We start from the raw sequence: 60948 nt of genomic DNA, 5'->3' as shown, positions 1-60948 counted from the left end.
TATTCCAAACCTTTTTTGGGGGCAAATATGGAGCTTTAAATCTAGCTTAATTTCATTATTTAGAGCATCTTATCCATATATTGACTGAAACATATCACGTGTTCATGAAGCGCACAGAAAAAAATAACAAAAGTTCTCCAAGTGGGGAACCTTAGCGACAAATCTAATTTTGGTGGTCTCAGCATATGATTGGGTCTGCAACGTCAGATCCATGTCTGGAAATCACCTATTGCCAGGTCCTGAGTTGCAAAAATAAAGAATCAAAGAAAAATTTTCTCTTTCTCCCTCTTTCTCCCTCTTTCTCCCTCTTTCTCCCTCTTTCTCCCTCTTTCTCCCTCTTTCTCCCTCTTTCTCCCTCTTTCTCCCTCTTTCTCCCTCTTTCTCCCTCTTTCTCCCTCTTTCTCCCTCTTTCTCCCTCTTTCTCATACACCCACATGAGCACACCCACCCACACGTGTGTGCCTGCACGTACGCACAAAAAGCTTCTGTTTTGATTCAGTTCTCCCAGCTTCTTTGTTCAATTACAAATTGCAGATGTTCCAAACTTCAGGGCAGGGTTCAATTTCATTTGCAAATGAAATATATGATTTATATATTAAAAAAAGTCATCTTCTAAATAGCAATATTCAACCTGTGGACTGCCCTGGGAATACAGACTTATTACAAATTTCCTTCTACTTATAGAGCTAGAATGATCAATTCTTTTAGTACACACTGTGTTGATTTTTCTTTTACCAAATGAGGGAGAATACTTTTTTTCTTTTTTAAGTAAATATTTAATATCAAAAATATCCTGGCTACTTCCACTGCTGAGTGCATGTTTTGATGTCTGTTTAAATTTAACATAAGAGCATATATATTTTTTCAGTATTTTTAAAGCTAATAATATTCCAGTTCTATTTTTGTAGTAGGTAATAAAAAATGATGGTTGCAATGTTAGTGGCCTTGCATTTGTGGCTGTACCAATTTCAATTTCTCACATTATTCAACTCAAACCTGTTTGCAAGAACTGACCAATTCAAGAACGTGACATCAACTCATAGGCTGTTAAGACCAGTTACTTATTTTGGTGGACAAATTATGTTGTTGCCCAACCCCAGTTGTCATTATGGCTTGTAGGGTGTATTTTAATGAGTGTTAGTCAACTCCTGATGACTGGACTTACTGCAAGGATGGTAATGAACTTTGGATGTCATGGATGGTATTTGGTGGATAGTGTGAATATGGTTTGAATATTGTTTATGCACTTTCCCTGACACAAAGTGAAGTGTTGCATTGAAAGGGAGAAGATACAAGGTGGTGTTCCCAAAGTGTAACCTAGCCGTTATAGAGCTGATGACAGGTGGGTCTGCTGTTGTAAGTTGCTTAGGTATTTGGTCTTCTTTGAAACAACATTTTCAGAATCGCTCTACAGCCCAACCCAACTGCCCCCTGCTCATACTTCTAAACCTCTGGTAACCATTGCCTTGCACAGGGCCCTGACACTGGCTTGGAATTGACTGCACGTTTCTTGACTCTGTATCTGTCCAGCAAATCTGGCTCTGCTTCTTCAGCCTTCGTCTCCCAGGGAAGAGCTAAGTTTCAGCATGAGACTGAGAAGCTGAGGAGTTAGAGGGAAGATGCAGAAAAGATGTAGGAGAAGAGATTGAGAGGAACTTGATGAACACGTTTTCTAAAAAGATGGAAAGCCACACTGCGGGCAGGGATGTAGATGGGGGACTGAGAAAACAGAAATTAAGCCTCCCCAACCTAAGACCTCAAGAGTCCTAAGTCCTCCTTCTCTCCATGCTTCACTGCCCCAGACTCCCACAGTAGCTGGGAACCGTCTGCATCCATATTAACTTTTCTGTTCTACTCTCTGTCATGCTAATTCCTCACACTGTCTTTGAATAAAACCCAACACATATCACTCAGCAGCTTTACACTCCCAGATGCTCAGTTCCACTCTCCTCAAGTACCTGCATATCTTGGAGAGATCACAGAGAGGTGTTAAAGAGGTCAGACTGTAAAAACTAAGTGTGCTAACTGGAGGAAGGGAAGATGTGGAGTGTGGAAGGATATTTCATTCCCAACTATGAATGAGTGCGTATGACAAGAAAGACTCAAAGCTTCTCCAGCATTTGACTTTCTTATGTTCTCGGTCGTCTTACCAAAAAGTTATAGTGACCTTAGTGATGGCAGGCTTGGCTCGTGCAAGGAGGCAAGGCATTTCAAAGATTGATATCAACAGCCATGCCTTCATCTCCCTGTACGCAGTTTGGCTGAGTTAGGAAATGTGACAACGTTATACAAACTGTCTCAGTGTGTTTGTCCAGTGTCACTTTTCTCAAGTGGAATTGGAAAAACACAGCATTTTAGAGTTTGCATAAAACTCAAAAATACTACTGTTTAAGTGCAAAGCAGTATTAGAAGTTCTTGCACATACTTTGCAAACTGCACAGTGTCCAGGCCTAAACTCACTTATGTTTTGTGACTATACTGTGTCTGGTTATTGTGAGAGCCTGCCATAAAAACCTTTCACTTCAGCAGAGTTCTGTGCTCTCTTTGGCTCAGCGGTTCATTCCACCTTGACCTCAAACTCCAGGCACTGAGGTGAAGAACGTTCTCAGTTTTACCTCACTCAAAGCAGCACTTGGTCGCATCCCCAGCAGCTGAGAACCTGTAGGGTGGATCAGAGCCACAGGTTAAGCTGTGTAAGCATTCAATAAATAAGTTTTTGTTGAACCAGTCGGTATTGTAAAATAATGGGGTTTAGGTCGGCTGTATTTCAGAGGTCTGTTGTTTAAATGACTATAACTGGACTGGTACACCTGCTCCCAGGAGGCACAAAAAATGTCAAGTGAGTTTAGTCAACATGCAGATTTTTGACCATTTAGCATCTGACTGGTCAGATTTTAAACACCAGCCGGACTTTATGGCAAAGCCATGGGTCTATAACACAACATCCAGTTTCTGTGTAGCATGTAGCACTAGAGGGCAGAGCTAACAGCTAATGAGAAATTAAGGGTGCCTTAAGGTCCAGGGAACATACGTTATAATACATTTAAACAAACCTTTAGGAAATAGCTGGAGAAAGAGGCTGACACACAAAAGCCGAAATATTAGGTGACTGGTAAAATAAATGGCAAATTAATTGCTATGCTGGAAGCATGACAAACACTACAACCATGGCCTTGCATATTCCCCACAGCCCTGTTTGGGCACGTTTGTAGCTCTGGGAGACGCCATTTCCAGCTTTATGCATACCTCCTTCTTATGTATTTTTAAGGGTCTGCTTACAATTGGGAGGACTAGACATGTCCCTTTGAAAACCAAAGCTGAGATGCTGTAGCACAATTCTGCCATGGGAAGACAACTCCATGCCAAGTGCCACGTGCCAAAGAGGTGGCACCTTATAAATTTGCTGGAGCTGAACTCTTCCTGCCACAGGTGCTCTGGCCCTGCAGTATTCCTGAGTCTCCATGCAATGGGGCTCACAGATGGCTAGAGGGACCCAAGGTGTGTGATATTTATCTGTGATAAGTGCTGAGGTCCAGCTGTTGCTTGTTGGTCTATGTTGACCCTGTGTGTGCAGGTGAGGTATATGTCAGAGCAATGCCCACAGCATGGCACCCTGCTGATGCAGGTACAGGTGCTGGGGTGGGCACCCTACTTCACAGGAGACTCCCAGCATCAGTGAGACCCCTAGAAAGGGACTGTCTTTTCTCTGATTGTTGCTCGGGGACCATGAGAAGATGAGTCACATCTTGCTCATGCTGCATGTCCCCAGCATGAGGCAGTCAGTCAGCAGCTCTCAACTCAGTAGATGTGGGTAGCCTTGAATTTAATTTAATTGCGCTGTTTCATCTAACTGAAGATCATGGCTGGTGAAGGTTAGATGATGTGAAAAAAGGACGGGGGAACTGTGAAATAGGAGTGGTCTGTCTGCAGGCTGCAGAGGGAAATCCAGGCAAGGTATTGGGTTCTGTCTATACCCAGACTTTTACAGATGCCCACAGAGACCAAAGAGAAACCATTTGGCTAAACTTGAATACTTTTTTACACTGCTACATAATTTTCATCCATCAAACTACTGCGAAGTTTTAGAAAAAGAAGAAAGTAAAAATTATTGCACTCCCCCTGGCCAAATAACACCAAACAAAACCAGCCAGATGTCTGGTTCACCTCTGTTCATCAGGAAAAAAAATGAAGTTACTTTTGTATATATCACTAATATTGCAGCTGCTGTTTTATGGCCAGATATCTTCATTCTTTTATTGAGATTGCACAGTCTTCAATAAATGAAGTGTGATTTTTGCAGTTTACATGGCAATGATTTATATGGGGGTCATGGCCTGTCCCATGACAATGTCTGACTCCACGTAACACGATGTAAGTGTAAGAACCACACTCTTCCTCAGGGTCAGCAGCACTATGGCACAGGTCCCTGTGTTTGACAAGCCACCCACAATGTAGGGCATATGCCTTTTCCTTTGTGTGTGTGTGTGTGTGCGTGTGTGTGTGTGTGTGAGCTCCCTGAATTACTTTCAGGTAGTTCTGCACATTTCTACTTTTTCATTTAATTAGGTGCAAACACCCTGTATAAATAAAATAAAAAGTTCTCTGCAGTTAGTAGACTGTTGCAGACTGCCAGACACTGAAAAATATTTGTCTCTGTTACTGTTGCTTAATAATTCACATTTTATAAACAAAGAAATCTTTCTCTCCCTTTTTTTTCTATCCGTTTTCCAGTTTGCTTTTTGGGGTTAGAAGCTTGGATACAGCTGCAGAATAAGTTTGGATCCCAGTATACAGTAGGTGTACTATCCATGAGTACAATAGTTGTACAGTACTACCAAGGTTTCCTGCCTGCCTTTCAGTCACACAGGCTCCGTAGCCTTTAGGAGATGTCAGTCATTGCAGTGCTTGTATGTAAATGCTGTATTGTCTATCAGATATTTCAGATTCAGATTTCAGCCGAGCCATGAATTCTTTACAGCCTTTTTCTAGCAGCAGCTCAAGTCATAGACTTCAGGAAAGCAGACATGCCCCACAATAGTGATATAATACTACAAAGATACCTACAAAGATATCTATAAAGAAATGTATGTTGATTTACTGGGATTTATATCAGAATCATGTGCAAAGTTGGTTATCTCCATTTATATGTGAAGAGAAGGTCTGAAGAGGTTGTACAGGCTTACAGGTTAATGTGTTAGTGAGCTGCAGAACCAAAATCCTCTTGGTTTCCACAGTTCTCACCGCTGTATCTAGGGAGAGTCATCACTAGCATGTCCGGCCTGTAGGAAGTCAACTATTTGATGACATTTACATATATCACCTGGTATCTGAAATTTTGGATATGGTAACTCATGCCTGGGCATGGATCATCACAAATGGTTATGGAATTATCCAATAATGCCATCACTATATGCAGGCACTGCAGCTGAGTGTAGGGCACATAGCAAGCTCTATGCCTCGGTTATTTCTGCATTTATCTCCTTTCAACTTTATCTGGAGACAGTACTTCAGATGTTCCAGACTATAAAATAAACTCTAATAATCATGCTACTTAGAGCAATTTAGTCACCACCTTGCTTGCATATAAATGTAGATCTCTTTCTTCAAAAAAAAAAAACCTAAAATTTAGGATAATAAGTAAATGTAGAGTCTATATTCCATTTAAATGCAGTTCTTCAAGCTAAATTATGCAGACTGTCAACATCTGAAGCTATTGCATTATGCAGAGAAACAAGTTAAACAGAATCCCATGCTTTAGTGACAGAGAGGTATCTTTTTTCTGAACAGAAACTTTATTTGTATTGTGCATTATTCTGATATGAAAAGTGACCTTTCCTATGACTTTCCAGTATTCTTCAAAGACCAGATTCTTTGCCAGCTGCAGCACTTTAACAAATCAGCCAACATCTGGCCAGCTTGGCTTGAGATAGTGTTTCTGAGTGTCTATTTGCTCAAGGCCTTAGGTTCCTAGGTCCTTATCTTGCAATATCTTTAGGTCATGTGTTAGAATTTGCAGAACTGGAGCCTGTACATCTATAATGTTTGTAGTATATAGATTTTTTAATGGCAGAAAGTAAATATTTCTAGTAGTAGATATGAAGAGACCAAATACAATAATCTCTATTGTAAATACGTGGTCCTATTTTCAAATATGTCTTTGTTCACTTAGGTGTTTTGTTTAGTATCAAAAATCCACTCTAACCTGAGTGACATATTCCAGATGTCAACATATAGAGATGCTTTTCAGGTACTAGATGCCCAAACCATTATTGTGTGCTTCACAGCCTGTGAGTGTTTTGCATGTGTACATTCATATGTGTATGTACATACTTTATGGCCCAGTGCCTTCACATATCTTACTCTGCATGTGAAAGTTAGCATATAGTGAAGCACTGTTTTATAAAATATCACTGTTGGCACATTCAGTACTCTCAAGGAAGGCACAATCTATGAGTTGTGTAAAGCTGCACGTACAATTAATCTTTTGTAATGTGTCATAATACACTGTGTACATCATACACTGAATAGTTTGACCAGTGTGTTACTGTAATGCTACGAATGCCTGAGGTTATATCTGTTTCTAACCACCTTAACGTCCAGATCTCATTTTGAATTTTTGGTTCCAGAAGCCCAAAATCTAAAAGCAGGATTAATGTTGATTTCAATGCAAAACAACGTGGACATCATTTCACTACAAAACCTAATCTTCTCAGCTTTATGTAAATCTTCCAAAGTGCACTAGGAGCAGGGGTTTTTGCCGCTAGAAATATTAGATTGGAAGGACAACTGTTCGGCAGATAGATACTTACCTTCCAGGGGTTAATAATAACTGGTCATTGTCCTTACCTTTCCACACTTGTTGACTCACTTTACAGTTGAAGTGGGATGACAAGAGGAAGCCAGGTAATCTACGAACTGTTCATGCCTTCAAAAAGGAACAGATCCTCTGCTCTGTTGTAATTCTATAAAATCAGTAAGATCTTCTACTCAAGAATACAAGCTGAGATTTTCCAAGACAGAAGCCAGAGTGGCAACATGCCTTTACATATATCAACACAAGGAAATGATCCAATTATAGCAAAACTAATCCAACAGACCTTTGGAATTTTAGGTGGAAATCTGGAAGATACTGCCCTTGCCTCCAACTGTTTTTGCCAAACTCATGAGGACAGCAAAGGGCCAACGAAGCCATCAGCCCTGTGACAAGTGTCAAGGAAACCCGAAGCTATTGCTGTGGTCACATCAAGTGTCTGGTAATGTCTGTGTGTCTTGCTGTAATTGCTCAGTTTCGTGGAATCTCTTTGCTATCTCACAAAAAGTGTAGAATCAACATTTTCTCTCACCATTTTGTGTCCACATTTCTAAAATACGGGTAGAACTATTGGCCCATTGGAGTGTTAAAACTGCATTTTATGCCATTAGCTATGTCACTAGTAAAAAACACTATTCAAAGAATGCTACAATTTTCTGTTTCTTTTTCTGTCATTTGTATGTTAATTTCTGTTGTATAAAGCATACAGTTTCTGTTGAAGTAAAATGCAGTTATGTAGTTACATGATGCCAACCATCCCACGTTAGGCATGGAATGAGCAATAAACTGCCCATCCTTCTAATTCTGTGTTTCTTACAAGTTAGACTGGCAAGGCAACATAAAGAAACCTGCTGCCACCCCTGTTCTCTGGATAAACAGAAAATTCAATGCTACATGTCTGAAAGCTTCCAGCATGTACATTCACATACCATGCAAGGGTATGAAGAAGGGGAAGAAGGCTATGATTCTTTCAAAGACAGCAGAACAAAGCACTATCTGCCCAAATTGATCAAATGCAGGTATTTTTAAAGCTTCCAGTGTTACGGTGTTACTTGCTTCCTTGAGTATCACATACAGAAGTTCCTGAGCTTGAGTCATTTGAGTCAGAATGAAAACAACGTTGGGCAGGTTTGTCACTATCAGAAGATGCATGCAACTGCCTACCAGCACCTTGCCATGTCAGACACTGTGGCCTCTGGCAGTGAGGAGGCCCAGCTCCTTTCTACTGTTCCTGGTGGCTCAGAGTTTCTAGCAGACTGAGCATTTTTTGCCCAGCTTTGAATTTCTAAGGGAAAAAATTTTAAGAAGCTGAAATAAAAGCAAAATAGGATGGGAACATGAAAACAACATTTCTGAGCCCTGCTCAGTTCCAACAGCAACACAAAACTATTCTGTTTATATATTTAGCGAAATAAATCCTGGCATCACCACCAGTATGCTTCCTTTTGTTGTGGGGGTTTCTTTTGAGTTGTGTTGGGACAAATATAGGACAAATGAGAATAAGGGACAGATGTCAGTGCCGTAAGTGCTAGTGGGAGCTGGAAACTCCCTTCATCAGTTGCTTTCAGAGTATTCAGACCTGACCAGCAGTATTTACCTGGACCAGGAGTGCTGACGGAGACCAGCTGGTGGACTCCTGCTTTGACCTTCAATTCCTCATCCCCGTCCTGAACTTGGGATCTGAAATAGCAGGATTAACCCATCCCAACCCTGATCTTCAGGGAAGCTCGGCCACCAGGGTCCCATGCCATTTGTCACTTTTCCTCAGCGCTTACCTGAAGACCGTCACTCTTGCTGCAGCAGCCCCTGACCTGCAGCCCTCAGCTGGCTGATTTCATGTTGCAGAGAGAAAACGCTCCCCATGTCTGAACTCATCCCTCTGGAGATGCACAGCTAAGCCCACAAACTCACCAAGTACCAGCACTAGCATCAGCTATCTAGCTGCCCTTCTCCTCTCAGCCAGGGATTTCTTCTGCTCATCGCTTGTCCTTTCCCCGCCTTTTCTCTCCCTCCTGGTTTTTACGTTTCTTCCACTGTGATCCATTAGGTATTTACCGACGGGGCAATGTGACTTTTCACACCGGCTCTCTGCATGCACTGCCTTGGAGACTGGTCTGGATAAAGCCTCTCCCCAACCCCAGCTGGCTGGACATCTCCCCCCCACCTTCCCCTCCCCTTCACACTAGCCAAGCCAAGGATTCCTCTCTCCCTCCCTCTTTCTTTTTCCACCCCTCCCGCCTTCAGTGCAAACCCAAGACGCAGGATCCTGCCGAGGGAAAGTGCTCCTTGAAATCATCACCGCAGACCCCGCTGTGAAAGTGCAGAGGAGGAGAGAGAAAAAGCCTCGGCAGCCAACCTCCTGCCGCTGAGGGCTTTGCAAGCAGGGCAATGGCTTCAGCCTCTCAGAGATCCTCTCTCACCTTTCTCCAGGGCGTGGGATCTGTCTTCTTCATCCTTCAGATCATCTCTGTTCAGGCTGATGGTGAGTCCACCGTTCAGTTTGGGCTGGGTTGCTATGGCTGGAATGAGAGCTGTATGTTGAAATGTGTTATTGCAAAAAAAAATCCCACTTTTTTTTTTTTTAACAAGAAACTTAAATACATGCCCCAGTTTGGGTTAGGAAACGTCTGATTCATAGGTTTTTGAGACTCTACAAATATCCTGGGGTTAAGCAGAGAGAGGAAATCAGTTCCCAGAAGGCTAAGATTATTTTATTACAACAAAATGACAGGATAGCGAACTTTTCCAGGGGAAATAAGACTAATAAAACAAAGCCAGAACATGAATAAGAAGACAGCTATATTTTAGGAGAGCTCTCTTTATAATTAAAAGTATCTTTTCTCCAAAGAACTTCCCCATCTCCCTACTTCAGATGCCCCCCCAAGTTGATTTATATAGGCAAGTACTTGAGGAAGAGAAGTCAAAAGCCTTTTCTGCTCAGTACCACACACGCTAAAGATGACTGCTCACCTTTCTGCATGTGAGTTTCATCTGCACTTCCCTGCCAAGGGATGTGATCAGGACACGAATTTAGCTGAAGCGCCCGCTACCCATTACTCTGAAATGGGACTTTTTACTCGCTGAGGATAATCCTGAATAGCTGCACCCCTTGAAACTTTCCAGTAGCCTATTGCCCTTTTAATGATTAAGCCTATAGTAATGATGACCAACTTGCTTTAGCAAAAACACAATTTATTTTTAAAATGCCTGTGTCTTTTCCTGGGAGAGAATGCTGAATGGCCACATTTTTTCACTTTCACAGCTGTGATAGATTTATGCCTGATCTCAGGATTTTTTTATTTCGGTACAATAATCCTTTACATTGATGTTTGCTGCATTATTCCAGAGAACAGCTCTTAAATATTATAGGGCAATAAAAAACCTCTTCTTTTTTGTTCTCAGAATCTTTTCCCTCTTTAACCTGAATTTATTTCAGCTGATGACAAAGTATGGCAAAGGAAAGGGAGAAAATTAATCTTACCTCTATGTTTCTACCGCTTTGTGTAAAACGCCATTTATACAACAGAACCCTGTCTTGTAAATTTGAAGAAAATTACTTTTCATTAAGAATAAAGGAAAATAAATGTATCAGGCAGCTGCACTGTGTTTCAGTAGACAAAACTGCTATTCTGATTTTAGGAAATACTCGTTCCCTAGCAAAATGACTGTGAAATGAGGGGAAAAAAATGCATACCCATGAAAGAGGTTTCTCCACAGAACTAAAGAAAAGGGGACAGGACAGGAATCATTAATCCTTTGCTAAGAGTGCTTCATCTGAAGAATTTTCTTATATTTTCAAGAGCATCTCCTAATTTGTATTTTTTCTGTAGAATTAATGGCATCATTTTGGTTCCTAAATATCCTCTAGAAGAGTAGAGGAAAAAAATGTTGAAGGTCATTTTAAGGCAGAGTTAATGACATATTTTAGTTGTCATTCAACAGGTTGTCAAATTCACACATGGTAAAGCAATTATAAGAATTAAAGGGTAGAATATCTGAAGTACATTACAGTTGTAGAGTGTTATTATAATGCCGTAGTTTCCATTTTAATTTAACTTCTAAGTATCATTGTGAAAAATATGCAAGTCCTCTAATATCGTGCTCCTCAGTGTGTTCTCCTAGAATTCATATTCAAGCAAACAACTGTAACACTGTCCTATAAACCATCTGGCTTATTACACAGGGTGTTTCAAAAAAGATGGACCCAATTTCAAAGCAGAGAGATTTCAAATTGGGTCAATCTTTTTAAAACACCCTGTCCATTGATACAGAAGAAAACACTTCATGTGAACTCTAAAATTTACCAGTATATGTAGGCTTACATATTTAAGACGATCTGAGAGTACGAAACAGGATTAATACTTTGTTTTATGATAGATTCAGGCCTGATCCAGACATGGAACCACCTTCTATTTTCTCTAAGTTGTAGTTGAAAATACAATTGTACTGCTCTCTAATACATGCAAATGTCACTTAAGTGCAAAGGACCCTTTCTGGGTGACACATATGTATTTGCTATTTTTAACTAAAAGTAACTGACTGTTTTGCAAACCGCCAAAGGGATTTTCAATTCACCTTGTAAAAACTCTGCAAAATTCAGACTGGCCCCCTCTTTGGAGGCAAACCTCTGAAACTGGTTGCAATATATTTCCCTAAGGAAGACTTTCGCTTTATTATCTTGCACACAAATAATTATAAAGAGTAGGCAATAACGCTGGAGACCAGCAAGGTCTGATGAAGGCGTAAAGCCTCAAAGTTTAATTGATCTCTTTTGACTAGTATTTACCACAGCACATATTGCTGTCGAGACTCCAGAAAGACCAAGGTAAATGCTGAAATCAAAGATAGCTTTGTTTCACTTTGCAGGTCTTTTTACGATGGAAATGTGCTTGCTCATCGCTGTTGAGGTCAGGGTCAGATGGACAGAAGGCTTCTCAAGGGCTTATTCCTGCTTTAACTTACCATGGTATACCACTACTGTTAATACAGTTACTGGAGAATAATATAGGTTATCATGATGGGTCTCAATTATACCAGTGCAAATGCAGGCTTTTGGGAATTTCTTTGCATTTGCAGTTCGAGTAGGAGAAAGATGGTGCAGCTTCATGCATGTTGCATAGGAGTCCCCTCCATTTTTTTTTAACTCCTGTCGAGGGTTAAGATTGCGGGGTGACAATAAAACCCTGGCAGATGTGTTGTTAACCCCCTCTTCTCCCCTACTTCCCCCTTTTGCCCCTCCCTCTCCCCCCTTCCACTCAGGACAGGCGATCGGGAGAGAAAAAGAAGGACAGAGAGAAGAGAGTTGAAAAAATTAAAGATGTTTTACTAATGCTACTAATAAGAATGGAGAAAATAATACAAAATATACAAAACCAATCTTGAAAGTCTCAGCAACTGCAGAGCCGGCACCCAAAGTCCTGGATTGGACTCCACAGCCAACCGGAGCTGGATTCAGTCTGTCAATAGGCCTCAGTTCGCAGGGACGACTAGCAAGGTCCTCTCCTAATGTCAGCCATAGGGAAAAGGGACGAGATCCTCGTGATCTCCCATTTTATATGAAGTATTCACGTGAATGGGATGTTATACACAGTTGGTCAGTTGTTCCTCATCGCCCCTCTGGCGAGATGTCCATCCATGCTTATCAATAAATTTGCATTCCATTGCTAGGTTTTACCAAAACATGTGTCTGGTTCTCCAGGAAAATGCAGTTAATATGAAGGCTTTAGCTGACAGGCAAAATTCACTGAAAGAGAAACTTGTTTTTAACAAAACCAGGACAACTCCTTTGGTCTTTTCATGGTAGCTGAAGTATCCATGTGTATGAACCATAGTTCTCTTCAGAGTACTTTCTCTGAGACAGAGCACGTCAGCAGAGGATGATGGCAATTAGCCTGCCTTATTGAGACCCTCCTGAGCTTAGAAAAAGCCCTAATTACAAAACTTGACCAATTATTCCACAGTGAAGTTGGTCTGTTGACTAAATTTGGGTAACATGGAAGACCTATAGGTCAAGCTTGTCATCTGCTGGTGACCATCTGTAGTGACTGCAGAGGTTGCAAATGGATGGATCCTGAGTCCAGAAAACTAGGCACAATTAGGTCAGGATCTGAGCTGTATTCTTCTGACCTAGAACCAGATATGTCTACTGTCAAAGGTAGGATAAAAAAACCCACTATAGTCTTTCCTTTGGCTTGTTTTGCACCTTTTTTTTATAATGAAAAGGGAAAAAATATGCTTTTTCTCTTCTGCTCTCTCTAGACACTTGTATTTGAGCAGCAGGTGTCTAAGCATTGCAGGCTTCCACTTGCAAAACAGCACACATTCTTTTATGTTGCAAAAATAAATGCATAAACAATTTCAAGTATTTTATCCTAAAGTCTGTAGTAAAATTAAAATCTAAGCTCAAATTGAATTTAGCTGAAGAGGAATTCAAAGGTGACCTCCCAGTTTTGCTATTTTTCTGCTGATGTAATATATTAAGCAATTTGAATTAAATAAGACATCTTTCACTTTAGTTTCTTGCAGAAATAAACTCCACATTCATGAACACTGAGCAGAACTGGTAATTACCCAAATCTCTGTCTGTAATTGTACAGTTTTACTGAATCCTCCACCATTACTATTACAATCAAGGCCATTGTTACACACAGCCATAGAAATGTAAATTAAATTGCTCTTGAAGTACAGAACTGACCTTCCCTTCCTCAGCTCTCTTTTACCTCAATTCGAAGTTTTTAACATTTAAGCAAAAATAAATTAGACTCCACATTTGCACATCTTTCACCACATTTATTTTGTTGAAACTGACTAGATTTTATCCTTCGAACTAGTAATCATGTCATGAGATCAGCATACTGGACATGCCTTTTAAAGTGCTTTCATTTTATATTATTTGTGAGAGACATTTTCGTTTCAAAGTATATTTTGCTATACAGTTTCATGTTTCCTTTTCAAGCATGACGCAAATCCTGCTGAAGACATTGAGAACTTTGAACTCATTTCAGTGGGCTTTGAACCATGCCTATATACCTCAGAAGAACTTTTTTTGTCTGTTAGTGTATTAAAATAAATTAGCCAAACCCTGTCTTCTTGAAAAGCAAAAAAATTCTTCCAGTTCCACTGAGATTCTTAAAAGTACAAAGAAACATGGTTTGGACTGGTTTCATCTTTGAAGAATACCTTTTTTAGGCTTCTATGTATCTGATTGTCGATGGCTCTTCAGTCTCAAAAGCATAATAAGGTCCAGTTGTTGGAAGCTGAGTGTAGCAAAATTTGAAACTGGAAATAAGGTGGAGTGAGAGTAATGAACCATTGGAACAGTTTACTGTAAAGTGTGCTGTAAATTCTCCATTACTTGGAGTCATTGAATCATGACTGGATGCCTTTTGAAAAGACATGCACTGGTTCAACCACGAATTTTTTGATTAATTGGTGGAATTACTGGGGAAAATCTACAGTCTAGTTACACAGGAACTAAACAAGGTGATAAAAACAAATCCTAGAAGGCCTGAGTACTATGGTTCTATGGTTATGTTTTCAATCAGAATATATTGAAGTACTCTTAAGTAAAACCCAAATTCAGTTATAACTTGTTTACAAAGTTTTAATGTCAAACAAAATTTAAAACTATTCTTTTATCAAGATATCAAAATATAATCAAGATTTTGTAATAAGAGTTTTCAGATGATGTTAGAAGTTAGCAATATAAGCTAGTTATTAAAGACTCTTTTGCTTCAAGTGTGACTTTTTCTTCAGGGCTATGAATCTAGGTGTTAATTAACAGTTGGAAGAATTATGTCTTATCACTTACGTCTTACCATTGAAGTTAAAACTTTTTTACTGGTTTCAAGGGGAACCTGAAGAACCTTACTGTGACAAGAACATTTTTCATTCTGAAACTTCCAAACTCAAGGTGTGCATTAAGCCTCCTGAGAAAGACTACTTTGCATGGATTTTTAGCTTTATCTTGAAACCAAAGAGACAGGCTTTGTTTAAAAGGCTTCTGGAAAGTATGTAGAGTTTTGGGAATAAATGTCCACACCACTTGTCCCATCATCACTTCATGGGAAACAAATGTTATGGGGCAGAAATGAAGGAAGAGAGTTAAGGAGGAGTTCAAATATGGTGGCTGTTCAAAGGTGCCACAACCAAAGGCATATTATGTTCTCCACACAAATAAACATGAAGATATGCTCCTTCATCTTGTACCTTACGGAAATAAAGAACAGTCTCATATTTAAAATTATGTATTTAAACCAGAATGACAATACATCTCTTGATACGATCTCAGAAAAAACTCAGAGAAAACTGATTTCAACTGTTCCACATTGTCAAAATGCGCTAGAGAGAAAAGGGATACCATTTAAACTTTTCACAAACCCCATACCAAAAATGACTGTGATATCAAGTATGTGAGACAAACCTTTTTAAAAAAACCTTTTCATTACAACTAGCAGTGATACAAATGTTACAAATATTTAACCAGGACCCTTAGATCCCCAGCTTGAAAATGATACCACTTCTGTGATAAAAAGTGAGAAAAATTCAACACATTAATATCTCAAGCATGTTAGCTGTGCCACTGTAAGATGCAGAGTTAAACGTCAGTGTTGTAGTCCTATTTATTTAAGGAAATTTCCTGTTTTGATGGCTTTTGTATTTTTCCTGTTACCTTGCAAACATGTCTCCTGCATTTTTTTCCTGTAAATGTCTCTCAGTAGTGTAACACAGCTCAGGAGACTCAGGTTCCAGCTGTTCCATTGACTTATCCATCCGATAAGTCAACCTTACTTGCTATTGTATTTTCTAAGTAATAAATGAGGCAAAAACATAGGACACATCTTAAAAACTGGGCAGATAGCCATAGAGCTTCTAAAGTTTTGGAGAAGATTCTTAGGTCAGCCTGGTAAGCAGGTCAATATTCTCTATCCACTTCTGGCTAACCAGAATTTCCTATAAAGCAGTTCACTGTAATTTTCCCAACCAGTAAGTCCTTTCTAGCTTACCCTAAAACCTACTTGTCTACATAATTTGGACATCCCAGATATGTTTTTGAAGAGCACGACTCTGTTTTGAATCAGCATCTTCATAGTTTCTAGCAAAAAGTTAATTTATCTTAAGTACTAATAAATATGTAACAGTAGTTAAGGAAAGCTGTCTAAGCCTCAGACTTGGCTAGCTAAACATCTCTAAGAATGTATTACTTGCTTGTAAAAAGACTAAGTGATGAGCTTTATTTATTCTAATTATATCTAGATGTAACTCAACCTTTAATGATTTTCTTTCTTTAAGTCTTCTTCTATACCAATAGCTGGAAAACAAGGGTTACTACCACGTCAAACTAAAAGTTATTATTTATTTCAAATGTTACACAAACTTGCCCTATGTGTCTTCAATGATGCATCTCAGTCCTTACAGTCAAATAGTGAAATGTAGAATGTGGACAAGTGTTTATTTGGGACAAAGCCTCAGTAAAGCATTACTGCTTACCTTTAAGAATGGAAGTTGTTCTGCAACTTAAGAATGCTTATTTAAAACCATCATCTTTCTGGTTATATTATCTGTCTCCCTATGCCATACGTATTTCACTATTCATGTCTTTGGAAACAGCAGTCTACATTAATCTCATATTCATTATTTGGGACTGTCCTGGTTTTGTTAAAAACAAGTTTCTCTTTTTAGTGAATTTGCCTGTCAGCTAAAGCTTTCATATTAGCTGCATTTTCCTGGAGAAACAGACACATGTTTTGGTAAACCTAGCAATGGAATGCAAACTTATTGATAAGCATGGATGGACATCTCGCCAGAGGGGCGACAAGAAACAAGTGACCAAGAAACTGACCAACTGTGTATAACATTCCATTCACGTGAACACTTCATATAAAAGTGGGAGATCATGAGGATCTCGTCCCTTTCCCTTTGCCTTTCCCTTTTTCCTTCTGCTTATGGCCGACATTAGGAGAGGACCTTGCTAGTCGTCCCCATGAACTGAGGCCTAGTGAGAGACTGAATCCAGCTCCGGTTGGCTGCAGAGTCTAATCCAGGACTTTGGGTGCCGGCTCTGCAGTTGCTGAGACTTTCAAGATTGGTTTTGTATATTTTGTATTATTTTCTCTATTCTTATTAGTAACATTAGTAAAACACTGTTAATTTTTCCAGCTCTCTTCTCTCTGTCCTTCTTTCCCTCCCGATCGCCTGTCCTGAGTGGGAAGGGGAGAGAGGGAGGGGAAAAAGAGAGAAGTGGTGGGGAGAGGAGGTTAACAATACATCTGCCAGGGTTTTATTGTCACCCCACAATCTAAACCCTCAACAGGGACATTTAGCCAAGATACCTGATGTTTTGGTGCTTAGGACTGTAGAGGTTTGCTTTTTTACCGCTCTGTGTAAACTCCTCTCTTGTAATTACAATTCATGGTATTGATTATAGTTGGGAGTCAAGAGACCATGAGGTCTAGAGTTTAGGACACTGATCTATGCTTCTGAGTTTCATTCCTTGGTCAGCTGCTGTTAACTGCCTGAGAAAAGTTTCTTCTCATCACTGCTTGTCCCGCTTACTTAGATTGCTATCTGCTCAAGTCAGGACAACCTTTATTGTGCACATGTAGAATTCCCACCAAAGCAGGAATCTTCTTCAGGATCCATCTGTGCTTGCTAGCTAATATAAGCACAAATGATATATTTCGTTGAAAGAAACTTTGCATTCTTTTGCTGTAAGGACCATGATTTTTTCCAGTGGGTTAAAGTGTGCACAGGTGAGAACAGAAAGCTGTCAGGTACAGACCTACCCCGTATTAGTTTCCTATATTTAGGGTTAGATTCAGATATATCAATTCGTTGAAATAAGAGGCAGCAGGGGTGGCACTTGGTAGAAAATCAGGCTGAAGCAGTCTGAAGGATTCCTGATATCCATCAATATATCCTGTGAGTGTGAAGCTAACTACATAGTGAACACTCTGTATGTGCTGGAAGCTTTGTGTTTGTATGATCACTTCCACTAATCTACTTTTTAATAATACATAGTAAGTGTTTCCATGCATTTACTGAATTTATTCTGTGTTCAGTTTTGGGCCCCTTACCATAAGAAGGCCATCGAAGTACTAGAGAGAGTGCAGAGGAGGGTGACGAAGCTGATGAGGGGTCTGGAGCACAAGTCTGATGAGGAGCAGCTGAGAGAACTGGAGCTGTTTAGCCTGGAGAAAAAGGAGGCTGAGGGGAGACCTTATCGCTGTCTACAACTACCTGAAAGGAGGTTGTAGCATGGGGGGTGTTGGTCTCTTCTCCCAAGTAGCAAGTGATAGGACAAGAGAAAGTGTCCTCAAGTTGCACCAAAGGAGGTTTAGATTGGATATTGGGGAAAAAATATTCACGGAAAGGGTTGTGAAGCAGTAGAACAGGCTGCCCAGGAGGTGTTTAAAAGGCATTTAGATGAGGTTCTTAGGGACATAGTTGAGTGCTAGAGTTAGGTTAGATTATGGTTGGGCTTGATGATCCTGAGGGTCTCTTCCAACTGAAATTATTCTATGATTCTATGATTCTAATAATGTTTAAAAGTTGTTGTCCTGTGCCTGCAAGCAACTCGGTCTTTACCTTTGAAATTTGGAAGGTATTCTGAGAATTGTTATCTTCAGAAAGAATACACTTATGGTGATTTAAATGTCAACACTGTAAACTGTCTCACTGTTTATTCCTTTTTCTGTAGACATCTACCTAATACATTTATTCCATAACCCAATAACTTCTGAAGCTTCATTGCCAAAACTCCAACTTCCCTATTCCCAGTTGCCAAAACCTCTAATTTTCACCCTTGCATCTTTCACAGTGTTAGGTACATTAAAGTAAAATAAACTGATCTGAAAATGAAAATAAAACAAGGAATTGTTATGCTAAATATGTTCTCATGCTCATTCAAAAAAAGGCCTTCTATTAAGGAAAAAAAATTCTGTCTGTCTCTCCAGAAAGATATGAAAACAAAGTGACTTTGCAGCAGCATTTAGGCACACGTTGCCATGGAGTTACATCATTTTGGGTTTTCAGAATAAGTATAAATCTATTTCTGACATGGAAGACTGGGTTCCAATATTGTCTATTAGATTTGTGTTTGCTTTCTAGATGTAGTTGTTATGAATGTAATCGTAAAATGCTTATTAATGAATTCCAGTGGCGTAGCCTACAGGAGATGTTCTGACTTTGATTATTTATGTGCATACGAGAGAGTGTTGTGCTTTCTCTCTCCAGATCTTAAGCGTACAGAGGCAAGACAAGCTTCTTGTATGGGCTATATTTGCTTTTCTGTTGATGAACAAAATGAAAAGCTAAGATAAAGGTACTTACAGCATTGATAAAATTACTCATTCCGAGAAGTAGGTGGCTCCTTAAAATAAAGTTAGTAAAAGCAGTGAGACTTTACTTGGTGATAATTTGCAATATTTTTTGTTGAATATGTATTCAGTACAATAACATGATGAGTGACATGTCCTTTCTTGGTGCTGCAGGGAAAGTGTTTGCACTTGAGTCCAAGAACAACTCTCAGGGTCTGGATTTAGCTGAAGCTGAGAAAGCTTGTGTTGACCTGAGTGCTCACTTAGCAACTGCAGAAGAACTGAAAAGGGCTGTTCTGGACTGTTCTTTCTCCGGCTGCACCACAGGATGGCTTGCTGGTGGCTCCTCTGGGTAAGGACAACAGTATAACCCTTCCTGAGAAGTATGGATTGACAGCTGTTAAGCAAGTTTTCCTCCTTGACTATTACTGAAAAACACTGACCACAATTCAAGCACCATGTCGTGTAGCTAAATATGCAACTCTCCCCACAAAATCAATTTTGTACAGCTAATTTTGCAGGGACACAGATATTTGTCAGTCTCAGACCATGTATTTCACAAATCTTAAGCAATTTCCTCTTTCTCTTTCCTTCTGAATTATGTCATTGTGGTTTCTTTTCACCTGGCCTATAGATGGGTGCTGAGTGCTAAAGGAGCTTGCAGGCTGAGGACACAGTGCTGGAATTAATGTTGGTGTTCCCACTGATTCTGTTATTTTCTACTTCAAAAGAAGTTCAGCAAACTGAGCTTCTCATGGAAACCAGGTATCTGGATCAGGTATTTGCACATATCTGAGTAGAAAAGAGGTCTGTTCAAATAGGTATGACTTTAAAGGTATGGTATGCACATGCACATGTTGAGAAAGCTCACCAGGGAACTGAGATTGTCACTCCATATGTGGAACTGTATTATTCAAGATAGTTCAGGTCACTTGACATGGCACTAGGCTGAGTTTGCCTCGCGTTACAGAAAGTCTTGCAAGATGTACTGGCCTGCCACAGCCTCTCCAGGAAGTATCATTGCCTCCGTAGCTGGTAGACACCAGTTTAAAGCAGGCATGTAAAAGTGTCCTGTGGTAGAAACTGCTTCCCTCTGTTGATCATAGTTTCAGGAGGCTAGAGTCAGCCTTCATGAGTACTCCAGAAGTACCAATGGCTCTCAGTGAAATTTAAGATTTTGAGAACATAAGGCCACAGAGGTGCTAGCTGTATGCCATAAGCAGCATGGCCCTGCCACCGTGCCATTCTGCTGTGGCTGATGAGGGCTTCCCGAGTTCAAGCTCATTCAGACTCCTTTCAGCCTTGCACGGGTCCAGCTCTGTGGCACTGCATCAGGCCTAGAACCTACAACCCAACCGCTCAGTCTCTTCCAAACTGAAAATCTTCACAGCATGCCTCAGGGAGTTGTAGACAAGCTTCTTATTTCACAGAGACCAAATCACAGAAAACTCAAATTAAAAAAAAAACGAAGTGGAGGAGCTGAGGGTTGACATGAATGGCTTGTGTCACTGAAGCTGGGACCATGCAGGAATTGCCCAAAGGGGGAGCATGAGAAGATCTGAAGCCTCTTCTCTCTTGAATCTTTCCTTCAGCAACCATAGCATAATACATATATTCATTCTGTTGAGGTGCTTTACAAAGTTATCATGAGTTAGAGCGTGATATATAATCTACTGTCAATATTCAATGGTGATAAAGTTTTGTTTTATCAAGATACTGTTTCCAGTTTCCCGAACTTTAGTTTATTATTGGGTTTTGTGACAGTTATCAGTTGTTTAAGTAAAAACTGATATTTGTGTATTTTTAGTGATAAAGTTTCCAAATGACAGAAAGTTGCTACCATTAATGAAAGGTCACATTTAAACAACTTCAGGCAAAAGCAACTAATTCTGTGGTAGGGTTTTTTTTGTGGTGGTTTTTGTTTTGTTTTGTTTTTTGTTTTTTTCCCCAGGCAAACAATTGTTTGAAAATTTATTTGTATGTACTTCCAGTCACTAAAAAAAAGTCCCTCAGGATATAAACCAGTGACCTAAACCCTAATTTTTTTTTTCTCTGTTATGCAAGTAAGGAATGATGGTGTATAGGAGAAGAAACTGTCCCTTTTTTATCTAAGCAAATAAGTTAGTCCTGAGAGATCCTCAATTTATTGCTGCAGGCACTGGAGCTACAACTATTAATGGACCAGTTGTGGACCTGTCCCTGAATATCTTCAGTATCAAAATTGGATACAGTGATAGTGTTGTACACATCACACCATGATGATATGAGAATGTACACACCATCATATCAATCAGATGGGAAGGGAAGGAAGATTTTTCATCCCTTCCAACTTTCTGTACTCCATTCCTCCAGTAAACCTGTCCTTAACATAGAAGTCTCTACTTATTGGAAAGGACTTTGTATGGGCACATCAGCATGTCATTGCTGTGCTGTCACCACATTGGACCTTCACTGGAGAGCTTCTCCAGAAAGCATAGTTCTTCAGAGCTGGAGCCTGGTAGTTTCTTCTCCGGGACTATTTTACACATGACTGGGCAAGCACAGAGTGTATATTACTTGGTTCACTGAACTGGATATTTTTGACTTTGGGGAAAACCAGGAAAATTATGATGCCTGAAAAGGCTATACTGGTTTCACTGCTAGCTAATGCAGCTCTGGAGAAGGAAATGAGCAGTTGAGTGCAGCGGATGCAAGTGAGACAAAGTTATTCAAGTTGGACAAGCTCAAGTAGAATATAAAGATTTTCAGAGGCATTTAGAGATGAACGAGCAAAATGATAACAAATGGATTTCAATGATAATACATGCAGGAGACATATGCAATCTACTTGAAAATATCTTGCAGGTTCTGCTCTACCTCTGTCAGCCCAGAAAAAAATGTGAGGACATCACTATGGACAGCACAAAGAAAACTGTCAAACTGCAGCTGTGGTTAAAACAAACAAACAAGCAAAGAAGTTGCTAGAGTGCTTATGGAAAGGGATGGAGAATATAAAAATATATACAAATATACACACACATATAGGTCAGTGTAACAGCCTCCTTTGGAATACTGTATATATCACTGATATGACATCTAAAGAAAAGTACTGAAAGAGGCTCAAAAAAGGGCTCAAGAATGATTAAAGGAATGGAAAATATATCTACAGTTGCCTATCCAATACTTTGGACCTTTACTTGATAAATGGAAACATGACAACAAGGATAGCTGGTAAACAGAAAAACTTCAATCCACATTTAACACAGAGAGGGGAAAGAAGGCTTCACAGCATGCCCAGAAGGTTACAGAAGTAGGGAAAATTATTTCCAAAATAAAGGAGGGTTTGCTGAGCACACCTTGTGTCTTTTATCTTGATGGACCTCCACATCTTTCAATTTGATGGCCTGGCCCAGGGAGATAAGTGACCTCCTCACATTTACCAGGTACAAAACAGTTCAGGACTTTATAGGCTGCATCTAAAACCTTGGATTTCTCCCAGCAGCTGACTGTTGTCCAGTGCAGATCACAGAGCTTTAGTCTAATATTCTCCCATATCCTCTTGGACCATGCACATCAGGATGTAGATGAATAGGAGGGAACATGATAAAATAAGTTCCTAATTTCAGGAAGAATGCAGTTTGGTTTATTTCTTTGGTGCCTGGAAAGTATCCTAGTCTTTCCCCTGAAGGAAAATGGATTAGACATTGACAGTAGAAGTAAACAGAAACAAATGATGTGAGTAAAGTCACTATAGTGTTGCAGATTTTCTGACATGGTTCAGTCCTTCTTCCACCACATAAACTTAAAACTGAACAGAAGCTCTAGAAGAGCTGTAAGGACTTTTTCACCTCTAGATTGATTTTCCAGGTTTTGTGCAAGTCAGTGATTTGTTCACTTCTGATGACTATTTTATGGCCTTAGTGAATAGTTACAATCCTACTCCGAGTAAATATATCAATCACTATTGGCTTTATTATTATTTTTACTTTATTAAAAAGTAAAATTATTACTTTATTATTATGACTTTATTAAAAATTATTATTTTTACATCCTAATAAGGGCTGGAAGCCCATGGGAGTTTCTACTGTTATGACTGAGGCACATCACTGAGCCAGCATGAGCATGTTTACACTGCCTGCTCTCTGGGCTAAACCTCTTATGTTGGCAAAGATGAGAATTCAGTCTGAAGAACTGGCCCAATTTAGGTGACTGTCAAATTTCTGGTGATTCATATGTAAATATGGATCCATATGTAAATATGTACAGATTTTGAGATTATAATGGGATGTCTGCTGTTGGGCCCAATGAGGTTGTGGCCACCCAGCTCACACCAACCTGGTTCTTCCTGGCCCACTGCAGTGACTGTTGTCTCCTCAGCTGTGCTGGTAGAGCTACTTGTCTCTTGTATCTTTTAAGTCAGAAGTGAACAGGGTGGGCAACCAGCTGCTGGTTAGGGTGCTAAAAATCATCATTTTGCAGAGAGTGGTGCTGCTGGAAGAAGACACCAGTCTGCTAGTGGAAATGCTCATGTTATGCTCTCTTATCCACTTCAGTCTCTCCAAACCGGGTTAGCCCAAGCAGCAGGTCTTCACAAATATGGTTCACTTCAACAGACGTAGGATGGAAATTGCTTAAACAAATAGATCCCTGCCAGCAAATCCAAAGAGACAATAAACTGGGTGGTTTTGTGGTTTGAGGAGCCTGGGCCAGAACCTCTTTCACAGGCATAAGGGAATGTTTTTATCTTCCGCCTTCAGTTGTTCAAACCAACCGAATTCTGAGTTCAGGGCTCTTCTCACAGGCAAGTCGCTGGCAGGTCCAAAGGCTAGGGAACTTCTTAGAGAAGAGCCACTGACAAGTGGATAAGGGTAAGAGGATGAGGAGGTAATTTCTTCCAGCATTTACAAGTCAGTCCTGACATGTGTAACTTATAAGGCATTACACATTGTTACATTTCAGGAAATGAAATGTTGTTAGGCAGGTCTCATTTGTCAGATGAGCCCTAATAGCTATTTATACTAAAAATGAAACTCTCACAACTTATTTGCATGTCAGACAAGTGAGTCAGTAAAACCAGCAAGCGATCTGCCATAATATAAATGAAAAAAAGGTGGCAGAGATCTCTGAAGGGCTCTCACTGCTATCTTTTGAATTCAGATGTCATACTGGAAAACCTTGTGTCAAGTCCTGTAGGGTCTTATGTTAATTTCTGGGGTTTTTAAAATGTTTAAAGTTAATATGATGCAATTTTTCTTCTGATCAGCCTTATGCACAGAATATTGGAAAGCAGCTATTTATTTTAGAATTTGTAAACATCCTCAACAGCTTCTATTAAGATATTCTTAGCAAATTTACTCATTTCCATCACTTTTCTAGGACTGAAAAGCTGAAGCTGTCCTATTCCCTATCCCACCCCTCTTTATCTGCAAAAGAATGAAGCCATGTCTCCCTTCTATAAGGGCTTTGAAGATCTGCATAGGCCTTCTGTTCTATGATAGACCTCCTGCAGGGCTGTCAACCTGTTTATTTGCATGAAATTGCCCCAAGCTGGTTCATACCCAGTCCCTGGAGGATTTATTTCAGAGGGGAGTGAGCAAGCAGAGTCAGCTAGCATAAGCCTTGCTGTGGGAGTCAGAAGACTGGGGTTCTTTTCTTGGCTGACCACAGACCAGATGTTTGCTGCTGGGGAAATTACTTCATTTCTATTTTTCCTTCCTTTTGTTAGCTCTTTGGGTTTTGCACTGACTCCTATTGAATGCTTCTATAGTGTCAAACACAACAGGGCCCTCACTGCAGATGACACCAGTGGGAAATGTAATAATAAGACTCAGAAATTATATTTCACAAGAGTACCTACTTCTTTTTCTGCCTACTCTGTGGGACTTGCCCAACATCTGGCAGTAGGGTAATAACAGCACGTTTCTTGGGAAAGAAAAAAACAATATGCAAGGAATAAAATAAGGGTCAGCCACTAACCCTTGCCAGTCCTCTCATCTGTGTGTGTGTAAACCCTTGAACTTGTGGGCCCTGTGAAATCTGTCCACGTGTACATGCTATAACAGGCCCGCTTGCTTATTTGCAGAGAAGCAGTCCTAACGATATGTCAGTTTGGCAAGCTGTCTGTCTTATTTTGAGGCTGTGCCCAAGCTACCTGATGATAATACATATGAATTTGCTCCCAGACATGTGGATGAAGTAGGTCAATTAATTCCCTTCAAGAGAAAAATCCAGACATAGCTGACAGGACATGGTCCAATTCAAAATGCTAAAATTGCTTATGAAACTGTCTGAGGAGGTCTTGCACTCTGACGTGCCTTCATGTCACAAACTCTAGTCTTGCAAACCACAGCTGGTGTCGTGCTCTGATAGAAGATGACTTTGTCTTCTCATTGTTTCTTGTCGATCATCTCAGAAATTCTCATATAGTGAAAAAACAAACTAATTGTGTTTCAGGAATATGGATTTCTACATGAAGTTCAGTCAAGAGATTTGAATTTAACGTATGGACATGGCCAGTTTACTCCAAGGAATGATATCACTGAGTAGTGTGGACATGAGCCACTTTGCATCGGCTTTGGGGGGAATGCAAATCTTTTCTTGGCACAACTTGAGAAGACAGCCTGGGCAAAGTATGACAGACATAGTTCTTGTAAATCAGATATCCCAATAACTGAATAATTTTTTAGAAAATGTACTTTTTCAGGAAAAGCATCATACAGAAGAAAATACATTTTGATGGATTTTCTAGGAAAAGCACCCAAAACACCATCTGCTGAACTTTAGCATCAAAGTCCTTAGAGTAGCCATTTATTTAGCTGAGACTCACATTTTTACATTGTATTTTTACTGGGAGGTTCTTTTTTAAGAAATTTGAGGGCTTTAGCAAAACTTCGGCACGAAAGGTAGGGGTATGCCAGTGAAATTCATTGATGCCAAAGGCTTAGAACTCATTGTTAAGACCAAGGAAAACCACAATACTGAACACGAAAGTAAGCCTCATTTCAGAGATGGAGTAACAGAAATGGGGTGCGATGTAACAGTATTACCTGAAGTCTAAAAGGAATTTCTACCTTAAGCTAGCACTTAGCTGTCCTGGGGAGCCCTGTACCCCTGAGACCCCGGATGAAGCCAGGTCAATGGAGGAGTTTGCTTTAGTTGATGAGGACTGGGTTAAGGAGCAATTAAGTAGTCTGGACATCCATAAATCCATGGGTCCAGATGGGATGCATCCACGGGTGCTGAGGGAGCTGGCTGAGGTCATTGCTGGACTGCTCTCCATCATCTTTGCCAAGTCTTGGGAAATGGGAGAGGTGCCCGAGGATTGGAGGAAAGCAAATGTCACTCCAATCTTCAAAAAGGGCAAGAAGGAGGACCCGGGTAATTATAGACCGGTCAGCCTCACCTCTGTCCCTGGGAAAGTAATGAAACAGCTTATCCTTGGTGCCATCTCAAGGCATATCAGGGATAAGAGGGTTATTAGGGGCAGTCAGCATGGCTTTACCAAGGGTAAGTCATGCTTGACCAACCTCATAGCCTTTTCTGAGAATGTAACAAGGTGGATGGATGATGGCAGAGCTGTGGATGTGGTCTACCTTGACTTCAGTAAAGCCTTTGACACAGTCTCCCACAGCATCATCACAGCTAAGTTGAGGAGGTGTGGCCTAGACAACAGAGTAGTGAGGTGGGTTACGAACTGGCTTAAGGAGAGAAGCCAGAGAGTGGTAGTCAATGGTGCGGAGTCTAGTTGGAGGCCAGTATCTAGTGGAGTGCCTCAGGGGTCTGTACTGGGGCCAATATTATTCAATATATTCATTAACGATTTAGACGAGGGAATAGAGTGTACTATCAGCAAGTTTGCTGATGACACTAAGCTGGGAGGAGGGGCTGACACGCCAGAAGGCTGTGCTGCCATCCAGCGAGACCTGGACAGGCTAGAGAGTTGGGCGGGGAATAACCTAATGAAATTTAACAAGGAAAAGTGTAGAGTCCTGCATCTGGGCAGGAACAACCCCAGGTTCCAGTATAGGTTGGGAAATTACATATTAGAGAGCAGTGTAGGGGAAAGGGACCTGGGGGTCCTGGTGGACAACAGGATGACCATGAGCCAGCACTGTGCCCTTGTGGCCAAGAAGGCCAATGGCATCCTGGGGTGTATTAGAAGGGGGGTGGTTAGTAGATCAAGAGAGGTCCTCCTTCCCCTCTACTCTGCCCTGGTGAGACCACATCTGGAATATTGTGTCCGGTTCTGGGCCCCTCAGTTCAAGAAGGACAGGGAACTGCTGGAGAGGGTCCAGCGTAGGGCAACAAAGATGATTAAGGGAGTGGAGCACCTCCCTTATGAGGAAAGGCTGAGGGAGCTGGGTCTCTTTAGTTTGGAGAAGAGGAGACTGAGGGGTGACCTTATTAATGTTTATAAATATATAAAGGGTGAGTGCCATGAGGATGGAGCCAGGCTCTTCTCGTTGGCAAACAATGATAGGACAAGGGGTAATGGGATCAAGCTGGAACACAAGAGGTTCCACTTAAATTTGAGAAAAAACTTCTTCTCAGTAAGGGTGACAGGCACTGGAACAGGCTGCCCAGGGAGGTTGTGGAGTCTCCTTCTCTGGAGACATTCAAGACCCACCTGGACATGTTCCTGTGCCACCTCACCTAGGCGTTCCTGCTCCAGCAGGGGGATTGGACTAGATGATCTTTTGAGGTCCCTTCCAATCCCAAACATACTGTGATACTGTGATTAGCTGGAAAAGGCAGAGCAGGAGAAAGAGCTGGGTGTAGTCATAGAACACAGGACAGCAGTGAGCCTGTCATAAATAAAATAAAATAAAATAAAATAATTATATAACTCACACAAAATTTGTGAAAAAAATTAAACACAGTCCTCCTAAAGGTCATCCAGCAGCTCTTTCAGAGAGAGGACAGTACCAAAGGGCCTCAATGAGGCACTGGGAAGGCACCACTTGCAATAGTGCAATGTAATAATTCTTGGCACCCAAACTCAGAAGGGATGACTTCAGACCAGGATCAGTCCAACAAAACACCTCACCTATCAGAAGTTATTAAAGGCCATCAGTTTGTTTAGCCTAGCAAAATGATGGCAGAAAGGGGATATGTTCACTCTTAGCAAATGCACAAGAGGGACTAATACCAAGATTTTAACTTGCCAATTAGTTCTAACGAGGTTGATTTTCTAATTTTCAAAAGAACTTTTCATATTTTGCTCCTTTTTTTAGAATCTCTGTAACGTTTTGTCCTATCTGAGAGCTCTCTGTCTGCGCATTGTGCCTCTTTGTAAATTAATAGCATTCAGCATTTTTTTTAAATTTTTTAAATGCTTTGATAACTAATCAATAACATCTCTTATGAAAGCCATGGATTAAACTGGAGTTCCTAAAAAGAAATTGGGTAAAACCAACTTTATAGTGACACTTGACATATCTTTGAGCACCCCACTAGTCCAGACCAGGAAGCAACACAATCCTCCTCTACATGCACTAAGAATGTTCAAATTTTATGTACATAGTGATATTATAGTAAAATGGCTATATAAAATCTTTCGTACTAAGCTACAGTATGAAAATCTGCACGAATGAGCCATATTTATTTAATGAACAGAGGCCTTACTATTGCAGTAGTCATACGTACAATTTTAAGTACAAAAGGCTGCATTTTGGTGTATATTTTTAAGAATCTAAAGGATATTGGTTCTGCCTGGGTAAGACCTCCTTTTGACATTTCCAGTGGCAGTATTGCTGTTGGAATGTCTTCATGTCACACTTAGGAGCTGCTTTCTTTGGGCCGCATCCAGCCAAAATTAGCCTCTATAGTTCCCAGTCAATGGACTTTCCAAAGCCCACCTGTGCTCCACTTCATGACTTTTCAGAGAAATTTTCTTCCCTTTGGTAATCGTGAACATGTCATTTATATTTTATTTCTCATCAGAGCCAGCTTTATAATTTGCAGTTTCCCAAACTACAGAAGGGAAAGACTAAGAATAAAAATCCCTTAGTTTGGCTTCAAGACTACTGTTTTTTTTCCTCTCACCTAGTTACTGAAACACAAGTGGTAAAGCTGACCCGTGAAAAAAATTAGCATAGGATGTTAAAGATTTATCTTGACTAAGAAAAGTGATGAAGTTTTTAACTTTCTAATTAGGGAATTCTTGTTATATTATGTTGTGAATCAGACTTTCACAGTGTTTCAACTAACACATTGTTGATGATGTTCTTCTGAGTCGAATATATTAATATGCAAGATCATGCTACTATGAATAAATGTCATAAGACCATTCTGACTCAGTTCAGTGAATTTATTGACTAAGACCACAAAACTCACAATCAACTGGCAGATAAAGTAGCGACTACAAAGGATCCCAGTCACACCTACTGGTTTCTGTGGATCACGCTATGCCATATAAACTCAGCTGTTAACATCATATGTTTTAACTTGGGTTTACTGAAAAATTTAAGTATTATAAAACTGCTACGTAATTATCTTAGAAAGTAGAAGTACTGGTGGATACTACTATCAAAAAAATATATAATTTATATATAAGTATTATGTGTTTATTATATGTATTTATTGTAGATGCATATATACAATACATAAAATTAGATATCATTATATGGCTTGAGTGTATCATTATGATATATTTCATAACATATTACGTAATGACATTATGGCATATTGTGAAATAAATACTATTCATGCCAGCTTTTCTGCTATTTCCTTCTTTTAATAGAGGAATTAGGTGAAGTGTGAAATATACTAATTACTCATTGGTTACATAATGGATTAGGAAAAAAATTAATGAAGGCTTCTAGGAAGTCTAGTTCATACCTTATTGTGCTATATAATAAATTTTCTCCTTGTGTGTGCACATGATAAATGCAATATTTGAGTTATGTCACAGGAAAACAATTATCAGCTTGGCCACCCTCTGATCTTTCATTGTAGATACAGAGGAAGGACTGTTAATTGTTCTTAGTTGGATGAATTTTATCATGCAGCAGGAATTAAGCTGAGGTTCAACATAGCACAGAGTCTCCATGGTCTCTTGTTTTCTCACTTGAGAGGACAAGAGGCATCATGGAGCAGTTTGTCCTTCTAGGCTGGGTAGCAGTGGACTCAGAATATTCGTGATAGTTTTTGGCTTGGCTTGTCAAGGAACCAGAGGAGACATCATCAGGCATGCTCCCACTTTCCATCAGAGAGGAGGGGTTGTTGTCAACGCCACTAAAACCCTTCCTTTCCCAACTGTATTTTTACCTTACTGATAGTGTATGGCATTTACATGGTCTATAGTGACAGTATGCGTGACTGATTTTTATAATGTGATGGTGATTTCATGGCCACATAAAAATAATTTTCAGGGACACGTGGACGTTTCAAGATGTGTATTAAATATACAGGATAATAAGGGATGATCCGCCTTCTGAAGTCAGTATGTTTCTTCTCAGCATGTGTACTTTCATAAGAGATATCCATAGAAGGAAAAATAAAATTGCAATTGTTTCTTAAATACAAGGTACAAAATCATGCATTACATTGCTCTAAACATCAGATTACAATGAATGCTGAGTAATGAGCAAGTCTGTTTAAATTCAATTATTACACGAAAGTAGCAATAAATAGCATTAACATTCTCTGCATGACTACATTCTTCTAAATGGCTGAGTAGGTGGATGTACCCCTAAAATAAGTACAAAATTTGTGGCATTCTCTCAGCCATGATGCACACTCCAGTGCAACAATTCAAAATAGTAAAGAAATGAACTACACAATACATTTCCACAACCTCTCATTGAAGTGCTGGAAAGACAGGAAAAATGTACGATTTTTTTGTTTCAGCATGGCAATGCTGTTGCTGAAGAAGTTTTAAAATACATGGAGTTCTGAATTGATAGCCGTTTTTTTGTCCTCAAATGAAAAATGTAACAAAGTTAAAAGCATCAATACCTACCTTTTAGAACTGAGACAAAAGTGTACTTATGCATTTAATCCATAATTACAGATGAAAACCTAGCATTTTAGGATTTAGGGAAACATATACCCACCCTCAAGAACTCGGAGAAAATATTGTTATTGTGTAATTTTAGTCATACCTGGAGTCCTACTGGCTACAAAGAGACTATTTCTATGCCAATGGTGTTGCAGGTCTGCTCATTAGACCTACTACTGAGAAATGCTGAGCAGTCTTGATGCTCCTTTCAGCAGCAGTAATAACAGCTTACTGAAGATGTTTGGAGCTTGCAGGATTGAGCTTGTGGTAGGAAACTACTGACAGAGAAGGAGGAATGGGAGAGATGAAATTGATTTTTTTTTCCTAAAGATTTATCTAATCTCAGAAGAATTACATTAGAATGTTTGCAGTTTTAATCAGGTCAATTTTAATATGACAAAAATTCAAATTAAAGTCCTAAGGAGAAGATTAACCAGGGTCTAGTCTGTTGTAGTTAAAAAAGGGATAGGAGGAACAATTTTTAAACTGCATGTAGAAAAAAGTTTAGTGAGAAATACATATTTTAATAGGTATACAGAATACAGAATTTTAAATAAAATCAAAATAAAATACAGAATTTTAAATAAAATATGGAATTTTAAAAAATCTTAGCATCCTTTAAAACTTTTGTATTTAACATTAAATTTATATGCAAGACACATCTTTGTAAGTCTGGTCTTATTAGATAGCTGCTAAAAAATGCTCTTAAAATTAACTAACTAATCAATATATTCTGCTAACTACAAACTTGTAATTCATTGTACATGTCAGTATTTGTCTATTCAGTGTTGCCAGGCATACCTGATCTGAGTACCTAAGTGAGTGAGCAATTATGGGAAAGATTAATGTTGGTAAGTCACTTTTTGAAGGGACACATAACTGTTGCATTCACATCAGCCTTGTAAGATCTAGTGGAACAAGATGTGAATGCATACAAGTATTTTCTAATTGATGGCCTGATCCTCCCAGTCATCTGAACTCACTTTGGCAGATCAAGTAAATTTTGTCTAGGTGCCTGTGTCAGCAATGACTTAGAGGATTCAGACTTTAAATGCGTTAAATTCTAAGAGAACTTGATTTTAAACTTTTATGGAAAATATTGTCCTTCAAGTGACCCACCTCACCCCCCAAAAAAAAAAAAAATCAAGGGTTGTCTTCCTTATAAAAGAAGCATATTTGATTCAAAATCATAAAGGGGCTTTGATAGGGGATGACCTCATGTCGTTTTCCAGAGCACATGTGTGGTAAGAACCATTCTTGTATGTATGCGTGACCACCACCATATGGCTTGTTTCATGTTGCTTTTGTTTGTTTACATTACATGAACATTAAAGTTGCATATTTAAATGCTTAAAAGCTAACACATGCCAGAATGAAGATGGTCTGTACAACTGTAATTCAGCACACTTATGTAAATCAATTGTTATTTAGCAATTAAGTGCATGATCAAATGCTGGGTTTTCACTGGATCTTTTCCATGCTCAGTGAATGGGCAGTTAGTCAACATTTATTTTATTCCCTGAATTGAGTGCGAGACTGACAACAAAATTAGTTCTGCCATTGTACGATACAAAATGATGAATTTCCTCCACTGGAAGGATTCCTCTGTGGAAAGCATTTTTGTCTCGCTTTCGCTAAAATAGCTGACTGTGCAATTCTTCTACAAACCTGCTGTCCACAAAAAATAAACCCCGCACCATTAATATCCAGCTGCAAAAATTTGGGCTGAAGTAGCTTTTATAGCCTTTATAGACTTTGATGTAACCATAAAACCAGTGTTTTCTACAACAAACTGTATTCTATTTGTTAGTTTTAAGCAGACAGTAGATGAGAGAAGAAATAATTAGTAATCTCTTCCTTCACGTTTAGCATCTACACAGTTGTAAAAGCAAATACAGATTTATTACCTTTGTTCAAGCCTATGAAGGGCAACAGGATGGATTAGGTACTGCTGAGTATCAAACCAGAAGAAATAGAGTTTACACAAAGGCATGGAATTACTGATAAAAAAAATCACAGTTTTTCTTCCAAGAAGTCAAGATTAATTTTCTGAGCTTGCATGTGTTAGCTTTTGAGCAGTTAAATATGCAACCTTAATGGTCTTTTAATGTAAAATGTTAATGATTTATAATCTTTCAGACCAAATCTTGAGTTTTCTAATAATTTTTAACCAGGTGCCATCAGTAGGAATATGTATTACTGGAATGTGAGAGCAAAATGTGGCCTTAAATACTACGAGACTTGGTCTGATGTTTAGAAGTATTATAGAATATATTTAGATAAACATTCTTTATTGCTTCATATATTGTGAACTGATCTGCAGCAAACATTTTTTTTTAATTACTTCTAATTCTGCCTTAGCTTTTTTCATGGTTCTTCCCACACTAGTGCCTTATGTGCCAACTCTTAAAGAGTTAAGATGAGGCTAAAGCCTGACTACTGTGATAAAAGATCTCCAAATTTCACCTGCATGTACAACTCCAGAAGATTTCTGATTATTTTTTTCTTCTTCTTTATTTTAGGACAATTATATGCAGAAAGACGGGCAGCAAACAGCAGAGCGTGAAAGCCATTGATGTTAAAATTGAAACCGATCGCTTTGTGAATGACCAATATGATGCTTTTTGTGTAAAGGATGAAGGTCAGCACTGATATACTATCGCAATAATGCACAGTCACCGCTGTCTTGCAACATTAAAAGTTTTGCCTTCAATTTTTCTACTGCTGAGAGGCAAAGAGGGAATGTTAAGGAGTAAATCTTTATAGTAATTGTCCGCTGAGTGAGCTAACTGCTGCAAGACATTGGTCACAGGAAATAAATTGCTTTATCTTTTGTCTTTGCTGCAGTTTAGCGAGTTCAAACAGCAGTACTGATCTGGAAGAACCCATTTTGGTGTTCACAGAACATACTTTACGGAATATGGCTGGCACCAATATAACTGAGATGCCTGAAGCATCTTCCATACTCAGCAGTGTAACTGAATGTTACTCAGAAAGCTGGCTTCCAAACATGAAACACCATGCTGTTGCATGCATAGCTATCAGTACAAAACATGTGTATGCAAATAACTTCATTGTGTCCCTTTTAAAAATGTTTGTTACCAAGTGTAGATCAACCTGCTAGGAACTCTATATACCATGGATGATTCTGAAAACTGAATTATTTCCAATTTAAGTTGATGCTTAAACATTCTGATATTCAAATGCCAGAACCCACAAGCAAAGATGGATTCTGAAGGCAAAAAGTAAGTTGTTACTGACAGTCAGGATTGTGTAAAGAAGTCTGGGAATCCCTAGAACAGACTGTTGATGTCTACAGTGAATCACAGAATGTTAGGGACTGGAAGGGACCTCGAAAGATCATCGAGTCCCATCCCCCCACCAGAGCAGAAACACATAGATGAGGTTACACAGGAATGTGTCCAGATGGGTTTTGAATGTCTCCAGAGAAGGAGACTCCACAACACCCCTGGGCAGCCTGTTCCAGTGCTCTGGCACCCTCACCATGAAGAATTTTCTTCTCAAATTCAAATGGAACCTCCTGTGTTCCAGTTTGTATCCATTGCCCCTTGTCCTATCATTGGTTGTCACTGAGAAGAGCCTGGCTCCATCCTCGTGACACTCACCCTTTACATATTTATAAACATTAATGAGGTCACCCCTCAGTCTGCTCTTCTCCAAGCTAAAGAGACCCAGCTCCCTGAGCCTTTCCTCATAAGGGAGGCACTCTGAAGTTTCACATCTTATTTCCAAGAAAAACAGGGGCAAGCAGACGGCATTTACTGAGGAGCAATAAGTTCACAACACCGAGGGGCATTTTGATAAACAATCAGTGGCAGCAGTGGGAATGAAAATATGGTTGGAGCGAAATGTGGCAGAGATGATGCATATTGGATGTGCACTCAGCTATTCAAAAATCACAGTTTGACTGACCATCCTCTCAAGTAACCCTCGTGATATCAACTCCAGGCTCCGTGCTGCCATGGGCGACGCTAGCTCTGTCACTCAGTTGCTAATGTTGTCACACAAGCACCTTTGTGCTTTCTTCCATGCTGCTGCTCACATACAGGAGCAGCTCCCTGTAAACATCAGCAAAACTGTCTCATTGTCTTCCTTCAAATCTCTCTTTTGTCATCATCCCCCCCTTTGAGAAAAACCTTGCAGTGGGTGGGACAGCTGTGGGATGCTGAAATCATGGCACTGGCCACTATTGTTCCATTGTGCCCTTGTGCTCCCCTGTGTGTCTCCACCTGCTGCATCCAAGCTTACACATAGATGCTGGATCTTGGGGAAGAAACTGTTTGCCTTTTGCATTTGGTTACTGCTCGTGGTAAGGAGGCAGTAAAAGTGAAGATAAGAACATAGTTTGGCAATGCTTGTTGGAAAGGAATACCACAGAGGACTAAGAAACTGCGTAGTTAAACCTAGGGGGAAATTTGCATTGTTTTCAAAGAGACAATTTATGAACAACTTGTTTTGTACAAGGCAGGGAGTTTCCTGGTGACAGAATGGGACCATCATGCCAATGCACTCACCAAATAGTCCTTCCACGCAGAAACGTTTCTGGATGACAATAAGGTCCCCTCTTCTTTGAATATATATAAAAAAATTGCGGATGCAGAGTCGATATTTTAATAGAAAGGCTTAAGTGAAGTTGCATGGCAGAGCCTAGTCTGTGGCTACCATGAAAAGAACAAAGTCCAGAGAAGAAATAGCCTTAGCATGCAATTGTAACACACAGTAACACTCAGGCCAGCACAAAGCAGTTGACTGATGAAAGAACATCCTACACCTCAGGGGTGCCACTTAAAGTTTTGGGAAGTAAATATCCAGTAAGAAGCATCAACAACAAACCCTGCAGCACAGCCTCAGATGTAGCATATCTGTTCTGCTGTTTTGTACATGTGGCTAATAACTACATATCTAAGTTATAATTAATGAATTGTTTCTTACTTGAAACCTCCTCATTTTTTTTCTTTTAGAGAAGTAGACGTTGCTTTTAATTTATATGATTTCAATTATAATACAGTATTACATTAGTAATAAGACCTATATATTGAAATGAAGTACAAAAAGGAAGTTGTTTGGCCCCGTTGAAAGTGATCAATCCCAAGTTTCTTACACTGACACCTGTGTCCCCATGCACAATTACTGCAAAAATTTAACTTCTTCTCAGACGGGCTCAGACAGACTGTTAAGTTGAAGACGGACAGAGGGAACAGTCACATCAGCCTTCTGCAGAAGCTATATTGATAACTCTTCACAACTCTATTTTCAGTTCTTAGGGTTGTGCAAAGGGCATCTTGAACCACAATGAAACTTCTAGTACAAACCATCACAAAATTCCCTTCTTAGGCCTTGATTTAGAATTCATCTTCTCTTGATTAACATTTAGTACAGGAGTGCGTTCTGTCGAATTGCTTAAGCATACACTTCAGAGTACCTCAACAGCCAGTTGTGGTCAAATGCCAGCAAGAGCTCTGGTTGTGCTTACAGAATCAGGCTCCTACAAATAAAAATTCTGAAGAGACAGATACCTTTTTTTTTTGTGTGCTTCTCAAATGGATTTCATTCTGTACACACAGAAGAATCACAAAAATCTTTGGTATTAAGTGATATGTTTTACACAGAATCGGTACTAAGAGTTATGTTTGACAGGGAACAACGGAGCTGTAATGTTTTATGAATGGTGTGAACATAGCTGCAGTTTTCTCAGTATAGAGAAATGTGTCTTCTCAGTTGCTCATAAACAAATGTTTTATACAGCCATTAGAGTCAACAAGACAGCTCTGAACCAGCTCAGGATCTGCTGAGATCAGAAACTTCCTTTCCTAGCCATGAGTGCCAAAAACTATCTAAAAATATATTAGATTCTGACTATTCTGAAAATGGAGTATTGCATGTAGATCAGATCTGGCCCACAGAGTGCGTGTTTACTCTCTATCAAAGCCCATAAGAAAACACCTCAAAGTATAGAAAGATAAAGCAAGAAAAACAGAAAGGTGGATTTTTTTCTACCAGCCTTATTTTTTTGTAGGACCACATACCATTTGATTTTGTATGTGTATAATCCTCTCAGTTCTCTTTCTTGTATTTTTTTTTAAATGCAACAAAGGAAAGATCTCTTTCTTAATAGCTCCCACGTTTTGCTGTTTTTTTCCGGTGACCCACTGATATTTACAGGCAATAAGTAAGTTCTCTGTTCCATAAGGCTTTGATTTGCTGCCACCATAGAAAAACTAAACAGGCAGCAACTTGTAGTAGCATACAGCATAAATGCAAATCAAACTTTGCTAAACATGACTGCTGTCTCCAGATACCCATCAAAGCTTCATGGCTTATGTACATATTTCAGTTTGCCTTTTTCAGCAGTAAGAAAAAAATAAATTAATGTGTTATTTATATCAAACATATTAAATAGACTTTACAAGAGCAAGCTGCAATTTGCTTTATGTAATATTGGAACCATTTCTTTGTCATGGTTTGCTGTGGATATGAAGTTTTAATTTTTTTCATTGCTACAGCTTTCTTTTCCAGAGCTTTGCATATAGCTGACAGTTAATTTCCCACTACCTGGAGATGTCATTTAAACTAATAAATTCTGACAAGCCCTATCTGATGAAAGAGCTATTGGCCTGCTAACTTGGGTACAAGCAGCACTTATACTGTTGAGTTTTGGTTCTTTGTACTCTATTTGTACTCAGTATTCTTACCCCAAACCAAAAATTCCATATACTTCAGTGTCTCTGCAATCAAGAAGAAAAACAAACAGCCACAATTATGTTTCATAGGGCTGAGCATTAGGAGTTGCATTTTCCAGTTTCTTAATGGTGAGATGACATCTTATAAATTCCAGTGGTTCCTCTGGAAAAAACTCCACTGAATTGGATGGTTGTAGCAGGGGATGTTTTACGTCAAAGAGGGTGTTTCATGTCAGCTTTCAGAGCATGGTACACAGTTAAAGTAGCAATTGTAGATAATCAGATTTTGGTAGATTCCTCATTCTGCCAGGTGGCATGGAAGCAGAAAGCTGCATGTTTTTAATGTTGATGGGGGGTTTTTTTGCATTGATCTTAGGCTATCCTTGCTGTAGACAGTACTTTATCAAGACATCTCAAAAAAAATTTACAAATTGATGAGATGCTTCTAGTTTAAATCAAGAAGGTGTTTCTGGAGGAATCTGCATTGGGGAGGAGGAGTGCTGTGTTCTCGAAGTGACTTGTGTCAAGTCTTTGCCAGGAACCACCTGTCACAAACTCCTTTCCATACATGGTTTGGAGTAGAAGTTACTCTTCAGAGAGGCCATAATTCCTAAAAGCCAATCATGACTGAGTGTGTTAACTCAACAAAGGCCGTCTTCAATCTCTTGTAAGAAATAGTTACTGAGTCTCCAGAAGATCTGTAACCAAAGTCATCACTAGCCCAAACATTTCTACGCTTAACACAAAGCTTTGCTCTGCCACTTACTCCCATTCCATTGTAAGATGTTGACCATATCTTGATTTCTACTAATGTATATTGAGTTCTTTATTGGCTATGGTGGTGATTTTCACCCCAGGAAACAGCCTGTGCCCAATTACTGCTGACATGAGGATCTCCTCTGTCCTTCGGCATTGCCTTATATCTGTGCCATGCTGTCTCACTGTGTAAACCAGTCCATCCTTGCTTACTGGAGGAGAGCTATCAATGTATGGAGCCCTGTTAGGTGTTTGACTTCACTGTCAATATGTGGCAAACTCAGGAAGGGTCACGATGTCCAGGACAGGATTCCACATTTCCAGGTTTGAGATGTGATCTCACACACAAGCAGGCAGAGCATGAGATCTGCTGGATGGGGCCTGAGTATATTTGGGATCTTATTTATGCTTATAAATATCTCAAGGGTGGGTGTCAAGAGGATGGGACCAGACTCCTTTCAGTGTTGCCCAATGATAGGATGAGGGGCAACAGGCATAGGCTTAGGCACAGGAGGTTTCATCTAAAAATGAGGAGAAACTTTGTTACATTGGGGGTGCCAGAGCACTGGAACAGGCTGCCCAGAGGGGTTGTGGAGTCTCTTTCTCTGGAGACATTCAAAACCTGCCTGGACATACTCCTGTGTGATCTGCTCTAGATGTACCTGCTTTAGCAGGTGGGTTGGGCTAGATGATCTCCAGAGGTCCCTTCCAACCCCAACCATTCTGTGATTCTGTGATTTTGTGATTCTGTGATCAAGCACATTAGGCTCTTCTACTGGCAAACGTGCACTGGGCTAATTTTTTAGCAAGCACTAAGAATGTATGCTGGTTTGTGGGAGGATAGATGAGGGGAAAAGCAGTACTATAGATGGAGAGTTCAGCACTGGGGGAACCCAGTCCTCATCTACCAGCATTACCCCTCTAGGCAATCCCTGTGGTCGCCTTGACAAAAAGCACTACTGTTTCTCTACATGACAAGCTGCTGCCAACACACCCTCCGTCACGCTTCATGGTCCAGATCTGCATGCTCTCCTCCAGCAAGAAAATGGCCTGAATGCCAGCACTGAGCACAGGCTTGTTCCAAACAAGCCCATGCTTTGCCAGCTCCTGGTATAAAGGCTGCAGACAAAAACCTGAAGCCTGTCCCCAGAAGTGGCTCAGTCTGATGAGCTGCTGTGCCAGTGTCTCTTCTGTATGTGTACCAGAAAGAACAGGTTTGGCAAAAGACTGAGCAGGAATTGCCATAGCAACTGAGACCACAGCAGGATGAAAAGCTGTAAGATGCTGCAACCTGGAAAATTCCTGAACATCTTACATAAGAGAAGACAGCAGCAAAATGGATGTAGGAATCTGAGTATGTCTTTGCAGGGTATCAATTTTCACTTATGCTTGTCTATGCTGTCACTCAGTATGCTTTGCAGCAAAGACATGACCTTACAAACTCTCTTTTGAGAGAGTCAAAAGTCACCCATACAGCGTCCATCCACGAACACCTTTAAAGTCTCTGCTTTTCTTTCTATTCACACATCAGCCAGATATCTCTTTCAGGATCTCATAATTCTCTGTTACCATGTCTGTTGCCAAATTTTATAGTAAAGCTCCCTTCAGATTTCTTCTTTCCTGGAAAGTTCTAATGTGCTTTCTGAATGTGTTTGCCATATTTAACCAATGTGTTACTTTTCTGCTTCCTCTGGCCACAGGATTAAGAAGCAAGGCTTTGTAGATAAGAATAACCTCTGACATATAATTGTCCCATGTAGCCCTGGGATCAATACTTCTCTCAGAGCAGATACACAGCTCCCATTTGTACCAATGGAAGTGGCTACATAAATAACGTACATGAAATGCAGAGGTCTGTTGCCTTCCTATGAGGCAATAAAATATTTTGCTATCCCTTTCATCCACATCAATCTCTATTCATCGGACCAGTTCACAGGAAAGGCATTAGCTGCTAACTGCTCCTCACTTCCTCAGATGCCAAACCTCCATAAAACTGTACATAAACTGAGCTTTGTATAGCCTCAAGAGCTTATTTTTTCTGTCAGTGTGTGTGTGCATAACTCCCACTAACTTATGAAGGTGTTAGACAGTATATATGTATATGTACATTATGGAGAATAGACTTCAAAGCCTTGACTTCAGTAGCATGTCCCTTAAATTAGTGGCAGATGTTTTTCAGCATACCCGGTTGAGAAGTGGTTAGCCAGGTCTGTCAGGCAAATTCTAAAAGAACTTTCACAGAGTGCGGATGTTTATCGCAGGATGTTAATTTCACTATGGGTTAAACAACTGGAAATATTAATACCTCTTATTTCTAAATAAACATGTATTTACCTATGCCTGGGTCAGAAGTGGGTAGATGATGCGAAAAGCTGCAACTGGGACTTACGGGGATCTTGCAGGATGTCCCTGGGGCAGAAGCAAGAAAGCCTGAGATTTTGAAGAAAGCAGATTTAAAAAACCCTCTTCTGTCAAAACTATTGCCCATTGAAAACCCTGAACATTAATCTGTGTCAGTGGAAACGTTGTTTGTAAGATCTTGTGTTGAAACAGTCTTAAAATTAGACTTCAGCAAAGTAGCAAGAGTGCTCTCTGAAGATGTTTCTCCTTCTGCATGTTTAGGGCCATAGTCCTGGAGGTCACTTTTCAGCTTCCAAACAGAAGTCTTTCTAAGGAACATAATCTTCGCTGAGCCAACTAAGTAATTAGATTTTTGTACCAAAGCAAATTGTTTCAACAGGAAAGATCAATACTAGAACACAGACCCTATATTTCCCTTATACTATATAATGTCTATTCCAAAAGGTACTGTAAAAAATCTGGAGGAAAAGGTGACAGGGCAAATCCCTCTTGAAGAGCCCTTCTGAGAAAGGAAGACATTTGAGAGAAGAGAAGCTGAAATGCCTAAAAGTTCTCTAGAAGATCTTGACCTTGTTAATCTTGTTAACAACAAGATCTTGTTAACAACAACCAAGATTGTTCAAATCTGAAAGAGAGCGCTAAAATCCAGTTTACACTGGTGTTGGTGGTTGGTTGTCTGACTCCTCTCTGCACTTTTTTCATGCAATGGAAAACTAAAATCAGTTTTGTAACTTTAGCTTCCTGAATTTCAGTGCTGTCAGCAGGCGTATTATCAAACATCTTGTTAGATTTTATATCCTAACAAATTTATGTTACCCCTGGGTGTTGTTAAGTTGAAGAGCACAAGTCACCATTTATTTTAGGATGTCTCTAACCTAAAATAGGGGAAATTTGAGTGTCTGGGAAGAAACTTTTGATTTTGAGAAAGGCTAGAAGATTAGAGATAGTCTGAAAAGTTACTGGTGTCCACTTGAACCTTTTCTTTCTTGAACGTGGGTTGTTGCTCAGCCTCTGCCTGTTTACTGCAGTGTAGTAGACATTAAATGCCAGTCTTAAACAATTTCACAAGCTTTTCTTCAGTTAAGGAAATGACTGTATCCCAGCTTTCTCTTTCCAGTCCCAACCTACTCAAGCCTTAGTTAGCCTTTGTAGAAGCAGGCAGGCAGCTGTATCTTGATGTCCTCTGCTGACTTGTTGGAAACAAAGCCCCTCTAGATGCATCACTGTTACACATCAATAAATATCATCCCAATGACAGCTGAAAATAGTTATGAAGGTCGAGAAGGGCATGAATACGATGATATGTATATGTTCTGTGGATGTGAGAAAGTTTATCATCAGGGTAACTCTTTTAGCACTGCTGTTAGCACTGCACTTAAAGACTATTGCAAGGTCTCTACAATCTCATTTCTTCTTTTCAGATAAACCCTGTGGGGACCCGCCATCCTTCCCCCACACCATCCTGCATGGCCACACTGGCTTTGAAATGGGGGACGAGCTGCTCTACGTTTGTGCTCAGGGATATGTCATGGGCAACAAGGAGACAGCATTCACGTTGCTCTGCGACAGCTGTGGGGAGTGGTATGGGCAGGTCCAGGCCTGTGTGAAAGGTAAGCAAACCAGCACATGGAGCATCCCTCCAGGAGGTCACAGCCTTCCATCAGCCCGGCCAAGATGGTTTCAGGCTTACAGGGGTGTCTCCTGGGTATGTGCAGTCCTGGTGAAGGTCTTGGTGACAAAGTTGTCGATATCTTAGCTGGCCCAACAGGGCTTTTACAGCCCGTTGGTAGCCATCTCCAGTAAACCACAGGAAAAAGTAACTCATTCATACTTATATGAGCACAAAGTATCTTTCTGGGTAGCAGAAACCATTAAAAAAAAAAAAAATTGAATTTTTCATGCCATATTTATTTTTTCCATATCTGCTGACCCCATTTCAGGGATTCACTGAGTCTTATCTCGGGGTTATCAATCAGCCCCTGCCTTCCAGTCCACCATCTTCCTTCTTTTTCCCACAATATCCTTTTTCTTCAGTACTGAGCATAATTTTTAATTACTGGAAAATAACCTTTGGGAAGAGGCTTTACCTGTGTATTTAATATCAGAATCAGCCCCTTTCTTGAAATCGGCTATTTATAATCTTGTATGTGCTCATTCTGTTACTGGATGAGCTTTGTAACTTTTCAATGTCTGTACTTTGTTTACTCAAGGGAAGAGATTAGTAGGTACGTTACAAGAAATACTGGAGATTTTTTTTGTCAGAGTAGTTCAAAAGCCATGCCTAAGTAACATTAGTGAGCCAAAGGCATTGTTTACCAGATAGAATGTACAATGTATGTTTTGTATGCCTTCTGCCTTGTTTATTTTCATGTCAAGCCACAGAGTTGCTGCAGAGCAGTCTACTGAAATGAAAACTTGGTGTTTGTTCTCACCTTTGAGAACCTAGATAACATACAGAGAAAAGCTGGTGTAGGCATGCATTAAACATGGCCTGCATGCAAATAACATCTTTCCTTACCATAGACATGCTGAGGATGTCCAATGGCTTTATCACCCACTCACCAGCCTTACATCTGTGTGTGATGCTACACCCTGAGATAGCATCCTCCTTAGAGAAAAGACACAATGCCATGGTGGTACTGTGCCCCCATGGAGACAGGGGTCAATACCTCTCAAGGGCACTGCAGACTCATATGAAGCTCCTCTCCTTTTTTGTATTCCCTAGGCTGACTTGAGCTGGCCATCCTTTAGGTGTTCTTGGATTTTTATTTGGGATGCAAAATGGGTAATACAATAGCTGTCCATCCTTTAAGCCCCAGACTTTGTAAACTGGCATGTAAGAAGCTAGTTTGGCTGATCTAAGCTTTTACTAGACCTTTCTTACTAGATGCTTTAGCACTTTTGAAGTTCTGGCCTTATTCATATAATAAACTCTGCTTCTTTTTGGTAGGTTGGAAAAATTAAATACCTGTGTAAGTTAAGAGAACTGTTCAGCCACAAAAGAAGTCTGTGATAGAATGACAGAAACACAGTTTGGGTTAGAGCTAAACAGTGAGATGGAAAAGTTAAAAAAGAGTGTATTATTTTTTAATTTGCCCCAATAAAAAGCCATACAGTTTTTATCTTGTACCATGCTTTCAGGATTTTTGGCAACAGTAGCTACCCAGACACATACTCCATTAAAAGGAATGAAAGTGGATTTTCTTACCAGATAACTTGACTCAAATAATCAAGCTCTTATTTAAAAAAAACTAACAAACAACAACAAATGGAAACATCATGTAAAAGCTCTGGAAAAATATAATAATGGCATGTCCTTAATTTAAACCTTCAAGAAAATCTACCTTTATATGTTTGTTAAGTTCTGCAACAAACTTTTAACTTTTCCCTTGAGCTAAATCGTACCATGATTTCAGATGTGCTTTCTCATTCTCTTTCTTATGTTTCCATGCTCAATCCATAAAGCTCACCATTTTCCCCACATTTAAGAAAAGTCATTGGAGTATCTTACTATTTTTTTCAGAGGGATATCACACTTTTAAGATGATATTTCTGACAAAACAGATAAATTTTAAGCAACGGAATGAGCAGCTGTTGTGTAGCCAAGCCTTCTATATGGGCTGGAGTTAGCATATCCATTTCAGAATCTATATATTCTGCAATGCCCAGGGGCTTGCAAGGAGTTATTTTTACTCAGGAATATATACCACCAGGCAGTGGGTAATCATAAGGAAAGGTCAAATTTGTTCTTAGTAGAAACAGGTCGTATCTGTGCATCAGGGAACCAGATATTCAAAACCATCCAAATAGGATAGAGATTTAAAAAAAAAAAAAAAATCCAGCATCTTTCCAAGCCATTTCAGCTTCTAGAATTGTTTTTACAAACAGCAGTTCAGATGATTAAATGAAATGCTGCAGGGAGTGGAGGAGGAGCATGGAGGGAGAGAAGGAAAAAAAGAGTATCTACATCTGATAATCCAGTGGGTCTGAATCTTTCATAATCTGCATCAGATTGACACTTCTTTTTCCTTCACTGAGGTTAGTGAAAAAGATAACTTTATTACACATAGAAATAAAACTGTATTACATCAAAGTAAGGAAGGGAAAGAATCAGGCCATTTAGGTTGTGTGTGTTTCACTGTTTTCCCTGGATAAATAGTCTATTTCCCCTCTTTTGCCTGAGCCTTTTACACAGCCGCAGGGGAGAGAAAAATATTTTTAAAAGAAATAGGAAAGTGTGGCTGTAAAATCACAAACATCAACACTGGAACTTTGGAGCAGATGTAATATTGTGGATTATGATTTTTAAAACTATTTAAATGTAGACTTCATGCTGAGGGGCTTCCTTTGATTAATGTTTTTGAAACACTCCAAGCACCTGGGATAGAAAATACAGTATGTGTTCAATTAATAATTATGTATTCAATCCTCATGGTCACAATTCTTTAAGAAAGGAGGCTTTATAGGAAAACCGAAATGTATGATGCTAGGGTTCATTTTTTTAAAAAAAAAGTAAGAATTCAGTGATAAAGGACAAGAAAATGGAAATTAATTAAAATAAACCTGATTTACAGTTGACAGATATTTTGGGATCATAGGAGAGAGGAGAATAATTATTAATTAAGTACTTCAGAAGTCAGCACATGTATTGCTTTTTAAGTGCTTTAAGGCAAAGAGTAACTTCCCTATCATGAAGGTTAATGATGGGACTTCATGGAGAATTTATATCCCTGTTGGCAGAGTGAGCCATTGCTGTCCTAAGTGGCTGACATCAGAGGAAAGATGGTTGTGAAGCCACTTAAATGAACATTTAAGTGCTATGTTTAGAGGCTGGTAAGATGATACAGTTCCCCGCATCTGTACTGGGCAAGTGACTGGAAGTGTGAAGTGACCCCAATGCTCTTGCACCAACGCAACTGGAATACAAGGACAAAACTCTGGTCAGAGGATTAAAAGGTGTAAGACCTGTTCCTACATCTTGTACTATTTCTGAGACCAGGGGCAAGCCAATATACTCCTCTCTGCTGCTTGCTCCACCTCATCCATGAAAGAGTGATGACATTTATCCAGCTTCACAAAGTCTTCTGAGATTTGCAGATGTTACCGCTGTGTATTACTGAACACTTGTTAATTGCCACTTTATAATGCTCAGCTGTTCAAGCAGAACATCAAGTTAACAGCAATAATTGGCTTTTTCTCTTGTTTGTGTAAAAGCATTGGGCCTGCTTTACATTCCCAGCTGCTCACCCAGAGCAAGTACGGAGTCAAAGAACTATCGTTGTAGCAATGTCTAAATATAGCACTTAAATGTTTTTTGAAGCAGCTTTATGATCATCTTTCCTCTCTCTTTTGATCTGGTTAGAAGAGATAACAGTCCATTCTGGCACCCAGGATGTAAGTGCACAACCGTACAGTTCGCAAATTCATAAATTAAATGAAAAATATATTATGCATCAATACACATATAGTGCAACATATGTGGCAAAACTTGGCTATAGGCATAACTGAACAAAGTAATTTCAGGGTTATATTAAGCAGATTATGGATACAGTAAAGTATGTTGGAAATTAAGAAAAGAGTACATTACAACTGCCTCTAACATACATTGCACAAGCCAGGTAATAGACTGTAATTTTTAATCAAGATGCTTTTCAAGAAAAAAAGTGGCTTGGTATAGCGAGTGTTTCCTGCAATTTCTCATCATGAAAAGACACTGTGTTCTAACTGGAAACACAGGGATATTCAACCCAACAAAGCAACCTTAAGCAGAGCACAGGAAAACACTTTCTTTTTTTTTTTTTTTAAAGTTTATTATTTTTTCTATTTCTGTGGAGAGAACACATTTGTTTTACAAAATATATCCCCAAAACTGGCATTGTAGTAAGGTCTGGAAGCAGATGCATAAGTGCCACACTGTGGCTGTCCTGCAGGCAAAGAGACTGAAGTGACTTGCTAAATGACATTTGCTTTTTCCTGAAATGAACCATAGGTTCAATATCAGAAGCATTAATACTGACATTGCAGTGGAGGGGCCAGGGCTGCATTAGGCTGCATCCTCAAGAGTTTGCTTCTCAAAGACAAGGCAGATTAGGTGGCTGGGAAATCATATCACATCTCTGCCCTAAAACTGGCTAAGAAGAATGTAATATATTTATTCTTTTCCCTTGGCTGCTTTGGGTTTTTCCAACTATAAGCTTGTGGCAGGGGAGGTCATATCTTCTGCACATGTAAGGAAAATCTCCAGTGTCAACACTTGGATACTTGTCAAGTGTGTTCAGAGCTGGTCTAACTTTTCCACGCTGAAGACCATACTTCTGATTTCAGCGTAAGGAGGATTTGGCTGACTTTGACCACTTCGGAAAGCTTTATCTTCAGCTCCCAGTCTTTTCGCCTGGTTCAGCTATTCTCATTACTTCAAACATTGCTTTCTGAATTTTCAAGAATAGTATTCATTCACATTCATGCAATCTGTAAGCATGACTAGCCAATGCGATTTAAGTATTTTCCTTTAGGTTTTTAATCAGGAGAGTAAAGCAAAATGTCTCTGGCTTTTGATCTTATTTGGGAATGCTTTTTTTTTTCCTTCTAACACTGCAAAGGGAGAGTTGTGACAGACAGCAACAAAATATGTCCATGGCCTGTCATAACCATTGTCATGACAAACTTTGGTTCTCTTTTCGTATCTGTCACTGCACAGTTGTGTTAGGTTAATGTAAAGTATTGATCTGGCATGAACTGATTCTGCCAAATCAAATTATTTTAAAAAATTATGATGGGTTATTTATTTATATTAGCAGGCTTTCTGCTACAATAAAAATCATCCTCCTTCTTGTAGTTGTTGCAAAAGACAAAAGGCAACACAAATTTGTCTAGCATACTCTGGTTGATTTGAGAGTTGTGTTTGTGTGCCTGACCCAAGTCAAATAGACGATTCTTTGAGATGCTGTAGTTCACAAATCTGATTGATCTTAGGTAAATCGGCCTACATGCTCTTTTCCTTCCCACCCTTAAAGACAGATGCTGGCTTGTTAATGTTTGCTGTAACTACTTTGAGATTCTTAGAATAAAGGTGTTTTTATACAGTAGAAATGTTTTTTGATGACAGTCTACATAGAATCAAGTTTCAATTTCCTGTGCTCCAAAATACATCCACAAAATATGCACTGCAGTTTATGGTTGTCCAAAATAGCAACACTCAAAATAGAACTCAGATGCCAATATGCTATCTAGAAGAAAAATTAAACTGATCCTAGAGTGTGGAAAACCAGGCTCTTTGTTTTTGTCTGTCTCTATGTTTGGTCACTGTTTTCTCATTAGGATCAAAAGTTGAAGAAGATGAAAGGTTTTTAGGACTGGATGCTTCCCAGATAGGACAAGGCTAAATTAAAAGGGTTTTACCTTTTAATTGAGCTTCATATGTTTGGTAATATTCCATTTCGGCATCTGTTGCTGTAAAATGTTCATTTCAGCCTCAGTAATCCCTCAGACAGTGAATCAAAACTCTTGAGTCAAGAATCCTTGAGTCTGCCAGAGAAGGGTAGGGGTAAGATGTAACAATGACCAAATATAGAAAGATTTTGGTCTTGGACTAATTAATCTCAATGCTGGCTCTTCTTAAAACCAGACCTGCCTGGATAGGAAGATGCAGCCACTGTTAAATCAATTGCTAACTATTTTTAAAATGTGTATAAATAAAGGTTACAACTATTTGGATAAGAGGTGGAGCTGAAGCTACTTTAGTTGTTGCTCTTCAGAACCAAGACTAAAATTCAGGGAGCTGGAAAGCTCAAGAAAGTACTGAGGAGGTGAGCAAAAAGAAGTGCAAAAGTTGTGCAATCTGTTCCTGGAAAGCTCACCGCTGACTTAAAAGATTGTCATGGTAACACAAACTCACTAAATACTAAGTCCAAGCCCCATTTGAAGGTCTGAAGCCCAGAAGAAAGAATAGAGTATTATTACTGTGTAAGTCAGTTCAGGACCATATAAATCAAAGCTTCAGAGTAAGGGGGTCTGTATTTCCTTTGATGGTTAGACAGCTCAATAGTTGCTTTCATTCTGGCATCTCATAAGCTAACATTAGTTATGTTGATAGTCTTTGCTGTAAACTATACAAATATGGGAGATTGCATATGAAAATACATTACAGTAGCTTTACAACTTGGGCCACAATCTGATTGTCGGAAGGAACAAGACTCCCTTGTGCGATGACGAGCAGCACATAATGAGCTCCAATCTCAGGCTCTCTTTAGATGACAATGGGCTTTTTCTTTCCTCAGCCAAACATTAAGAAAGCACCAATTCATTTCTATATGTGCAGGATTGGGCTCAAAGACAGCAGGTTTGATGGAGACTTGACTGACGGTTCAACAAACTCTTAATATGTTCTGATAGACTGAGGACTCGTATTTTCCTGGAAGCACATGCCCTTTTCTGATGTGCCTCCACAGGACTTTATTCTCAAGGTCTGAAAGTACACAGCAAGAGAGGCACTAATGGGGAAGGGCTTCAAATTCTATAGAAAGCGTATTGATACTGTTGTTAAGCATTCACCAATGATCCATACTGGTCAATAAGATGAATACTAGCTGCTCATTCATACTGCTAACCAAATAATAGGTCTGGAGGAAACAATACAAGCACATGACTGTAATTTTTGTTCATGGGTGCACTAGAACACCATAACATAAAAATCAATGTCTCACCCTCAGCTGGATTACGGTAGTCTGGAAAGTAAATGAGTGGAGAAAATAGAGGTACAGGAGGAATACAGGTCAAAACAGACTGGTGTGATGATTCATCTCAAAAAAGAAAATAATGACCACCACATTTGGTAAATGGTGAGTTCACACATTACATTATGTTCCAGTTCACATATATCCAACAGATGCCTATGGACTGTCCTCAGAGACAGTGGACTTTAGTGAAGCAGTCATGCCATATATTGAACTGTAGCAGGAGTCTGGATGGTAAGTGGACAAAATGGCTTGAGGAACCATTTCCACGTAAAGAGAGAGACAGGTAGAAAAATTCTTCAGTGGAAGTTAGACAAGGGACAAAGTGAGATTTGCATTTGATGGCTATTATAAGTGCTACATAGCAATGGCCAGTGCCACACAGAGCTTCATAAATATGTTGCTAAAATTCTTTGATATTCAGAGGTACCCTCCAGTCATTAGTGGAAGTCTGAAATACTGTTGGAAAATATTTTAGGATGACTTAGAAAAGTGAGACTCCTATCAGGAAGCTTTCCACTCTGAGACCTGGATTCCCCTGCTTGTTAAGTCGCCTTTGCACCAAAGAGAAGTTTTTTCCTGCTTTGGAGAGGATGGAGAGGATCTAGAGGATTACACAAGCAGATGAGGACACCGGGACCAGAAGGGAGAGAGGTCCGTGTTGGTGCTATTGTATTGTGTGCAGGTCTCACCCTACACCCTTGCTGTGAGGTGAGAAGACCTGCTAAGAATAACAAATTCTCCAGCATGATAGCTTTCACAGGGATATTAACTCTCTGCAGGCTATGCCACACATTTTGGTTTCCTCAGCATAACTGATTATGGTGGACCCAGACACTATTCCAAGAAAAATACCTTTTGCTAATACTCATTCTGTTCTGGCAGCTGGCTTAAGCTGTTCTGGCAAACAGTAGGTTGGTGTGAGCTGTATCACCACTAAGTGTGTTTGGTCAGACTGGTTTGACAATATTTCTAATCTTTCTTAAGAGTAGACCAAATATGGCTCTGCCAGAAGTCTGGGAAGCAGTCTCCAAGGAGAATGTGACTCATTCAGAAATTGAGGTGGGCTCCAGATTAAAATGTGATTCAAATTTGGTTGAATGTAAAAAGGCAAAAAAAGATAAGGCTTTATAAATGCACTGATTTGTAACACAGCTTCTCCTATTAATTTGTTCTTTCCCATGTCATGCCAGGTCTATTGCTTCACTGTCTTCACAAAAGACTAAACACTCTCTTAAAAAGAAAAATTCTCACCATGATTCAGTTTGTTTTATTTTCCATATCCCAAGGCATGATTTTCTAGGACTTTTAATGCCAGCATAAATCTCAGCAATTACATCAACTTTCTATGGAGTAAAACTTGTGTGAGCTGAAAATCAACCACCCTGTCTAGTTTGGAAAATTTTTCATTCAGCTAAGGTTTTATAAGAGTGGAAGAAATATAAATTACAGTGCACTATTTCGTTCAAATTCAAACATATAATTTCATGCTTTGAGTCAAATCTATTTTGTTATCAGTGGTAGGTTGTAGGCATGGGCAGTATTTCTAAATCATATTCGAACTTTGTGATGAATCCACCCCTTTATTGTAATCAGTTACTTTTTTGCTGTTTTGGTTGGTTGGTTGTTTTTTTTTTCTCTTTTCTTTTTGTTAACATCTTGTTTCTTAAAATTGGATGCCTGAAAGTTGTTTACAGACAGTATTATCTTGATACTTAGGTGTTAGGCTCTAAGTGTTGGAGACAGTTTTCTCTCCTTGCCATCACGGGTGCATCTTGCTTTCTCCAGAAGAAGATGAGCTTTGGTGGGAGGGGTCATCCTCAGGCAGCTCTAAAGAGCTCCCATGGAACGAGAAATACCCTTCAGCTCACCTGGTTCCAGGTGTTGTATCATCGCAACATCAAGGTCATTGAAGAAAAATACTCTAATAATAAAATTTTTAACATAAGGCGCTGAATATAATCCTTCAAAATAGCTTACTCAAAAGGGCTGAAGTTGTAAAACTTGTAAGTTGTTGGGTTTTTTTTAACAGTACAATTAGAAATAGATTACTTTTTGCTTTATATTCTGTTCCACATCCATTTCTTGCTTGAATATGATGAAAATTTCCTCAAGTCTGGCAAAAAGAATCATGTTAGGGAGAGTGAAGGTTTGAGGAAACAATAAGCAATTGAAGGAAGTTCTATAACTGCAGACAGTACATTATTTATACACATTTTTAAATCTGGAAAAAGACGCTATTACAGGTTAGCATCAACACCCATCCTGATCTTTTTTTAAACTTGGTATTGACTGTCAGACTCTGGTGTACCATCCCCTTTTCAAATAAACAATAACATGGAACGGAAAATACTGTCCAAAAGTCAATCCTCATTGCACCTTTCTTCTTGGCTTCTTGTAACAAATGAGCTTTTCTGGAGAAAGTAAATGTTGGCTTTTTTTTTTCTTTTTTTAACTTTTCTAGATGAAACTGAGGCACACATTGACTATGAAGATAACTTTCCTGATGACAGATCGATACCTGTTGTTGAGAATGAACATGTCAATGGCAAAGAGGAAATCGAGCAGGAACAAGAACATCTTTCCTTTGGTAAAAGTTCAGAGGAAGGAAGAACTGGAAGTACCGAAGTTGTTACTCAGGACACAGACACTTCTGAAAAAGGAAGCAGGGCACCAACTGAGTCCCCTGTGTCACTCCTAAGCCAAAAAAACTTGTTCTGGTTTCCATCAGAGGCTTTCAGTGAGCCGGATTCAGAGAAAGATGCAGATGATTCCACTAAAGCACAGTTTTCTGAAGGCGACAACCACATTGGAGTGAAGACAGCCTATGATGAACCTGCTGCCAAAATGTTTTATGACAGTGAGGATTTCCCCATTGGACCCATTCTCACAACTAATGATACAAAGGCAGAGATAGATGCAGTTGCCATTACTGATGAGTCATGGTTAGATGGCTATCCAGTAACACAAGAAGTGGTAGAGGATGAGGAAGAGGAGGGGGATAAAGTTGATGGATCAATGGGAACAGAAGATGACGTCGTCCTCACAACTGACCAACCAAATCACGTTGAAGTAAGAAAATCAGGCAATGGTAGCCCAGCTCCAGAGGAAGGTTTAACACAGATTGTGGCAGCAACAACGAGGATAGATGACGAAGGGGTGAAAGAGATACCAGTGCCACTTACATCAGTGAGTGTTCTAGAGAACTTGAGCATGAGCAGAAGTTACGACGATGCCACATGGGACCACCTAACTACATCTCCAGAAACTGTGACTCAGGAGACCAGTACAATGATGCTGTTTGACGCAACCAGCTTAAAAACATCCATGTCAGAAACCTCTGTGATGGTCAGCCCCTCCGATCACACTCTGTATGCAGAACCAAAAGAAACAACTGCCTACCCAGCACAAGTAGCAACCACTGCACCAGCTCCAGATATCATTACTGACACGTCGTCCCAGGAATTAGCTGAGCAAGAAAATCTCACCCAGGGCCTTGGAGAAAAGCCCATCCCCACTTCTGAGCCATGTGAGGGAGAGGATTGTCCCAAGTCAAGTAAAGGTGCCATCATAGCAGTAATTGTGATTCTTCTCTGCTTGTTAGTGGTTGCAGCTGTCCTGGCTGTGTGGTTTTTCAAAAAAAGGCAGCAGAAAAATTCTGTCTATAAACTAAATGGAAGGTGTCAACCCAGACATCACTGCTACCACCACTACCACCACCAGCACATTGAAATGCAGAAAGTCTAACCAGGGATCTTTTTGGTAGAGATGCTGGAAATCAGTAAAAAACATATTGATGCTAGAAGGATCATGTGACTCATGGATGCTAAAATCCAGCAGTGCAGAAAGCAGAAGAAAAAGAGAATGCTAAAAGAACATAGAAGACAGAAAAGATTTCATCCTTTTGAAATCACAGTTCAGCATATTTGACCTTTCAGAACTAAAGAATCTGTATGTTTTTACCACAAAGGTCTTTTGGAGACATCAGCAGGACACAGCATGCTTGGTAGTACATCTACAATTTGTTCAGCTTTTAAATTTTGCTCGTATTAATAATAAATTAATTGATTAATTTCTGTGTTACCTGGTTATAATGTAGTGGCAGGGCTGGTCAGGCCTTCTTGGTCTATTCTCAGTGGAAGAAGGAAAGAAGGAAGGAAGGAAGGAGGGGAGAAGGATGTTTTTGGAGCAACCACACATTTGGTGTTTGTTCCTTTTTTAGAACCTGCCTAAGCTAGTCAGGATAAACCACCATAACAAATTATTACCTGATGTGTCTTAAAAAGAAAAACTATTTACTACCATACTTTAATGGACAGTATTGCAATGATTACTAAGGTACTTTTCTTCAACGTTGTGAATTTAACCAGTCACAAATGTTGAATCATTATGCTATTTTTCTGGAAGGTGTTCTTTTAGCCTTAGTGAAGAAGTGCCATTCTTATACTAATCTTTTTATAGAAATCACTGTGTCTCCCTGGAATTCAGAGACTACTGTAAGTGCCATTTTTCCTGGAGTCTCAGCAGGAGAGGAGTCAGAGCACCTTTGATTCAGGGTGTTATGATGAATAGCCTTCTGTTACGAAGCCAGACAGGGATGAAGCACTTTCCAGGGGAACGCTATCTGAAGTCAGTTGCTTTTCTGGACACGATACGAACTGACCAAGATACTGAATTTTAATTGACAGCCAGTGGTATCACTGGCAACTGAAGCCATGTATATAAAACTTCTGCCATATGAACTCTGTAGAAGGACTGATTGTCACCATTCTGCTCTTTCATCAGCAGCTGGAGGGTGTCTGGGGTGGACACTGGGTATGGGAGATGGGTATCCATTTTCAGTGCTTTTTATTGTGGTTTTAAAGATAAAGCAATCCTGGGAAAGAGAAATTGCATCCAGTTGATAAAATGCAAATACTTGACTTGTAGACTGGATGTCCGTGTAAAAAAACAGAGGCTTTTCCAACTGCATGTTCCATTTCAAATGGTTTTGAAACAAAAGAGAGAGAGTGGGGAAGATGTTTTCTAGAATCCCTTAACATAGTTCTGGAGCATTGAGTATGAAACACTATTCCTAACCTTTCTGAATGAACAGGAGAAAGACTGGCAACTGTGAATAATCTGCAGGTCAGAAATAAATTCATCTGCCACTCTATTATATAGCCTTAGCCAAAATACACCAGTAGTTCAACACATGACAATACTGGAGTAAGAAAAGGTGACTAGGCGGAGTTCACCCCATTTTCATGTTCTGCCTTGAGTCACAGAGGTAGGTAACCATCTCTAACTCCATGGAAGGCAGACTTTATGAAATGGAGTGCAGAACTGTGTCCGTCATCCATACAGCCATCAATCTCAGAGCTGGTAAGGAAAACAAAGCATTGTTAGATGATGTCTGTACATTATTTTGGAGAATTTGACCTCAGAGTGGTAAGAGTTGAATCTAATAGCCTGGCAAGAGCTACAGTAAATAAAGAAGGACAGAAATTGTACAGATTTGTAAATATTGTGTCCTCTGACATATGCATGACTTTATGCTTTTACTGCATTCTAGACTATGAAATAACTTAGAATTTCTGTTGTAAACTATTTTTTATGCAGTAACTTAAAAAAAAAAAAGACACAACAGATTTCACACTACACAACTTTATGGAGATTGTTAACTCAACTAAAACATACGGTCTGTAATCTCATTGAAATATGCTGAAAAATAAACACAGGAATATCCATTAAATGTATTGTTTCACTGAAAGGTATATGTTACATGTTACAGTTCTGTGTAACATCATTCAAAATGAAAAGTCAATACAATTTTGCTCAGGAACTGAACATGTGGAAATGAGACTCAAAATATAATTACATACATAAACTGTACAGGGCTCTTATTTGAGACTCAGAAACACTTGTTATTCATGAACCAGAAGAAAATGTACATTAACATAATGCTTTGGAGGTATTTAAATAAAAGTGAAGTTACAAAAAAAGGGAAAGGAAGTGCCTGTGTGTGTTCTTGTGCAAATCATCCATTTTTTTCCACACATTTATGGAGAAAAGATAGTTCTGTCACCTCGGCAATTCTTGTAGAAGACACTTTGATATTAAAAAAAATTAGGTGAAAACATTTTAGCTTAGGCTGCTGGCCCAATTCTACTCAAAAGCCCATTTAACTCCTTTTGCAGCAGCATCTGTTTGTACTCATGGTTTTCACTTTACCAGAAGGATTCAGAGAGTTTGGGAAAACGAACAGAAAGATGGGGATAAACAGCCTGTGAATGATACATTTGAATTAGGCCCCCTTTTGCGTGCGAAACTTGGCTAATCAAAGACAGTAAGAATGGCAAACAATAAATGTAGTACAGTAAGTACAAAATCTGAGGATGATAAGGACAAAATACAAGGAGGGATGAGTTACTCAGTATAGGAATTAAGAGTGGACAGAGCAAGCTGTGTGTTGAAACTAGGAAATTAAAAAAAGGAAAGGGGAAATATCAGGAGTGATTTTGTGATGGTGACATCCAGTCATGAGGAGACTGATCTGTTGCTCTGTGATAGAAGGCTTGTATCATCGTCTTCTGGTGAAGCCACGATTTACATCAGCCTGCCCAGAACCAGCTCACTGGTGTTAAGGCTGAGGTATGATCTCCCTTCTCTCTCCTTTCCTTTATTAACAACTATGTATTAGCTGGACCTCCATTTCCCACAGATCACGTGGCAGAGCGTCTGTATCAATTTGCTACCAGGCAGGCTGAGAAGCGATGCTGTGGGGTGTAACACCAAAGCTTCCAGCAGCATTTGGAGGCTCAAGCCCTTGCAACCAAAAGGTGTTTACTTCCCTTTCTACAGAGACAATGTGACACGGATTTCAGGTATTCTGTAAGTTATTGGGCTGAAATCCCCCCAGTTTCTGTGCTTGTCTTCCCATGTGCCAGCTAGAAAACAGTATGTGGTTCATTGTGCTGTACTGCTTTATTGCATACTGTACCTGAAAAGCTATTATTTTGGGATTTTATAGATTAAATTGCTTTCTTCAGTGAAAAGAATTTACATGTTTGGGTTTTTTTAATCTCAAATAACTCATAATGCAAGGATACAACATAACACGTAGCTATGAAAGCTCAGAATGTGCATCTATGAATGAACCCTTTAAAAATTACTCATAACAAAAAATTATTAGACAGTTGTAAGACACGTCAAACTACAGGGTTACCACCAGCTCCGGATCATACTTAAGTGATTAAAAGGGATTAATCCCTTTTCAGATAAGTCATAGTGAGAATGGGGCAAAGGCAGAAAGCCCCAATTATTTCTTTAAAGTTAGCAGTCACATTAAGTTACACCTCTGACTGCTGTGTTTCCATTTGAAAGTAAGGAAGTTTCATTACCTTGCAAAAGAATTAAGCAGGAAAAAAGCACATTTGTTACTTCATGCCACTTAAAAGGTCTACCCAAAAGAGACATCAAAGGGAAGAAAAAGTTAAAAATAATCAAAGAAAACTTAGAATGTTTTTTTTCTACAAAAAAGGTTCGCATTTATAAACTCAAACAATTCAGAACTCTCTGCAGAATTTAGTTTCCATATATCATCGGTACTCTAAGGCGAGAGAGAGAGGTGAGGAAGAAGAGATGGGTGTGTAAACCACTGACTATTTCCTTGCCAAAAATAAACAAATAAAAAGGTATCTATTTATTTTAATATTTTTTCCTAGGCACTGAAGAGGACTTAAGATACAAACCCCTGATTTGCTGGGGTGTGCAACCCAACTTACTTGGCTATTTCTTGCTTAACTTCTTTTTGTATATAGCTTAAACTCTCCACACTAGGTCATTCAAGTCTTGAGTCACCAGAAAAAAGAAGTCGCTGTTTAAAGTATGGCAGACGACCAAAAGTTCAGACAGCTGCAATGAAGGATTAGTTGTGGGTTTTTCTCACTGCCTTGCTACAAACTGCATCACAGCTCTATGTTCAAACATTATTAAATGGGAATGTTTTCTCTGGCACTGACTACCTCTCCCCACAGTTTAAGTATTGAATTTTTTTAACTGAAGTAGCTTTGGTTTACAGCTCACATTAGAACTTAAAAACATATTTCCATAGTAGCTGGCATATGCAGGCAACTGTTTATTCTCAGTACCAGCCATAATAAACACTTGTACTTTTATAATCCAACAAATCTTTGTCTAATCACAACTCCATTTTCAGAGCTGTAAAATGCCCATGCTATTTCACCCATTTTTCATGAAGACTCTCTAGAAAGTGAAAGATTTTCTAAGTCTGCCTTCATCGTCAATACAGACCAGTAATTCACTGTAAAGGATGTGGAGATCCGTGGTGGGTATTAATTGCAAGAGTGTATTGAGAAAAAATGTTGTAAAGCGGGACACGCTACAGGATTTTCAGAGGAACGGCTTGTTTTGAGGAGACCCACCTTCAATTCTAGCTCAAACTTATTCTGGCAAGTATGAAAAAATCATTGGACAGACTTCCCAGGTAAACTGAGAACAGCATCCGACTAACTTTTTGGTTTACATTTTAGCATTCCAAAGCAGAAAATGGAGGAATTTGAATTTGCTTTTGGTTTATGCATTGTCAACAGAACTGATGAAGGTCTGCCTGCAGAATCACTATGGTCAATGAAGGAGCCCAGCAGGACATCTGAATTCATGTTGAATTTACCAGAACTTATCACTCTGAAAGTATTTGTTTTTCATAGCCGACCTTATTGGCTATTGGAATTGCTGAGACACAGAAGTATGGAGCCTGTAATGCTGTTTTATGGGAACAGGATTAAACTTTGAGCAGAAAAATCACTACTACCCTTCTTCCTTTTTTAACGAATATTGCTATTTATGCGGATTCATTAGTGAGAAGCCAGTAACACATGAAGAACCACTATCAGTAAGAGCAGATATAATTTCAAAAACATTACATACTTGGCACAGTTTGTCAGATACACTGATTTCCAACCTGTGAATCTCTTCCCTTGCCCAAGCTTGGGGTTTTAGATACAAAAGATTGGCCTGCAGGTCAGCTACCTTGTTTTTCACATAACCAAATATCCACTTCAGTGCACCAGCGTTTGTAACTCGGTTTAACCTTCAGCTTTCAAGCAGTTCCCCTGCACACAGGACCCCACACAACAAGAGATAGAGCACAGGACTTGCGCTGCGTGCAGACCCTTGTGCCAGACATCTGCCAGAAGATGGACTTCACCCACCATTCACCTGTGAGTGGTGACTGAATGACATGCTCAGAATTATCACAGACTTGATTGTGGGCAGCAACAGAGGATCAGAAACCAACAACAGCTACACAAATAGCCAGATCTGTTACTAGAAATATGACCAATTATTTAAAAAGTGTCGTTGTACAGCTCCACAACAAGCAATACTAACACCGAGGTCGATATTAATTTCATCTCCAGGGTCTGCCCGGGATCACCAGACACATGATACTGATGCTGCAGTTGAGTCAGTCACACAAACGTGGTGGCTTCAACAAAATGACACTTTCCTGAGCACCAGCATCATACTGGAAGCCTTGTCAAAAACAAGAAATGGAGACAAAATCTAAATATCCCATCAAGTTAGGCAGAAACTGCTAATGTTTGAGGCAGACAACTCAGAACTGCAAGGATTTGGGAGTGGCAGAAGGGAAGCAAGAACCATATTGCCACAGCCTCCCAAGAAGAACTGGCAGGATCAGAGAAGTGGAAGACAAGACACTAATTTATTGCAGTCACATGTAGATGTTGGCATCTAACAATAGCAGCAGCAAAAGAAAAATCAGTTAAAAGAACCTGAGACTGCTGGAAAAAGCCACAATAAATACTGAAGAACTGGAAGAGGAGCTATTTCTCATTAGAAAAGGACAAGGATTTGAGAACTACTTGTACTTAATAAGATTGAACTGGCTTGGGACCATGTGTAGTGGAAATTAAGCAAGCCAGAAAAAATCCACAGACACTTGAACAAAAAGAAAAAGGGGTCACGGTGCCATTTCAGGAGGCCACAAGTGTATCAGTTGCCTCCTCAAGTTCAATGGAATGGTAAAGGACATCAGACTTACTTGATGTAGGCCTAAGAAAAATCCATCATTGGCTAATGGACACCTTAGTAAATCACGAAATCCCCACTTGATAAGGCACAATGGCAGGGGATTTTAGCTGTAAGGCCGAGAGCTGCAGAAATGACTGAACATGAAAAGAGATAAGCTAAGGAAGCCTTAACGACAGAATCGCAAGCTTACCAGAAAATTGATATGTGGGAGACTTGCGAGGATTGAATAACTGATGAACTGGCAAAATTAGGGTTCATAGATGCTAAATATATTCCCACTGTAACCCGCTGAAGTCAAACGAATCACTTAACAGCTTAATTCTGGTGCTTAGTGTTTTACTGGTGGAATGAAAATATTACAATACTGTACCACATACTTTGTTCTTTAAAAAAGATTATAGCAATCTCCCACTATTAGTGCTGGAGAGGGGAAAGGAATTCTTTAACTGGAAAGAAATCATTCCGGGTGGAAAACCAAAGAGATCCTGGAACTGATTTTCTGTCATGTCATTACTACTGTAGTCTATACTACTTGCTTCACCAACAGGCAAAATCTGATTAGAAGCTTTATGCACAAACATTATTTCCACACAAGATGTATAGTTATGGAAAACCTCAGGCCCAGAACTTGAATTACAAGTACTTCCCTTGGAGATCTTTCAGGTTTTGCATCACGGTACCTAGAGACAGCACCCAAGAGCTAGGGTGCCACAGAAACAAACAGGCAATGGTGCTTGGCAGAGCTCCAAAGTCAGTTTGGTAAATGATGATAAGAAAAAAGTAAATTACAAATATCGTAAAATGAAGGCAATGTAGATTGGTACATACATTCTCAACCACTTCCATGCCATTTAATGGCAGGAATTCTGGGTTCGAAAGCTGAAATAGCAAAGATGAATTTATTAGGACATATGATCTTAACATCAATGGTGCAGTTCTTGTTCCTGAGGAGGAAATCTAGAATTGTCCTATGCAGGCTGGAAAGCAGAGGAATAAGAGAGGCCTCCAGAGCAGTACCCTCTCTCTTGAGCACACACACACTTCCAACGAGAGAAAACCAGGGACAAGCTGGAGAAGCTACCCCAGCTGGATACTATCATACATGTATTTAATAGGGAAGTGAGTCATGTTTTACAATCAACTGCTTGTAAGTTTTAAAAGCAAATTTGCAGATTCTGGTCTCGTTACCACAAGTGGAGCTCGGTAAAGCTCCTAAAAGTTAAAAGGCTCTTGA

At 39.5% G+C, this 60948-nt stretch overlaps 1 protein-coding gene across 1 annotated transcript; it reads left to right on the top strand.

The window, feature by feature from the left end:
- Window positions 1-9199: 9199 nt before the first annotated feature.
- Window positions 9200-53405, top strand: SUSD5 (sushi domain containing 5; the record flags this gene model as incomplete). The annotated part of the gene is made up of 5 exons (XM_080340251.1): window positions 9200-9293; window positions 19303-19480; window positions 33631-33749; window positions 42348-42536; window positions 52123-53405. 5 exons carry the CDS (start codon window positions 9200-9202, stop codon window positions 53403-53405), a joined length of 1863 nt encoding a protein of 620 aa, XP_080196377.1.
- Window positions 53406-60948: the final 7543 nt, after the last annotated feature.

Source organism: Nesoenas mayeri, assembly GCF_963082525.1.
Source record: "Nesoenas mayeri genome assembly, chromosome: 2".
NCBI lineage: Eukaryota > Metazoa > Chordata > Aves > Columbiformes > Columbidae > Nesoenas > Nesoenas mayeri.
This window is presented reverse-complemented; position numbering and strand designations above follow the sequence as displayed.